This window comes from Tuber melanosporum (assembly GCF_000151645.1).
Source record: "Tuber melanosporum whole genome shotgun sequence assembly, scaffold_5, strain Mel28".
Taxonomy (NCBI): Eukaryota; Fungi; Ascomycota; class Pezizomycetes; order Pezizales; family Tuberaceae; genus Tuber; species Tuber melanosporum.
This window is the reverse complement of record NW_003299095.1, coordinates 1,364,780-1,430,379: the sequence shown is the minus strand read 5'-3', so window position 1 is coordinate 1,430,379 and position 65,600 is coordinate 1,364,780. Positions and strand designations below refer to the sequence as shown.

The 65,600-nt window shown below is 46.6% G+C and overlaps 18 protein-coding genes; 12 read left to right on the top strand and 6 right to left on the bottom strand.

Annotated features, from left to right (window-relative positions):
• The window catches only part of GSTUM_00008877001 (60S ribosomal protein L12), a gene marked incomplete at its 5' end in the record, with an annotated part of 1,117 nt that extends 1,055 nt beyond the window's left edge, over positions 1–62 (top strand). Inside the window, one exon of the mRNA XM_002840337.2 lies at positions 1–62. This exon is cut by the window's left edge and continues 57 nt beyond it.
• Positions 63–804: 742 nt separating this feature from the next.
• Positions 805–2,947, top strand: GSTUM_00008876001 (uncharacterized protein; the record flags this gene model as incomplete). XM_002840336.2 has 5 exons in its annotated part: positions 805–1,020; positions 1,080–1,165; positions 1,228–2,327; positions 2,401–2,565; positions 2,658–2,947. 5 exons carry the CDS (start codon positions 805–807, stop codon positions 2,741–2,743), a joined length of 1,653 nt encoding a protein of 550 aa, XP_002840382.1. The 3' UTR covers positions 2,744–2,947.
• A 119-nt stretch (positions 2,948–3,066) lies between these two features.
• GSTUM_00008875001 (uncharacterized protein) lies at positions 3,067–4,775 on the bottom strand (the record flags this gene model as incomplete). XM_002840335.2 has 7 exons in its annotated part: positions 4,552–4,775; positions 4,362–4,459; positions 4,213–4,295; positions 4,034–4,148; positions 3,734–3,946; positions 3,641–3,665; positions 3,067–3,344 (listed from the first exon to the last, which is right to left on the bottom strand). The coding sequence occupies exons 1-7, from the start codon at positions 4,580–4,582 to the stop codon at positions 3,067–3,069; spliced, it is 843 nt and encodes a 280-aa protein (XP_002840381.1). The 5' UTR covers positions 4,583–4,775.
• A 3,522-nt stretch (positions 4,776–8,297) lies between these two features.
• On the top strand, positions 8,298–10,361 carry GSTUM_00008874001 (uncharacterized protein). XM_002840334.2 has 6 exons: positions 8,298–8,475; positions 8,552–8,609; positions 8,664–9,233; positions 9,287–9,550; positions 9,607–9,745; positions 9,800–10,361. Exons 1-6 carry the CDS (start codon positions 8,414–8,416, stop codon positions 9,853–9,855), a joined length of 1,149 nt encoding a protein of 382 aa, XP_002840380.1. The 5' UTR covers positions 8,298–8,413; the 3' UTR covers positions 9,856–10,361.
• A 6,335-nt stretch (positions 10,362–16,696) lies between these two features.
• On the top strand, positions 16,697–17,245 carry GSTUM_00008873001 (uncharacterized protein; the record flags this gene model as incomplete). XM_002840333.2 has 2 exons in its annotated part: positions 16,697–17,007; positions 17,140–17,245. 2 exons carry the CDS (start codon positions 16,697–16,699, stop codon positions 17,192–17,194), a joined length of 366 nt encoding a protein of 121 aa, XP_002840379.1. The 3' UTR covers positions 17,195–17,245.
• Positions 17,246–19,786: 2,541 nt separating this feature from the next.
• On the top strand, positions 19,787–20,897 carry GSTUM_00008872001 (uncharacterized protein). XM_002840332.2 has 3 exons: positions 19,787–20,050; positions 20,123–20,183; positions 20,258–20,897. The coding sequence occupies exons 1-3, from the start codon at positions 19,881–19,883 to the stop codon at positions 20,351–20,353; spliced, it is 327 nt and encodes a 108-aa protein (XP_002840378.1). The 5' UTR covers positions 19,787–19,880; the 3' UTR covers positions 20,354–20,897.
• Positions 20,898–22,768: 1,871 nt separating this feature from the next.
• Positions 22,769–24,087, top strand: GSTUM_00008871001 (uncharacterized protein; the record flags this gene model as incomplete). XM_002840331.2 has 1 exon in its annotated part: positions 22,769–24,087. The coding sequence occupies one exon, from the start codon at positions 22,769–22,771 to the stop codon at positions 23,990–23,992; it is 1,224 nt and encodes a 407-aa protein (XP_002840377.1). The 3' UTR covers positions 23,993–24,087.
• Positions 24,088–26,528: 2,441 nt separating this feature from the next.
• GSTUM_00008870001 (uncharacterized protein) lies at positions 26,529–28,567 on the bottom strand (the record flags this gene model as incomplete). XM_002840330.2 has 1 exon in its annotated part: positions 26,529–28,567. The coding sequence occupies one exon, from the start codon at positions 28,565–28,567 to the stop codon at positions 26,585–26,587; it is 1,983 nt and encodes a 660-aa protein (XP_002840376.1). The 3' UTR covers positions 26,529–26,584.
• Positions 28,568–30,130: 1,563 nt separating this feature from the next.
• Positions 30,131–31,154, top strand: GSTUM_00008869001 (uncharacterized protein; the record flags this gene model as incomplete). XM_002840329.2 has 3 exons in its annotated part: positions 30,131–30,201; positions 30,259–30,625; positions 30,683–31,154. The coding sequence occupies 3 exons, from the start codon at positions 30,131–30,133 to the stop codon at positions 31,019–31,021; spliced, it is 777 nt and encodes a 258-aa protein (XP_002840375.1). The 3' UTR covers positions 31,022–31,154.
• A 78-nt stretch (positions 31,155–31,232) lies between these two features.
• GSTUM_00008868001 (uncharacterized protein) lies at positions 31,233–32,368 on the bottom strand (the record flags this gene model as incomplete). The annotated part of the gene is made up of 2 exons (XM_002840328.1): positions 31,233–32,182; positions 32,245–32,368. The coding sequence occupies 2 exons, from the start codon at positions 32,366–32,368 to the stop codon at positions 31,233–31,235; spliced, it is 1,074 nt and encodes a 357-aa protein (XP_002840374.1).
• Positions 32,369–32,560: 192 nt separating this feature from the next.
• Positions 32,561–33,274, top strand: GSTUM_00008867001 (uncharacterized protein). XM_002840327.2 has 2 exons: positions 32,561–32,874; positions 32,937–33,274. The coding sequence occupies exons 1-2, from the start codon at positions 32,587–32,589 to the stop codon at positions 33,102–33,104; spliced, it is 456 nt and encodes a 151-aa protein (XP_002840373.1). The 5' UTR covers positions 32,561–32,586; the 3' UTR covers positions 33,105–33,274.
• A 34-nt stretch (positions 33,275–33,308) lies between these two features.
• Positions 33,309–35,431, bottom strand: GSTUM_00008866001 (uncharacterized protein). XM_002840326.2 has 3 exons: positions 34,980–35,431; positions 34,231–34,854; positions 33,309–34,178 (listed from the first exon to the last, which is right to left on the bottom strand). Exons 1-3 carry the CDS (start codon positions 35,016–35,018, stop codon positions 33,840–33,842), a joined length of 1,002 nt encoding a protein of 333 aa, XP_002840372.1. The 5' UTR covers positions 35,019–35,431; the 3' UTR covers positions 33,309–33,839.
• Positions 35,432–35,587: 156 nt separating this feature from the next.
• On the top strand, positions 35,588–38,095 carry GSTUM_00008865001 (uncharacterized protein). XM_052355813.1 has 2 exons: positions 35,588–35,918; positions 35,974–38,095. The coding sequence occupies exon 2, from the start codon at positions 36,792–36,794 to the stop codon at positions 36,978–36,980; it is 189 nt and encodes a 62-aa protein (XP_052211778.1). The 5' UTR covers positions 35,588–35,918; positions 35,974–36,791; the 3' UTR covers positions 36,981–38,095.
• Positions 38,096–38,864: 769 nt separating this feature from the next.
• GSTUM_00008864001 (uncharacterized protein) lies at positions 38,865–40,278 on the top strand. XM_002840324.2 has 4 exons: positions 38,865–39,256; positions 39,348–39,573; positions 39,637–39,733; positions 39,793–40,278. Exons 1-4 carry the CDS (start codon positions 38,959–38,961, stop codon positions 40,150–40,152), a joined length of 981 nt encoding a protein of 326 aa, XP_002840370.1. The 5' UTR covers positions 38,865–38,958; the 3' UTR covers positions 40,153–40,278.
• Positions 40,279–41,441: 1,163 nt separating this feature from the next.
• On the top strand, positions 41,442–43,825 carry GSTUM_00008863001 (uncharacterized protein). XM_002840323.2 has 9 exons: positions 41,442–41,565; positions 41,663–41,775; positions 41,833–42,002; positions 42,065–42,142; positions 42,195–42,226; positions 42,288–42,437; positions 42,493–42,670; positions 42,729–43,031; positions 43,089–43,825. The coding sequence occupies exons 1-9, from the start codon at positions 41,523–41,525 to the stop codon at positions 43,303–43,305; spliced, it is 1,284 nt and encodes a 427-aa protein (XP_002840369.1). The 5' UTR covers positions 41,442–41,522; the 3' UTR covers positions 43,306–43,825.
• A 16-nt stretch (positions 43,826–43,841) lies between these two features.
• On the bottom strand, positions 43,842–45,622 carry GSTUM_00008862001 (uncharacterized protein; the record flags this gene model as incomplete). XM_002840322.2 has 5 exons in its annotated part: positions 43,842–44,130; positions 44,201–45,124; positions 45,171–45,200; positions 45,257–45,359; positions 45,427–45,622. 4 exons carry the CDS (start codon positions 45,620–45,622, stop codon positions 44,287–44,289), a joined length of 1,167 nt encoding a protein of 388 aa, XP_002840368.1. The 3' UTR covers positions 43,842–44,130; positions 44,201–44,286.
• A 714-nt stretch (positions 45,623–46,336) lies between these two features.
• On the top strand, positions 46,337–48,934 carry GSTUM_00008860001 (uncharacterized protein). XM_002840321.2 has 4 exons: positions 46,337–46,665; positions 46,761–46,930; positions 46,981–47,166; positions 47,218–48,934. The coding sequence occupies exons 1-4, from the start codon at positions 46,383–46,385 to the stop codon at positions 47,812–47,814; spliced, it is 1,236 nt and encodes a 411-aa protein (XP_002840367.1). The 5' UTR covers positions 46,337–46,382; the 3' UTR covers positions 47,815–48,934.
• Positions 48,935–49,369: 435 nt separating this feature from the next.
• On the bottom strand, positions 49,370–50,390 carry GSTUM_00008859001 (uncharacterized protein). XM_002840320.2 has 5 exons: positions 50,271–50,390; positions 50,035–50,180; positions 49,931–49,944; positions 49,741–49,866; positions 49,370–49,685 (listed from the first exon to the last, which is right to left on the bottom strand). The coding sequence occupies exons 1-5, from the start codon at positions 50,317–50,319 to the stop codon at positions 49,496–49,498; spliced, it is 525 nt and encodes a 174-aa protein (XP_002840366.1). The 5' UTR covers positions 50,320–50,390; the 3' UTR covers positions 49,370–49,495.
• Positions 50,391–65,600: the final 15,210 nt, after the last annotated feature.

Here is a 65,600-nt window from a genome sequence, read left to right as displayed (position 1 = left end):
TCGTGTATCTATTCAAAAAGTGATAAAGGGATCAATTTTTCAGGCATATTGGTCTTCCTCTCTTCTGGCTCCCCTGCATGTCCCATGTTTGTGCGAAATTGTCAAATTACTTGGATCGTCCTTTTTGATCTAATCACCCCTTGCCAACACTCTGGTGTCTACCTACTCTTCCGTGGTTTACTCCTATTTTAGTGCAAGGAAGATCGAGTCCTTTGGAGGGAGCTTGCTACTCACCGCCATGTCCTGCAGGTGGGCATGAAGGTCCATCATATTTAAGCCTACATATATAGCCTGGTACCGGCATTAACTTTATGGCTTTGGTGGAAGGGATCTGGGGAACTTAGAGCACTAATGCGGGACTGACTATATGGATCCAACCCCATTTGCACGCTATAATGTGATGTCTCTTGTCACAATGTTCTAAAGGCATCAGGGAGCCGTCCTTGATTTAGTGGTTACTTTGGGAATATATATCTCCGTTGTTAGAGGGATTGTAGGTAGACGCCGAGGGGCTGCTAAAGCCTCCAAAAGATAGACCATTTGATAGGGTGCCGAGAACGATAGGGCAGCGAGAACCATCACTTCCCTTGGAGGAAATATGGTGCTTAACTTGAATGAGAAGGGCTGACTCATCAGGGAGAGCCGGTGATTCTCCCCACCCTATCATTCTCGGCACCCTATCAAGTAGTCTATCAAGTTTCAAATATTGAATGGTGTTCCGGAGCTTAGGGGAGCGCGGTATGATACTAGTCTAGCACTAAAGGAGCCTATTCCTGCCCCACCAATTAAACCGAGTGCTCCTCCATGACTACTTGGCATCAGACCTCCGTGCCAAGCCTCGCAAGGATGTTGAACGAGGCTCTAAATCATGCGCTAGCATCCAAAGCTCCATCCGAGAAGAAAAGATGCCTCAACAACCCATCCCAACTCACCCATCCATCCACCCTCGTCATACAAACCATGGCTTCACCAACAGCAATCGCACCGCCAGGCACCACTCACGCAATAAGACCTGTCGAGGTGGCTACTAGCCCCCCCCCCGCGTTCTAGGATATGCGAGAAAGCTAAAGGGACAATAGGATTTCATCCGTGAATCCGCTAAACGCACACGTGAAGTGTTCGCCTCCGATTTTGGGAATCCGTTCTTGCTGGATGATGACACTGCGTACGCCCCCCCATCTTCACCTTACCTATGCATCCGTATCAGCTAGCGCTAATATCAAGTAGCCGCAAGGAATCCATAAGCTCAAAAATCCGCCTCGAATACGCAACAGTGCGTGAACTCCCGCCTGCGCTTGCGGCAAAACAAGCCGCAGCGAAAAACAAGAAGCGCATTGGTGGTGGTGTCGCTCCGGTAGTTTCAAAACCGCTATTGACGGAGGTGGATGGTGTGGATGGGAGCACCATGAAGATGATCGAGGGGGTGACTGCTAAAGCTGGAAGTACGTCAACGTCGACGTCGTTGACGATACGGGGGCGTGCGCCAGCCGGCAGTGGTGCAGGGGTAGGAGGTGGAATGGGGACGGGGACTGCGCAGAGGGAATTACCGGGCAGCAGCCTAGTCCGTAAGAACAACGCCGCGGCCCAGCAGATCAAGCCGATGTGGCACCCGCCCTGGAAGCTCATGCGCGTAATCTCCGGACATCTAGGCTGGGTCCGGGCGCTCGCCGTGGAGCCTGGGAACCAATGGTTCTGCACCGGCGCCGGCGATCGAACCGTGAAGATCTGGGACTTAGCTTCTGGCAGCCTCCGCCTGACGCTAACAGGTCATATCTCCACTGTACGGGGACTAGCCGTGTCCCCGCGCCATCCGTACCTCTTCTCCTGCGGCGAGGACAAAATGGTGAAATGCTGGGACCTCGAAAGTAATCGTGTGATCCGCCACTACCACGGCCACCTCTCTGGTGTCTACTCTCTCGCACTCCACCCGACGCTTGACGTACTCATCACATCGGGCAGAGATGGCGTAGCTAGAGTCTGGGACATGCGCACGCGGACAAACGTCATGGTCCTGTCCGGTCACCAGGGTACTGTATCATCCGTCGTCGCACAGGAGGCGGATCCCCAGGTCATTACTGGATCTATGGACTCTACTGTGCGTCTTTGGGACTTGGCTGCGGGCAAGAGCATGGCCGTGCTCACCCATCACAAGAAGAGTGTCAGAGCTCTTGCTACGCATCCGAAGGAATTCACATTCGCTAGTGGGTCCGCGGGAAGTATCAAGCAGTGGAAGTGTCCTGAAGGAGCATTCATGCAGAATTTCGAGGGGTTCGGGGGGATCGTTAATACCCTTAGTGTTAATGAAGATGATGTTTTGTTTTCAGGAGGTTTGCACTTTTCCCTCTTCAATGTTTTTCTTTTTCCTTTTGTGGGGGGGCGCTGATTTGGGCTTTTTGCTAGCGGATAATGGAGAAATGTGCTTCTTCGACTGGAAGTCCGGACATAGGTTTCAGAAGATTGACACGATTGCCCAGCCCGGATCGCTGGATGCTGAGCAGGGTGTTTTCTGCAGCACTTTTGACAGGACCGGGCTGAGGCTGATCACTGGGGAGGCGGATAAAACTAGTATGTTTCTCTTCTGCCTCATTCCCCTTTTTTTTTTGGGGGGGGGGGTTGCGGTATTGCAGTGGCTAATGAGTTGAATTCGGTGATTGTAGTCAAGGTCTGGAAACAAGACGGGGATGCCACGGAGGAGACACACCCTCTCGATTGGAAGCCGACTTTGCAAAGGGTGAGATTTTAAACAAGGGTTTTATGCTTTACTGCGTGTATAATTTGCTTTACTTTCCTCATCGTGTACGATAGTCATTTTTCTATTTTCCGCCCGGGAAAGTCTCCTTGGCTTGTATTTTGCGTACGATATCATACCAATTTGGGATATCTTGCGAGCGTTTGCTTGCGTGTTCAGACGGCTTGTCACAATTACTAGCTTGTCGCAGCCGCGAAATCATGCGTTCCCGATACCCGGTGATATAGAGACCTCTCTAGAACACGATAAAAAGAGAACTCCCATAACCTGAAATCAATCCCCATCACAAACTTTTATTTTCTAAACCTTCCATGCACCTATTTCAAAGCTGCCGCCGCGAAAGTGGGCAGCACGAAGCTTGCCTCGTGGATCCTCTTGTTGTAGTATCTGTACATCTTCTGCTCCTCCTCGTCGGATACGGTCCTGAGAGGCTTGGAGACGTCCCTATTCGCATCCTTGGAGCAAACCATGAAACCAATTTGGCCGGATGGGTAGGTGGGAATTGTTGTGTAGGCGTATTCCACAACCGGGAAGACTTCGCGGCACGACTTCTTAAGGTCGGTAATAAGCTGCAGGTGAAGCCACTGGTTCTCGGCTGTCAAAAGAAAAGAAGGGGAATTGGGTCAGCCGTGTTACCGTTGTAGGCTGAGGAAAGCAAAGGGAGATATGAATGAGGAGGGGGGGAAGGGAGAAGAAGAGTCGAGATTTTGAGCGCAGGGTGAGATGAGGAGAAAATGTTCGACACTGTAGCGAAGGGTATCACAGTAAGCCACAGAGCACACTTTCCAACAGAATAAAAAAGACTTCTGTTCTTCCAATCTCTCCCTTGCTCTTTCAAGTCCTTTGTCGTAGGGGGGAAATTCATTGCAATAAAAAAGGAGAACCGACAACCTTGCGTGGTGATCACACCACCCTCCTATCAACGTGGTCATTTATAGTTAGTAATATGCAATTGAAAAAACACTTGGTATATCGATATTATACCTTCAAAGCTCCAAATAAAAGTTCGAAGTAGGGCTTCTGGAAGAGAGACTCTGCTGGACCTTCCGGGTCCGATGAGTCGGTAATAATAACGTCGAATTCGTTCTTGTAGTCCTCGAGGAACTTGAATCCGTCTCCAACATGAACCTTAGACTTGGGATGATCAAACCCCTTGGACATGTGAGGGAGGTATTGTTTTGAGAGGCGGATAACAGCCTATAGTATAGGTAAGCATCGTCTACTCTGAGTGGTATTTTTGTGAAAGTTTGCCTCATCGATATCGCAGAGAATAGCCTCCTCAACACACTCATGCTTGACGACCTCACGAAGGACGCCACCATCACCACCCCCAATAACAAGAACCTTCTTGGGGTTGGGATGGGAGTTCATTGCAAGATGGGTGATCATCTCCTGGTAGCTAAGCAGGTAGGATAATTAGCCCTAGTTGTTTTACAAGGTGCAGGTGGAAAGTGAATGCTCACGCAAACTCGTCGCGCTCGGTGCATTGGATAACATTGTCCAAGACAAGAACATTGCCGTAGTCGGTACTCTCAAAGATCAAGACCTTTAAAAGGGGGTCAATTCATGTGATCCCGGAGGGGCCTTGACTGTGCTAAAGGATCAAACAAACATCTTGGTACTTGGACTTCTCGTGGTGCAAGACTTTCTTAACCCTGAGAGTCATGGCCTGGCCAGGCCACATCTCGGAGACCTCGCGGAACCAGCCGTCTAGAATATTAGATATTTTAGTAATTGATAACACTTCACTAGCTTCCAAAGAGCCCCGGAAGAAAACGTAAAGTGTATGTAACAGGGCTAACCTTGAATAGTGGGATGAACGGCTTCGCTCATTTTCGTATGATATAGTTTGTAAGGACGGGTTCTAGAAAGGTTCTGTCCACAGAGGTCTGTGTTCACGCCAATACCAGACGAGGCTCCCGAGAGGAATTGAGTGTCACAAACCCTAGAAAGGGGTCTTGCAAAAAATTTCCACAGAGATGAAGCGATTTTGGAGGGAGCGGTAGCAAGGAAGAAGGGAAGTGGGGATTAAGGGAAGCCAAATCGTCTAACGACGGAGGGGTGGAGGGGTAATTTTAAAGGTTTGATGCTAAGGCTCACGGTGGGGCATCCCTGTCGAAAAATATTTTAAGACGTTTTTCCACGGTAAAGTAAGTTACTGTACTGAGTATCGGTACTGTACCACGTATAGTAATTACTCTACAGTACATATTCCTAACCTCATCCAGGACGGCCCGTTAAGGAAAAAGGAAAGATATCGGGCCCGGGGAAGAAGGAAAAAGGGCCCCTTGTTTTTTTTTTTTTATGTGGGAGATGCGATTGAACTTTAGATAATATTATGAATAAATCGCTCGAAATTCTTCGCGTAAGAGTTACTAGTTGAGAAATAGTAAGGAGAATAGTGCAAGTTAAGGATATATGGGGGGGGTGTTTGCACTCCCGGCGGTTAACGTTTATTTGCAGTCTCAAAGCCGCAATCGTACTCTTTCTCCATCTCCGCAGATTTTGTGTCTCTACCCTGCGGGAAGCTCATCATGAAAGTTGTACAGTACTACTCTTTGTGGTACGAACGGTCCAGACAATTTCTATCTTAGTAATTTCTCCATATCAATGGATGTTTTGAATATCCGGGGGTAATTGTATTCCTTTTCAGCTTCAGGAGAGGGTCGAAAGTTAGTCTTTTCGTATACCTACCAACAGGATATTATTGTGGTATGGTAGGCTGCACTTCTAGTGCGCCGCTCTTGAAGTATCTCGCAGCACGCGAGCAGGTGATCGCGATTTGCGGAGAAATACTGCGAGATCCCATTCACGCATGCAGAATTTTGCTTGCCACTCTGTAGATGCACGGTTCGTACTCGAGTGGGTTCCTGGTGGGTGATCACATTGCATGATATGTTCTAGGATATGTTATCTCGGAGCGCGTCCAGCTTCCCCGATGACAGAGGTTTGTGGTATGATAAAACGCTATTTTGCTTTATTTTGCTTTGGAGTGGGGTGACACCGAAACGCAATGATCAAAGTTGCAATAATCAGCCCAAAATGAAGGTTTTTGGAATAATATTATTGTCCTGACCAATATTTTCCCACCGGTAGGAATGAAACACTATGACCCGGCTATTATTAGCATGCAAATAACGATACAGAAATAAAATCCGCAACAACTTAAATTTCCCAGTGCTCCAGCAAAATTCAACGAAGCCAGTCTGGACTTATTCTAGGACTTTTGGGTGGTCTCTAATTCCATAAACTACTCTCAAGTATTTTGAAATCCTCCAAGAATTTCTCAGATACTGATTGAAGGGGGGAAGAAGCCTTGATAGCTATTCTCGGAAATGAGTTCCATTTGCAGTATATTCAGAAGAGCGTTCCTGTGAAGCTTGGGATATTGGGTTCTTAGAGGATTTCAGACTCTTTTAAATACAAAAAATAATAACTAAGAGCAAACATAACCATAATACATGTACTGGTACTGAGTAGAATGTACTTGTACAATTAGTGGTGATTAAAAAACCACCCTAATTTGTAGAAGCTGTATTGATGAGATTATCCATGAGCATATTGTTGAGCCTGAATCACAAAGTATCATTCTAATCCACTCATTGGGTATATCCACTTGGTCTCTCATAGGAACCTGTGACAACTTGGTAGTTCAATTGGCAGATACGATGATATTCAATATCCATTACACTCAGGGGGGAACCTAAGCTTCCCAGCGGCCGTCACTACGCCGTTTTAAATTACTAGGAAAGTGTAATTGGGCGAGCGGGCGCGAAATACCTCTGGTGTTTATTATGTGAAGGGGACTAGCAACAATGGTGCATACATAAGCTTCGTAGTCAGTGGCTACGACCCCGCTCATTCAGCGTTTTATTTCGTAGAAGAGTGCCAAATAAGAACAATTTGTGGATTAGGCTTAAGACGTCCACTATGAAGTCGATGGATCCACAAAGCCTCTACACCTCATACAAGAATCAAAAATGTTGCTGCCAGAGCTTAGGCATCCGGCCGCAGCTTGTAGATTCAATTTAGATAGTTGAGGAACTCAGTTCCTCAGTACGGCTCGAACTAAAATGGAAACCGAGGAGAAACTTTCCCCTAAAAACAAGAATAAACCTTAGAGTAGTGGTTCCTGTATTGTCGCCTCTTTGGTCATGACTATGCACTATGGTGAAAAGCTGTGGTATGAGCGGCATCCCATACTAACACCCCCATCAGATAAACAAGCTGTTTCTACCCCTAGACCAAGCACACTTGCGGAAATGAGACCCACTGGAGAAGCGGACCTCCTTCCTATTTTCTTTGGGGACGGTCTCCTTTTCTAGGCGGTGTTGGTATGATAGACAGTGCCCCCACATGGATGGGGGGGTATGCACGAGAAGATTTCAAAAAGAAAAAAACTCCTCTATGTTTGCCTTTGGCCAGAACAAACGGCATCTCTCGCTTCTCCATCAACTTGTGAAATACAGCTCTGCAGCAACCATCGTAACACTGAATAGGTGTGTCAACGAGGCGCCATCTGAACGAAAGATGAAAGATCCTTGTGAGTGTCATTATACTATACACAGGTCATGAAGGATTTAATAGTATGAGCCATCCCGGTCCCCCGTCGTTCTGACCATTATTCTAATTCGCTTCGTGTTGGTATCTTGCTCCCTACTGGTATTGGTTTTTTGAGACCTTGCCAGGCCAGTTTACTATATTGAAACAATCGAACAGACCCCGAACCCTTAGCTTCCGTGCAGGCTTCTATCGGGCATTAGTCTGGAACCGGTGCCCACTCCTGGATCTGCTACTCCCGAAAGACACATGATTTCAGACACCAGCCGCTATATTTGGAACCTTCTATTTGGACACCCTTTACGAGTAGTAAACCACAATGCTGTCCCGTCGATAGACTACTCGTATGTATTCCTCGTGTCTTGTTGTTATGGATATTGCAGCGCGTTTATTCCTCGCTTCAAAAGAGCTAGGTGGCTGTTGTCCCGAAGATCTACGCCGAGAGTTAGCTCACCTGGGCCTAGAATATGTCCATAGCATCGGTTGTAGGAAGTAAAGGTCTATTGTAACTCCTCTGAGGTATTGATTGACTAGAAGTAAAAGACAAAGCACTGGAGGATAAGTTGATCGCACCGACCGAAAGAGTCCCTGGTTCAGAGGCCCGTTGAACACCAACGATCTTGATTACTTTCAGAGAAATCTGTCAGCCATGGTCGGCCCCGAGTAGGAGGTGCAAAACAAAGTTAGAGTTTTGCTGCTCTCGTTCATTGAATTTTTCAGAAAATAAGGGTCGGTAAACTATCGTCAAGCCTGATCGTATGAGACCGAGTAAAGCAGCAGTTTATTCAAGCAATTGAGCGACGTCAGAGGTGAAACAGAGGTGGATACAATACGATTGTGGGGGCCGGGGTGTCGCAAGGGTGTCCTTTCGATGGTGCAATCCCAACAAGACGTCGTGTAACAGGTCCCTGTGCCAGAGCCGTGCAAAACTTAAAAGGAGAGGGACCCTCAACCAGATTTTTTTTTCTTCTTCGCTCCTCACCTTCAACTTCGCTCCATCTCCCACGCTTACAGAACGCAAACGTTTCGAGGCGTTTTAGCAATAGCCCCTCAAGTCACCCTCCCGCTTCGATCTAGCAACTTTTTCAGCCTACCCTACATAAAATGCCTTCTACATTCTTGTTCACTTCCGAGTCCGTCGGCGAGGGACATCCCGACAAGATTGCGTGAGTGGCCATCTGTCCTGCTCCTGCGATCGCAGGTAGCCGTTTGCCACCTCCGTGAAATTTAACAGTGAAACAGCGACCAGGTCTCCGACGCCGTCCTGGATGCTTGTCTTGCGGAGGATCCTTTGTCGAAGGTCAGTTACCGCATAATTCTCCATTATGGCTCCAGTGCTAACAATAATTTTCAGGTTGCTTGCGAGACCGCCACTAAGACTGGTATGATTATGGTCTTTGGTGAAATTACCACCAGTGCGAGGCTTGACTACCAAAAGATCATCCGTGGCGCCATCAAGGATATTGGATACGATGACTCTAGCAAGGGCTTTGATTACAAGACCTGCAACGTTCTTGTTGCCATTGAGGAGCAGTCCAAGGACATCGCCACTGGTGTTCACATTGACAAGGCTCTTGAAGATCTAGGTGCTGGTGATCAGGGTATCATGTTCGGCTATGCCACTGATGAGACACCCCAGCTTCTGCCATTGACTGTTGTGCTTGCACACAGACTCAATGCCGATATGTCTGCGGCTCGCCGCGACGGAAGCCTCCCTTGGCTCAGACCTGACACTAAGACCCAGGTTACTGTTGAGTACGAGCATGATGGTGGTGCTGTTATTCCCAAGCGTGTTGACACTGTCGTCGTTTCTGCACAGCACTCTGAGGATATCACCACAGATGAACTGAGAAAGGAGATTCTGGAGAAGATTGTCAAGAAGAGCATCCCGGCTAAGTACTTGGATGAGAAGACCATCTACCATGTTTGTCCCTCGTTCTTGAAGCCCAATTGCTGGATCACTAACCCTCTACATAGATTCAACCCTCCGGTCAATTTATCATTGGCGGTCCCCAGGGTGATGCCGGTTTGACTGGTAGAAAGATCATTGTTGACACCTACGGAGGGTGGGGTGCTCACGGAGGTGGTGCTTTCTCCGGAAAGGATTTCTCCAAAGTTGATCGTTCTGCCGCCTATGTTGGCCGCTGGATTGCTAAGTCCTTAGTTGCAGCTGGACTTGCCAGACGTGCCCTTGTCCAGCTTTCCTACGCCATCGGTGTTGCCCGCCCGCTTTCCATCTTCGTAAGTCAGCTGTCCTGCTACTTTTCCCGAACAACTTTTAACTAACAATCCAATAGGTTGATACTTATGGCACCTCCAACAGGACTAGCGAAGAATTGGTCGAGATCATCAACAAGAACTTCGACTTGAGACCCGGTGTGATTGTCAAGGAGCTTGATTTGGCCAAGCCGATTTACTTCCAGACGGCAAAGAATGGTAAGTTATTTTCTGTTCTCTGCTGGTTTCATAGCTTTCTAACATTTCTTCAAGGTCACTTTACCAACCAGAACTTCTCTTGGGAGAAGCCCAAGAAGCTCGTATTTTAGATGAACAGCTTCTTACTCGCTTTGCTATGTGTGTTTTCATTTTTTATTTACTTTTTTATTTCAACCAAGGGTTTTGTATCTTTCATGATATCTCTTCGGTGGGCGACTTCAACTTCGGCTACCTGTTTTGTATTAAGGTTTGATTATGTGAGCCGGTAGAGCGGATGGGATTCTGTACGGTAGGGTTAAAATGGCGTTTTCAACAAAGATAAATAGGGGATCGGCGGCTGGGTTTCATTCAACATATTATGATGGAATTCTTTTTTTTTCTTCTTTTTTTCTTTCTTTTTTTCTTTCTTTTTTTTGGTTGCTCGGGGGTGTTTCTTCCTTTTTTTTTTTTTTTTTTTTTTTCATAAACGGTGCATCGTGGGTCCTTTCAACCTCCCCCCGTGTGTTCTTTGATGTGTAGAAAAAACTGTGGTTTTTTTTTTCTCTCTGGGAGTTCTTCATGTCGTTTTCAGATAGAAATTCCATAAGGACATTACCGGCACTGCGCCCAACTTTTGACTGATATGATACCGTTCGAATACTCGGGATGCCTTGTAAATTTGAAAATATGCGCGTGATGGTATTACACTACAGTGCAGTACAGTACTTGTACACCTAGATCCTATCATAAGATTTGCCAATTTCTCTCTATTCTCAAGACTGCATTCGTATCGCAGCACCTTGCCGCCCCCTTCCCTCTCTCACCCTCCCTCTCTGGCCAACAGGAGCTTTTTATTTTATTCAGCTGTGGACAAGTGCAAGCATGTTGCTCCGGTTGGTGGTACTCGAGTACATATTGTTGTTGGTACTCATACCATAAATACGTGCTCACACGGACCTTCAACCCACTAGCACAGGATGTGGCCTTGTGATCTGGATGAGCCCATCTCTTCCAGAGGAGTTTGTTTTATTGAAACCCCAAAATAAATACACTCATAAGTTAATGTTCACTCTAAGAGGCCATTCCCGGTCCCAAAAACCAACGAAAATCTTTTTATTCTGGGGGGGGGTGCCATGTATCGGATGTCCAAGACGGGAGTATCACACGTGTACAGTACTACTAGTACTCGTACAGTACGAGTTAAATTATCAACTTTGTTCAAACCGCCAAGAGCATTTTTTAAACTCGCAACGGGTCATTATCGGGAAAGGGGGAAGAAGAAACTTTGTATGACGATCGATCAATTCGTTATCATATCGGTTTATCGGTCCCGTGATGGGGTTAGTTAGTATACGTAGCACCCGTAAAGTCAAAGAGAATTAATGTAGTCCACAGCAGACTACAAGACGGGGATTATTTCGCTGGTCATATATGGCGTGGGGGATCGCTCAAACTGGTAGGATGTTTTTGACATCTTCTGATTCCCCCGGGTTGTCCGGTTACAAACCTACGTTCCCTACCCGAGTTACTTACAAGTACTGTACAATATCATACCCGGGCAGAAGGTTGATCCCCGCCTCGGGTATTCGGGGATCGCGGAGCGAGCGGGGATGGGTGGCGGTATCATACTATACCCGATTCGCGGGAGAGAAGGTGAAGTCTCCTGGGATGTGTTCTGCTGCAAATCATATTATTGTGGGGGGATTTTTTCTTTTTTTTTTCTTTTTCGGAAGTTTGGTTCCTGGAGGTGGAAATGATGGGGTTGGGCGTGTTTTTCATTTCCTTTCCCTTTCTTCCCTTTCTGTCTGTTCTTTGACGGTGCGTGGCATTTTCAAAAAAGAACAGTTTTTTTGTATGATATTATCATACCGTTAAACAGGAAATGACAAACTTAACTTATCCTAACAAAAACTATATACAGGCCACCACGCCCGTGCCTAGCAAATTGGACACCTTGCTCGCTCGTGGAATCTTCTAAAAAACACCAGTAAGACTGTTTCAACTTTTGAACCATGTGGCCAATCAACCTGGAAATCGCTCTGGGTATGATACATTTCCTTGATGTGAGATACCATCTCACGTATGCATTTCCTTCCGGACCGAGAAGGTTGATATTCCAACACTCCATAGGACCAGTATCTGTAACCCGGAGTGGATGTTCAGCAACTCCTCCGGGCTCGATATCCCCACTTCCCCGTTATGTCGTCTGCGCATAATGACTGTTTCCCAGGGCGCTGATCCCGTGACGTATCCCTACTTTGACACTATCAAAAATAGTGTTGATTCTTTCACGCATTCGCTTGTCAGCATCCTCCCGAGTAGAGATCTGGTGGATATGGCTCGCAGCCTTTATTACCATAAAAACAACTGCGTACTCACGAGGATTAACAATAAAAATCATGGCAGAATCAACGGATCAGGATTGCCGGGGATTCTTGTATCGCAGAGCGACGATAACATTGTGTTCAATGGGGAATAGGTAATTGAGGAGAGTGTTATGGGGTCGACAAAATCGGGATTCGTCTCTGGCACCAAGGGCCGCAGCCATTTCCAAGCACTAAGACCTTTGAGCTGTGCAAGGTTGGTATAGATACAAGCTTTTGATACTGTTTTTCCGCATCTCATTCCTCCTCGCCCATCCCTAAAAACGCAATCACATCCCTATAATAATAAATAGAAAAAGAAGAAAAACACAAACACCTCTGCAGTTTTATCTCCACCACACGCCCGCTCTACCTGCTTTCCCACTTTACCCGCTTTCCATATTCCCACTCCGGATTTAATCTCCTTCTTTTTCCTTGTGCCCAGGTTTCTCTCTCTTCTCACACCCCAGCTGCTTTCAGAAGTTTCACAGCACGGTCACTGCTTCTACGCTTTTCTGTTGCTAGCATCGATATTGTAACAAATTATGCAAGTGCTTCCAAATTAAACATGATCTCATCTCTAGGGTCATGGCCCTCCGGAACACTACTCCCCAAGAGATCCTCCAATGCTATCCCAAATTCTTTAGGTCCATTTTCCTTGCTTGTAGATCTTGGTAGCAGAGTGGCTTTAAAGAATTCCGTATTATCCTTACTGTCTTGACTAGCCTTATAAATTTGCACAGTCCCTTGGAGATCGCCAACTAAGGGTTCCTTTAGCTTTCCTTGGCGATTCAGGTCCCAGAGCTTTGCAGATAGGTCATGAAATCGTAGTTCCATCAATACTATCCACCACCATCTGTTCATCGCTTATGCCCATCCCATTCTCCGCATTGTCACCTAGCCCGCCATGGCCTACCTCCAGCCTGTCGCTCACTTCCAGCTTGTGGTCGGGAACCTTCACTTGATAAAACTTCTAATAAACGGTCATCAACCAAGTACTCCTAAAGAAGTGAATAGCTGAGATGCTATGGATAATGATGTACTAGGTACATTATGATATTGATAAACATATATAACTTACTTATCTTAGTGCTTAGACTGCAACAGACCGTGTCTGAGTAACTCAGTTGTAAGTCAGGATTCAACTTTCCTATACTGAGCCACAAGCTCATGTTGAACTGTCCACTCAGGTTGAATGGTTGGGCACTCAGTATGAGTGCCCCCATTCACAAGAAAACAAGCAGCGGGAGTTGTGACGACATGTCACAACCTTGGCTTAAGTATTAGCTCTGTTAAGAAAAAGAATAATTTGATAACATACTCATTCCAGCCAACCCTGACTAAATCCATTGTTTGTTCACCTCCAAACTGCTGAGTTAGAGAAGAAACAACCCGAGGTGGAAAAAAACTGTGAAAGGGCCTCGTGGGTTGCTATAGTAGAGCATTTTATAACAAATCGTTTGTTCAAAAAATTGTACTCTTGTCGGATCTCGTCATTCTCAACTACCGCTGGGTGCCCATCCTCCCATCTCCTAGGTCCAAGCTCTTCAGCTTACACGGTAACTTTATCATGCTGATTGGATAGGCCTGGCACCGTTTATCAAGTGAATAGTTATTCACCAGAGTAAAAGAGGAGTAGAGAGTCGGGGTTTGACGATGGGTTGGTATTTCTGGAAGTTTTGCAATTGGGGGGAACGAGGATCAGTTGTAAGAGCAGTGCTTTTCCAAGCAATTTCTGCGGAAGTCCCCTGCTAGTTTTTGCGATTATGATAAATTGACGTCATCCGGTAGATCTTCTATCACCCATGCTATCATACAATACCCAGCCTACAACAAAAGGCCGTCCTCTGTTGTCTCGCTACAACCGGAAAAGGTTCAACAGTAGTGTCGCTATCAGGAAATCGTTTGATGTCTATACATCCTTACACGAGAAGGAACCACTATTGCATCCATTGCCATCTACTAGATTCAGTGATGTTGTTGCCGCACTCGAAGTTTCCGGCGTGGTTAGAATGATGGCTGGAAGCAGTCTTGGTGCAGAGATTAGAACGCTGCCCGAAGGTGCTCGGTTTTACGAGTTAATGCAGCACTCATGTCTCCGCTCCAAGAATTAGTGCCCATTTGCCGTTTCGATAGGCTGGCGGTCACAGCAATGGACAGCTGCTCGCCGGATAGTTTCCCCTACACAGAACAGCATGTGTTAGAATTTTCACCACGATTCCATATCTATGACACGAATCATACAACCGATGTTTGGATCGGGAGGAGTTTATGGCAATGGTACTCGTAAACATGGACAATATCATAACGTTTGGTAACATATCAACCTGTGGCTGAGAAATTTATCGAGTGAGAGTATGTGATACTCCTTTTGTGTATGTATATATCTTTAGGATCTGCCATTGGGAAAAAACCGAGAAGGAGACCATTTCCCCACCGATGCAGGATTCGAAAGGCCTAAATTGTGATGGCCACTGGCACGTCGGAGGTGGCATGGGGTCTGAGGCGGGGAGGAAGATTAGATTATCAAAAAGATCAAGCACTGACGCGAGCAACCAAGCAAGCGAAGGATCCACGACACAAGCCCTGATGTGGTGGAATCCGGCTGCAACCAGCTATGATAGCTAGCTCTCTCCCGCCAAAAGTTTTTTTCCTCAAATTAAGCACTGGGAAATCTCTTGTTCAGGTTTAGCTATCTAGGTGGCCTGGGATTGGTCATGTTTTTCGCTTTTTGCCGAGCGAGTTCTACTGATACCCATTATGTATGAGACCTACCATCGCGTCCTCCACTGCTGGCGTATAATTCACCCATCGTGCACGGGAGTTTATGGCAGAAGCGTCACAAATCAGCATCAAAAAAAGTGTGTGGTCCCTTCCAATGCCTACGATACTACATCCAATCAAGAATCGGCTTCCAAACCTTCCTTGTCCACCCTAAGGGGGACCGGCGCCATAGACTCTATGAAAGTTACCGGTATCATAGTCGATAACGTTTCACCTTTTTGGTATTCAGCTTGGACCTGTGATGAAGGAATTACTGCAGCCACGAGAAAGGGAAAAAAAAAAAGGAAAAACCCCTTTAGATTCTGGTTCGGGAGCAAGAGGTAGGAAAATATATTGTGCAAAAGCCAGGTGCAATATCATTATTTCACCGAGCTGATGTAAAAAAAACAAAAAAACAATTAAATTTACTACAGCCAGCCCCAGCCCCAGCGAACGCCTTTCCTACCCCAATCAAAATGAGGCATAACTATGATAATAAATACATTTTGAAATCTAAGACCCCCACTAGTTCTGCACATCGAGACGTGTTCAAGTTTCTCCCCCCCCCCAACTTCCGCATCTGCTGGAATATAGCTATGATAGCTAGCCGACGCGTGTCCGGCATGATCTAGGTGGGGGATCGATCTTGGGCGCGGACTCATGGTAAATTTATCGTTCAAGGCTCGAGGGTACAGGGTTTTTCGCCTGAGGCTGGGTCAGCTTGCACTTACACGGACTTGCAGAACTTTTGCAAGGTACGGATACAGTATGATATGATGTCATGAGAAGAGGAGAACAATGGTGTTTTGCCTTTAGGGGCCATCTACTCTACTCTAGATACCACCACCCATAAGTGATAAGCTCCGCTAGTAAGATGTCCATGGTGCGATACCGGAAATAACAATAGTCCGCTCAGCCATCATGGCGGAGTGGGAGAAATCTCAGCGTCTGGCCAATTACCGGTACCTAGGTTATGAAATTGATTTCGTTGATTCAACATCACACCGGCATTGCTTTCAGGGGAGTTGTGAGAACTTAAGATCATCCATTTTTGGTGCGAAATGGGGGAGGGCCCCAAATCGTACAAACCTTACTCGTACTTGTATTATTATACTCGGGCATGGTCATAAAGGGCGGAAGGAAAGAAAAAAAGGCCTGGCCGACACGAGCAGCCCAGAGTGGATGCCATGCGGATTTCATCTTACAAACAGGAGGAGGTGCTCAGGTGCGGTAGTGTGAGGTAAGAATCATGAAATTGGGTCAAGCACGGTACTGTACTGTACAGACTGGTCCTATAGGGATTTCTTGTGGCCCTGAGTAATTTAGCTCTTTAGAATCTCCAATTCTTGTCTCCAGAGGAAAGTAAGTAGCAATGCAACTGGCCTGACTTTTAGAATGTTTATTGATTGATCAACATAATCCCTGCTTTTCCACCACAGCTTTTCCCTCCTTTATGACCATGCCCGAGCACAAGTGACCCGAATGGTTCACCAAACCTCCCCTGCCATGCTTCACGTGACGGATATACCGGCATCTACTCGTACCTTTATCGCCCTCACTTGTCAAAGTTTTGCGTGCCAAAAAGGGCTTGGACTCTTCTTCACCCATCTCTCATCGCGACGAGCCGAAACGAGACCCCATGATCTCCAAGCAAATGTCACACCGCAGTCTTATAAGTGGTGGGGCCAGGATAAACTCGGCAAAAGCGTACTCGTATACATACCTCATTCAAATACCGGTATCCGGTCCAAAGCCTCTTCCCCGGGTAACCTCCATACAAACCTTTTCCCCCACCAAGCAACCAAGACAACGCTTATCCGCAGTGCCGACCCATACGAGCGACAAAATGTCCAGCACAGCCTCAGCATGTTACAAGTTAATATTCTACGTCCCACCGAGGGACCTAGAGGCCGTTAAGACAGCAGTCTTCAAGACAGGTGCGGGCGAGTTCCCCGGAGGAAAGTACAAACAGACCTGCTGGGAGACAACGGGCACTGGCCAATTCCTGCCAGTGAAGGGCGCCGGTGCCAACCCGGCTATTGGGGAGCTTTTAGCTGATGGGAGCGCTTTCCATTTAGAGAGGGTGGAGGAGGTGAGATGTGAAATCCTTTGTACTGATCGGGAAACGGCTGTGAAGGCGGTGGGGGCGTTGAAAAGGTTGGTTTTTTTTCTTCTTTTCTATCCCGACTAGATTCCCTTCGCAGTTGGATTGCGCAACCTCATGTTGTTGAAGCGATCGGATCAGCCGTGCCCATCCAGTCTTGTCTGATATATGCTCATATGACATAGGGCACACCCGTACGAAGAACCTGCGTACGAAGTCTACAAACTCGAAGACCTTTAATTCTCTCATGCTGCTTTTCCTGTGCAATATCATAGCTCAAGTTATTCTAAATCTAAACCGGATCGAAAAAAATCACTCTTTGAACCAAACTGGTTTTGTGGAACGGACAGATGTGTTCGGGCGATCCGGAAGGAATTCCGTTGGTAGGCATGGCGAAGGCTTGTTCGCGGTGACCCGCGATGCTGGGTCCTCTAATCCTGATATTCTCTCTTGATTAAAATTGGAGCTCAATATCCAGCCCTACCCGAAAGTTATGGTTTCGAGGAGTTATCCATGCCCCACTAGCTGTACAGTACCCCCAGCATGGGCTTGTAATTTCCCGTAAGCTGTACTGCACAAGTACTTCCACGTACCTGTGTGATGCGATGGGACTGAAGGCAGTTCATTGCAGGCGGATATCCTGCTATCTTTGGTGTTGCGCAAAGATTCTTCCGATGTCCTAGGATACCGGTAGCGTACCGAGCTGAGCCGTGAAGTTACACCGCTTAGATTAGGTCGCGGTACTCATGATTGAACGAGGTTTCTGAGCATGACTGGCTACCGGTATTGCCTGCCTCCGAAATTCGGCTCTTTATTCCCAGATCTTGGTGCCGCACAATGGTGGTCGCGTCCACAAATATCCCTCAATTACGAGTGCTCGTGTGCTTTCCTCTGCTTGAGTACCCCTAGAAGGTCGAGAGGATATTCTACTCGAGTAGTTCCTCCGAGTTTCATCAACTGGGCCCTTGATTGGCCATGGTATTATTCGAGTACTGTACAGTACAGCCCCAGGAGTGAAAGGGTGACCATGTTCACAAGTGCGCTTTGCACTTCCGAACGTTACCGTAACCGTAAGCGACACCTCCCCCAAGAAACGAGCTCCTTTGATAGGAATCCCCCCCCAATCGAAGTGTCATCATAAATTACCCATCTTACATTCCCGAGCCCACAGACCACTGCTCGAGTATCGTAGGGTAGAGGATCCCAGTTTAAAATTTCGTAGGGTCAGGAAATATTTGCCAGAGACCTCAAAGGCGTTGGGTAGAGCTGCCTTGAGCGAGTCCTTCCTGCGTCTGGAGTATGATATCGTAGGTACCGTAGGATACCATATGATAGTGCCGGTCGCGGTTCCACCCGGAGCCCCACCGTTGATCGGTCAGAGGCCCGACCCGATTGTAGAAATCGATCAGTGGGGCAAAAGGGATTCCAGCAGAACCCGATTCCATCTGATCAACACACCCATACCCCTTTGATCGCTGTTGTGGATCAGTTGATGCCGGCACTCGAGCAGATAGTCTACAAGTATTTCACGGGGGAACAATTTTCCTTCCCATGATGGACATTAGATAGGCCTCGATGCCGGTATCCGTCTGAATAATCACTCAGGAAGACAGGGGACCTGCCAAGGAATTGAAAAAGCCAAGAACTCGGCAAAGCATGGAAAATAAAGAGATCAGCCATCGCGAATCGTTGAGTGTCCGTGCATCGCAGGGCTCGATGGATGCGGGGAAAGTAAGACACCAAGATGCAAGTCTACCGGTAAATTACTCGTACATTGTGCTCGTAGAAAGCAAATCCCTTCGTCTTTTGTTCCCGGATTTCAAACAAAAGATGGGAGATCTTATCCTGAACGTGACCTGGGAAACAATTCTTTGAGGAGGGATTTCTGAGTTGTTTTACATACGGCATCACGGCATTTATCCTTTTGGCACCCAGAGGTTGGCAATGCTACGGCAGTGCTTGAATTCGAAAGCGTTTTACTGCACCATCGACGAAAGGGACCGATCCAGTCGAGGACTTTTTGGTGTCAAGGTGTCTGCATTGGAAAGCGGACTGGGCTTTTCTACTTCAAAATTTCGACAACTTACATACGGTAATATTATCATAGCAATAATCCAAATCAGGTTTGAGGCCAGGCCCAAACAGGACCCGCCATTGCCTTACCAGCCCAACACCAGCGGAACCTACAAGTAGACTCACCAACCTCGAAATTATCATATCATACTTGTACCTCCCATGCAAATATTTCCTCCATCTACCGTACTCAACCGGGACACGGGCACTTTGAGGAGTCAACCCCCAGGATTGATCCCCGATCAATATAAAGGATTGATATCTGGAAATAGCTGCTGCGGTGGAGTGTCGATACATTTCTTTTGGGTGGGTTTTGGGTCCTTAGAGATGAATTCAGGTGTCAATCCCAGGGCTGTATGTCTGTAGACTTGGCAACCGGCCATGTTTGCTTTTACCGCGCGTCTTCGACTAAAAAGGCAAGGCCCCCCCCCGCATTGGTGGGCTGTGTCGATGTTCCCAATACGGCAAAATTCACGTCGATCCTCTCCGTGGAGCGTACGTCATTGGGTGCCACTTGGGCTCGTCCCTCTGAGAAGGTATGATAGGCGTTGATAGGCTTTGTGGAGAGGAAGGAATGGAGCTTGGTGTGTGTTGCGAATACCGGTAGAAGGTTAATCTTTACCCAATGACGACGGGGGGCGAAACGGGGGCCTACACCACGAGTACCGTGCTCAAGTGCTTGTGCGCACAAAGAGAAGGTTTAGGTCGAGTATAAAATGGTTCGGAATCCCCGGTTGGAAAAGGATTAATCACAGCTTTCCAAAAGCATCCTCTGATTAATACCGGTCGGTATCTCACATCCATTCATACTCCAAGCCAAAGCACCTCCTATCACTCGAAGAACCCCTAAACCATGACTGCTACCTCAGGCTCACCTTTCGATATGACCTCTACCCACACCTCTCACACCACCAAAGACACCGCTACACCAGGGGCGTATCCTGAAACCCCTGTGGGTCGTCGAGGGAGTGATGGAAGCGACGTTGTCGACTCCGTGCCCTTGTCGAAGAGGGATCGCAGAATGTATGATATCTCCACTTCCCCTTCCTTCTCCTGCCCCTCCTCGCTGCATACCTCGTACTGATTTCATGATAGGAGTAAGGAATGGGACGCCTCCAAGACCCCCCCTTCAAGATTCCAGAAAGTCGAGGGCTCGGTATGTTTAACCGCCTCCTTCACCGAGGTCATCCATACCTCCCGAAGAAGCCGCTGCTAACAGTTCACAACCAGATTTACGCCACGCCCAATTCCCGCGATGGGCATATCGCCCGCAATAAGATTCACGGATTTAAGGAGAAAGTCAGAGAACTTACTGGCAAGAAATGAATTTACGAGAGCCGGTGAATTAAGATATTGTGCGAGATTCGTTCTGGACTATCGGTTCCGGCGGTGTTTTCTCCCTTATTGAACGTTTGGTGTCAGCGCTTTTTTCCCATCTTATTCTTGCTCCGTTCCACTTGTTTTCAATTTGGTACCGGTACCGGTATTGGTATCATAGTAGTCGAGGGAACAAACTCGGAAGGGGAGCAGCAAACAGCCCTACCCCCCGTTTGTTGCCTCCTCCCTTTTGTTATTTTGTTTTTTTCTCTCTTATTTCTCCTGCTCTGTTTCACTTTCAAGTGTGTTCGACTGGGTGTGGGTGTGTGGTGTTTGTGCAATATCCTTTTTCGCTTTCCCTCCACTTCGACCATGTGTTTCTTACTACCTTAACTTAAACTCTTTTTTTTTTTTTTATTCATTAAAGTCAGAGTCACGTATCTGTATGATAATCCAGTGACGGGTTTAGGGGACGGAGTATCGGTTCCACAACGTATAGTGATCCGTTTATTTAGTCTAGTCAGGTTCGAATAAGATTTCTGAGTCAACCCTGTTCCCTTCCCCACCAGAGAGACCTTTCCTTGTTTTGTAATATTCTCTTTATCCCCCTCAAAGCGACTCACATGCCGCCGTGCGCCCACGACCCCAACATGATCGGGACCCAAGCACCCCACAAAATAACTAAATTAACGTCCGGTGTAGTGGCACCCCAGATTTCATCTATGGATATGATATATGCATCCCTTCATCCATTGATTGATTCGCCCCCCCACCCCCACCCAACATTCCCAGTCAACTCTTAGCAGGTTGACGTTTGTGAAAACGACCGCTATTGCATACCACCAAACACTCGGCCCTTGTGCTCCAATCCGAGCCGTATGCAATAGCAGTCGTATTCACAAACGTCACCCCATCACGATTATCGGGCCCACACCCCACACCTTTCCTTGCCCCGCAGCACACGCCCGCATCTAATCCCTGACTCGAGCTGACAGCCTGACAACGAGTGATGGCTTATGTCGCGCGATACACCTTTATCTTTCTGACTCCATCGATATCCTGCAGTTATGATACCCCTCCCCCCATAAAGCGGGACCTGGTGCTGCGCCCCACGCATCGAGGGAAATCGAATCCGTCAACGACTTACCCGCCGTCACACAAGACGCACGAGAAAAAGAAGGACGGATATGATACTAGCTACGAGGGAGTTGGCCACGGCACCGGTGCGAGTTGCGGCGCTGGACCAAGGGTGGGGTTGGGTGGGTGATAGATCTAGGCCTACGATGCGTGCCTCTTTTTTTTTTTAAAAAAAAAAAAAGAAAGAAAAGGGCAGATTTGGTGGCATGCAATAGTAAGATAATGCAAAAAAAAACGTCGCGAGAGAGAGCGGGTTTGGAAGAGGGCTGGGCTGGGTCGGAGTAATGCCCGGGTTCAAGCCGGTGGTATGGTAAGTCTACTCGTACAAGTGTGGTGGGCGGTTTAGGTACCCCCTAAGCTGGCTTTTGTCGGTGGCGCCTGCATGTCAGTATCATAACTCGAGTACGGTTATTCTGCTCGCGCCGGGGCTCTGTTTTGTTTTTCAGAAATTGAAGGTTCTGGCGGTGCAGTGATGGGAAGGTAGGTATCATAGGAGGGCGTGATTTTGTTACTGGCATTGAAGGGTACAGTAGAGTACCGTAAAGTCAAGTGGCAGGGATTCACCAAGCTTTCTTTCTTATCATAAACAAAGTCTTTGTTATATCCTCTCGCCACACCCCCCCGGTTCCCCTTTTCCCATCGTGCTTGATCTAACTTAACTTACCCGGAGGCTCACCGATTTTTCTGTTGCAAGTAAGTAAGTAAGCCCTTGCGTGCGGTCAAGTCACGCTCTTTTTGCGTGGTTGTCCTATCATATCAAACCCGCACAGTCTTTTCTTGGCTTTATTAGCTATTCGTACTCGTATATTTCCCCCGATTCACTGTTCTTGGTCATCCATCCATCCAAACCTTTTTCTTTTTCCTCCAAGGTATACCAACACTTTTCAGTTTGACTGTCAAAATGAGAGCTGGTATGTTTTGATTGCTTTCCTCCCTCCCTCCCTTCCTTTTCCCCCCCTTTCTCTACAGATTTTACTGCAAGTGATCCGTGTGTGTGTGTACTCGAGCATAGTGCGGCTGACATTCATTCCGGGAGGCTGTGGTTTAGACGAAACGGTACTTGATGATATCATTAAGGATGGTTCTGTTAATGTGTGAGTTTCTCTTCTCTTCTCTTCTCATTTCCGATCATAGGTTTTCCGAGAGTTTGCTAACCGTTGTTTCGACTTCGCAGCGAGAAATGGCCCGAGTTGTTGAAGAAGTTGATTGAGAGACTTGACTACGTTCGTCTTCTTTCCTTCTTTTTGTCTTTCCTCATTAGGAGAATTCACCATCGTGTTCGCTGTGATGTTTGCTAGGGAATGTTATACTAACTTTAGATACAAGATTGCTCGCAATTCCTTCCCAAAGCCTCAAGCCCCCACCGTTCCCGATGAGATCGACATTGTCTCTGCCTCGCCCTCACAAGTCAACACTATCCCAACCATTCCGGCAGAAGCTTCTACCATCACGGAGCCAGATACACAGGTAACCACTGGGAATACTCCCCCAACCTTCAGTCAAGATCAGGCTTTGTCACCATCTTCCCCAAAGATGCCGCCTCCACCTATTGTCCCTGCGTTCCCGTCCCCCCCTCCAGCACCCCTTGTGAAGGAGGCTACACCCCCTCTACCTGAAGCTTTAGATTCGGAGGATGAGATACTACTAGCTTCCCTATCTAACATCCTCACAACTCAATTCGATGCGGCACCACCATACACCATCCAGCGTCTCTCAGAACTAATACGCTATCCAAACGCCCATTACAAGTCCCTGTCGAAATACCTTCGTGCAATCCAACGCGTTCTATCCGTTTCCTCGCCAACTACTGCGTTCCCGCTTCCGCCGAGCGTAGTGGAGAGTATGCCTAATGGCGCCGCGTCCTTTAACCTCGGTAGTGACGAGAGTCTCGGAGGCGCGCTGTTGAGCCCTATCCCGTGGTTGGCGGAATCACCACTCACTGAGGGTACTGAAGGGGTTAATGGGGTTAGCCAGGGAGAGCTGTTGAGACAGGAACAAGAATTGAATATTGTTCCCGCGGCTCAGGTTTCTAGTCCCCCTGAAGCAGGTATGCATGCTGAGGGCCCTCCTGCGTTGGGTCCGGAGGATGTGGGCCCGCAGCCGGAGGGGACGGTGTTTCCAGATCCGCCGGCGACAATTGAAGAGGCGAGGAGCCCTAGACATGCGTCCATGGGAGGGAAGGAGGAGGGGATGGGGGATGCAGTTGAAAGTGCCGGGAAGGAGGGGGTTAAAGATGGTGAGGGTGAGGTAAGGGAGGCGAAGGCGAAGGATGAAATGGAGAAAGTAGCAGAAGGGGGCGAGGCTCAAGTGGAGATCGATGGGGGGAAGCAGCAGCCAGAGAACAAAAAAGATATGGACCTTGATACAAAGGAACCGGAGCCCCCAAAGGGGCCCATAGCAACCGAGTCATCGGAGATGATGCAACTTGATACCCCAACACCGGATACCAAAACGACACCTCCGGCAACCGAGAAAAATCCAGAAGGGGGGGATGCTGGAACAACCTCTTAGAGTCTTTGAATCGGGTTGTGATTATTTGCTTTATTTTTTTTTCTCCTAACCCTAGGCTCTCTTGTGTTTGGATTTTCCATTTTCCAACGGCTTCTAGTACCTTTTTCTGTTTTCTATTTGCTGTTCTCTCTGCTCATGGCTCGGTCAAATTAGCTTCAACGGGAGCCCACCTATATGTACAATAGCATCAATACCCGACAAGCGGCTTTACCTTCTTCTCTCCTCTTGAAAACCCCCCGTTTACCTAGAAACATGAAAACGAATTGGAAGGGTTAAATTTCTGGCCACTTCTTCGTTCCTCCTACAACCGCCCACCAATACTTCTCACACAAAATTGGAAAGCAAAAAATTTAGAAAAAAATACCATTGAAAAATGGCGGTTAAACCCTCACTTTCAGGTTCTGAGGGCTCCTCATCATCATCATCTCCGGCGTCCTTCAGAAACCACCCATCCTCTAAACCTCTTCGTCGTACTGCCTCAAGCTTCTATCCTCATACCACCCCAAGTGTATCTAGCGACGCTATTACTAGTGCTATCAGAACACCCTCGATTACGATAGCTTCCCGCAACAACTCACATACAAGCCTGGATGTATCACCGCAATTTGGTGTGACGACTTCGTCGCCAACTACTTCGTCCCCTGCCACCACCTGCTGTTCCTCTTCTGGCCCTACAACAACGGCAGCGACGACACCAATATCACCACAACTATCACTTTTACACCCACCGCCTGAAGACGTCATAAGGCTCCTTCTCACAACAACAACATACATATACGACAGCCTCACCAAGCTAATAGACACAAACAACACATTGCGCAGGTCGAACTCACGAATCCCGGGGGATCAACCTATTTGTGAAGCCAATATTCGTAGGAATGCCATTCGCTCTCGCACCGCCACAGCTGTTGGAGGCTCATCATCAGCTTCCTGCCCAAATGGAATGGCCCACGATGCACTACACATCGTAGACTCCCACCGAGCTTTCGCTCAAGCCATCAAAGCTGAAATAGCGAAGCTGAGTGCCGCATTAGCACACTTCTCACCACTATCTCAGTACTCGAGACTACGCTCACTTATCTCCTTTCTACCTACCTCTGCTACTGGTGGTAGGAGTTTGAGGGTGAAGATGGATAGGAAGCATGAGTATGCCGGCAGTGAGAAAGTGACCATCTGGTCAGACATCAAAAAAATTATAAGTACGTATGATTGGCTATGGACCTATTCTTATTCTGCCAGTGTCAAAACCTGGCAGGAAATTATCTGGGCGTGCGCGGTAGTCACGGGTGTGCATGGAGCTGGAGGTCTGGAGGGGGTCAATGCCCGGATGAGGGATTACGGAATTGAACATGCAGGTGTGGTTGATAGGTTCTATGCAGCTGACCGGGTGGCGGAGAGGGAGGCAGAGAAAAGGCGAGCGTGGGTGGAAAGACTGGGCAACCAGAGGAACGCCACAATGCAACATGAGACAAAAAAGGTAGTCATAATCAAGAGGAAGATGGTCAAGGTTGAGAAATGGGTTGCCGTTGCACGAGAGACAGACGAGGCGTTCAATGGGCTGCAGGAGGAGGAGGAGGAGGAGGAGGTAGTGGGATGTGTGGAGAGGAAGTGGAAGGTTAAACTCCAAGTACTTGAGGGTATGGTGGCGGTTGGGATGAAGATTAAGATACCGAATATGAATTAAAGCGATGGAGGAGAAAGAAGTGTGAGAAAGAGGCTAAAGAAAGGTAAAGCTAACGAGAGCATCGAAGACAATCTGTGTGATGAGCGATATGAGAAAACGAGTGGGGTGTGAGAAGAGTTGGAATTTCTTTGCATGTTTCTTCTTTACTTCTCTTCTTGCTCGCATGGATTTGAGTTTCTAATCGGGTGACTTGGTGTTTTGTGATTTCTTGTAGGGAGTGATGTCTTTGCTAGCTTTTGCCCATTGCTTTTGCCCATTGATGGGTAGTACTGTACATAATGTGACATGGAGCAGAGGAGGAAATGATTTGTGGAGCAGGAATCGGGTTACAGGGGTTTTGCTTTTTTTTTTCTTTCTTTCATGTCCCTACCTCTTTTCTTTTTCTTCTCTTCAAAGATTTCATATGGGCTAGCTTTGCTTTTATCATAGTTCCTCTACAAACATTTCGGACGGCTAATACACATAGCTATACAATTCAACCCGTAATAATACTTGTCACTGACCGAACACTATTCACTTTATAGTAGAAGTTCCCATCACAACATTCTCAATTCCCATGACACCCCCCCACGGTTCCCTTTTTTCCCGAAACAAAGCAATTCCTCACCGCTGTACATACACTGCTGGGTCAACGTCACCTTATATTTTTTGTTGAATACTATCATACCATCTGGTAACATACTGCGGTGGTAATGTTGTCGAATTTGGTGATGAAAAAAATAAACAGCCTGACACCTTCTGATAATATAGAGCAAGTTCTACCTCATTCCTAACTTAATTTTTTTCTATGTATGTCAGGTGACGAAAAAGATTTCTAGATAGGTTTTTGGTAACTGACGTCGTGTTTTCCCGAGATGTGATCAATTTTTTTTTTTTTTTTTTTACATTTGGCCCAGGGGTGTAAAAATTCAGACACCGACCACGCCCTCCAAATTCCCCAACATACCACCACCGACAGCCACGCTCGTCCCCCCCCTCCCAACCCAAACCCAAACAACGGCCTCCAAGTTCTCCATGACAACCCTCGCCTGCTCCCTCACCAACCCGTCCCCATCCGTGACCCCCAAATAGCCCACGACCCTCCGAATCACCGAAACCCGCTCCCTGACAACCTCCCAGACCCCCTCTCTCCACCCCACCCCAGCCTCCTCCACGCTGCCGCCGCCGCCGCCACCACCGACAAGAGCTTTCAAAACCCCAGAAATACAAACCACAGCCGCGCGCCGAAGGGTGGCGCCCTCCGCCGCGGTCTCCAGCGTGAGTATGGAAACGCACACGTCCAGAGCGTTCGAGATGATGCCCGAACCGAGACCGGTCGGGTTTGTTTCTATGGCTGCGCCGAGGATTGATAGTGCGCTTGTGCGTATTCGTTCGTCCTCTGCTGCTGCTACTGGATTCTCTCCTTCTTCGTCTTTGGGCGGATCGTGTGGAGGTGTGTGTTTGTGGTGGCGACGGCGACGGCTGGAGGCGGTGCTTATCATTGCTTCGCTGAGTAGCCTTGCCGTCTCGCCGACTAGTGCCCCGCCCAGGCGCTGTACTGTTGCTAGGAGGGCTTCTCCTAGTCGGAGGCGTTGGTCCAGGCTTAATTTCCCTTGTCCTTCTTCTTCGTTGTCCAGGTATGCTTCTACTAGCATTCTTGTCACGCTTCCGGAATGCCTGTCTGTCAGGGCTGATAGGCACTTTATTGTGTTTAGGTATACGAAGCTGTCGTCGTCTTTTAGTTGGCTGATTAGTTGTGAGAGGGTAGTTTGGATGTTTATTACTGGGGATGAGGATAGGATTAGCTCTCGGAGGAGGTGTAGGCCGTGGGCGCGTACGGGGATTAGTGGGTCGCGGAGGTAAGAGAGGGCGAGTAAGTAGGTTTCTTTTTGGCGGGTGAGGAGGGTGGTTGGGGAGGAGGGGGAGTTGGTGGAGGGGGAGTGGAGAGTCAGCAAGGACGTTATGTTCAGCATTAGTGTTTTGATGTCCGGGTTTGTGAACTTTGAAGCGGTGATGTGAGCGAGTGCTGGCTGGAGGATTTGGATTAAACGCTCGTCCAAGTGTGTTAGTTTAGTGGTTGGGTTGGAGATTATCACACTTAGGAGAGAGAGGGCCATTGTTAAGGTTTGGGTGCGTTCATTCTCTTCGCCTAGCTCTTCTCCCCCACCATCCGCTTTTAGGTATGGTGGAGGCGAGTTGGAGATAATCTTCCCCAGGCCGTCCAAACTTGGTGTGATGACGGCTTCAGCTGAAGTATTTAAGCCCTCAAGATACTCCATATGCTCATCCAATACCCCCTTGACAATTTGCAATATCTGCGTGGGATTCTTAGCAAGCATTTCCTCATACCTGCCCAGCACCTCCTGCAAGATCTTGAGCGTAGTAAACATCTCTACGGGATCCTCAACCTCGCTGTTCCGTCGACCAAGCCAAACCCTTAAGATCCTCAGGAAGAAGTCGTTAAAGACACCACCGCTAACACCATCGTCCTCCAGCAGCCCCAAGAATTCCTGAACCCTAGCATCGGCCTTACTAAGATCGAACCCTGCAGCTCCCCCAACTCGAAACCGAATCTCGATTCCACCTTCACTCCCGGGTCCAAATTCCCATGCTTCCCCGCCAGAATATAGTATCCGCCCTTGAATCTTCTGAAGGGCAGACTCATCGGGGGATGTCTTTATGTAGGTTCTCAGCAGTAAGATGGTACGCTCGTACCACGTGCTTCTTCCAGTGGATTTTGCAAAATTAGTTAGTGCCCAGAGGGGGAGCAGTATTGGGGATACGAGTCTTTGCGGCAGTGCAGGAGAGGGCTGGGAGGATAGGAGGATTTCCAGGTGGCGAAGGGCGTTTGACAGGTCCGTTTCCGAGACTAGGGGTTTGATGTCGGGGTCTTTGGCTGTGTCATCTTCCATTACGGCGACTAGAGGCCTTCCTGGTGGAACTCCCGATATCGCCGATTTAGCGAGAGGAGGGGGAGGGTCTTCAAAGGCTAATAGTACTGAGGAAGATTTCATCTCTTCCTTCCTCACCTCTGCCTTCTCGGGAGCAACCTCCTCAACAACCCTAGCTGAAACACCCGGATCCAGTCTTGATATCAATGGTATGACCAACACTCTCTCCACCGTCTCCTCAATCCCCCTCCCTTTCCTCCCCAGCACATCCGCTATCACGAATCCGGCCGCCCGCACCATCAACATATCCTCCGAATCCAATAACTCTAGCAGTTCAGCGCAGACCCTAGAAAAGTACTCACCTGCATTCACTGAGCTGGGAACCGCGCATATAATCTTCGAGGCTTTACTCAGCGCTTCAATAGACATATTTGAGCGCGCCGAGGTCGGAGAATCGACCGGAGTGTCGGTCGACAGAAATAGATCAATTATATGGCGGATGGCGTTGGGGCGTCTAAATGGGATGAGGGAGAGCGTCTTCGCGAGGGGGTCTCTAAAAAATGAGGGAGTTTGGGGAGTTAATAGTTGGAGGAGGAGTGGAAGCAATTGTGGTGTTGGTATTCTAAGAGGATGTTAATATTCGAGTGATTTATCCGTGAATATTAAAATTGTGACAAACCCGTCAATCAAGACCCGAAACTTCTCACTCCATTCCCCCGTATCCCCGTTTTCAGGGTTGAACGCCAACTCGGCGCACCCAGCAATCACATCTACCAAAACCCGATCACCCGCTCTCCGTACCAAATCCCCCTCTGCCACAATATCCTCCCCGCCAAACAGGCCCAGCAATCTCCCAACGACAAGTCGCAATAACTCCACATCCATCCTATCCCGTACCTCCTCGACCCTCGTGCTCCCCCGTCCCGTTACAAGCCCAGGCGGCGCAGCGCTCCTCGTCCGCCGCTCGATCGGGACACCAACGCCCCGGGTCAGCGACGGGTATATCCCCTCCAGCACGACCAGGTCCAGTAGGCATACCACCACCCTGACCTCCGCAGGACTGATCAACTGTGGTCCAATCCGTTCTCCGCTTATCCGGGCTCGCGCCTCGGATTTGAGGTTCGCGAGGAGGGTAAGAGCGTGGGTTACAACTGCCGCTGCCGCAGACTTTTCGCCCTCAGATAATGGTGGTGGTGGCGCCGGGAGCGTCTGGGAAAGCTGTTGGAGGAGGGACTGACCGAGGGGTTTTGGTTTAGCTGTGGGTAAGTAAGGCAAGGTAAGGTTAGTTAGTAAGCAGGTTATTTGGGAGGATCACGAACTCTTGTCAAGAACTGGGGATAGCCAACGCGTTGCTTGGGATATTGCTAGTGAAGCCATGCTAGCATTATGTTCGCGGAATGTGGAGAAAGTTAAAGTAGGCAAAGGAAAGCTCCGAGAAGCTTTTCGAAATCCACACTTCAATTACTCGTACAACTTAGTTACCCTCCTCCGCGGGAAAACCTTTTTCCGGTGACAAGCCTTTTTTCGATTACCCCACATTAAGCTTTCCCACAAAAACACTCTCCTAAAGAAAATCACATCAAAATGCTCCGCACACCAATCACCCGTTCTATGACCCATTCCCTACTCCGTCCAATTCCTCCGCAATTCCTCCGGTAACCTCCCCCCTCCCCCACTTTCCCTCCTACCCCAATTGACACCCCCCCAAACAGCCCTCTCACCCCACTCCCCCACCCAAAAACCTTCACCACAACAGCCCACCCGCAAAAGAAAGCCGCAGCAAAGTCCTCAAAAGCGCACCCCTACGGCGACGATAACAGCGCGCAAGGGAAAACACGCGATTCCCCCTTCGACTACGCCGCGCACTTCGAATCCCTAGAGGCGCAATGCAGCGCACACATCGACAAGCTGAGAACGGACATCGCGAAGTTGCGCGCCGGCGGGCGCAACGACCCCGCCACCCTCGAAAACATACAGGTCGTGCTGGACAGGTCCACTGGCGCCAGCGCTTCGCTGCGGGACATCGCGCACGTGCTGCCCAAGGGACGGTCGTTCGTTGTTAGTGTTTATGATGCCGCGGTGAGTTATACCACAGGATGGGTGAGTGGGTAGGTGCTAATGAAGATGGGTGGGCAGAATGTCAAGTATGTCATAGCAGCGATACAGAAGGCGGATTTGAACGTTCAGCCCATGCCCGATCCGAAGAATACGCAGTTGATCAATGTCCCGTTGCCCCCGCCGACGAAGGAGACAAGGTCGGAGATCGCTAGGATGGTGGGTAAGGCGGGGGAGAGGGTGATGAATTATTTGAGGTTGGCGAGGCAGGATTCGCATAAGCTGATTAAAGGGCTCAAGAAGGAGCGGCCGGATGATATTCGGAAGGCGGATAAGCAGTTGGAGCTTGTTATGAAGAAGATTAATGCTGAGGCGAAAAAAGTGATCGATGATGGTAAGAAGGGGGCTTTAGAAAATTAATTAAACAGTGGAGTTGGCACAGCTGGAGATATCCCAGGACCAACATGTCTATATAAAGGAGACAAGGGGTTGCGATAGTCTAAAAAGAAAGGGTGATGGAAAAAAAATACGAATATGAATTTTTGGTTTTCCGCCCAATTGATTGTTGATCTGGATAAATATAGGCTCCCCTCTCCACCCTACCCAAATATAGCACTACGATCCACCCTAATCAATTCCCTTCCCCAGCCGAAATCTCCCCCTTCACTTGCCCGGGCGGGGGAGGGATCAACTCAATCGGCACATTCCTTTTAACCTCTGTAAACAGTTTCCCCTTCGCCTTATCCGTATATGACCCATTAACTGTAATCAGCCTACGCACCTCCCCGTACGGCCCGACATCGCCAGCGGGATCATCATACTCCCCGGCGACAACCTCCTTCGCCACCCTCTCCCGCCAGTCCTGATACTTCTGCCACCTAGTCTTCGACCACTCCCTGGTATTCTCAGTGATAGGAACTCTATCCATCAACTCGCTAGAAACCCCGCCGGTGACGGTCAATTGCGTGGCAGGGATATACTCCATCAAGTCCATCTCAGAAAAGTCAGCCGGAGAGTATACGCTCTCGGGTAATTTCGGCGGCGGTTGGAGAGACTTCCTGATGCGGGCGAATCTAGAAGACGGCGCGTTTTCATCGTCGCCTCTTCGCCCACGGCCGCGGCCTCGACCCCTACCTCTACCTCTTGTGCCTCTACCACCCCAAGCACCAACACCGCCTCTACCCCCCCGAGCTCCCATACCCATCCCAAACCCACCTCTGCTGCTGCCGCCACGGTTCATGCCGAACCCACCACCCCGCTGAGCACCACCAAAACCCCCTCCCATGTCCGTGCGAAAAAATCCCCCCTGCGGAGCGATGATCCTAGGACCCCGATCGGAAGCCGGCCCCTGTAGGGGCGGCGGCCTAGAAGAGTACCCACCTGTAATGTTCTGTTGGTGTTGCTGCTGCCCATCATGATGCTCCAACTGGGAAAAGCCACCACTCCTTGTCATCGGGGGAGCCGGAGAATCAAGTCCCAGATCTTCGGCAGAGGCAGTCACGCGGCGCTCGGCCGGCGGCGCAGTGCTTGTGCGGCGAATGCGTAGGAGTGAAGAAATGTCGACAGGAATTTTCAGAGTTTCTATCACAAAGTTTATGAGTTAGTGAATTGCGGAGGAGGTTGTGGAGGATGGGGAGAAGGACTGGGTTTATCATCATTATTGTTGCCACTTTCTTCATTTCTGATGGAGGAAACTGAGAATTGGCGATTTTGGAGAATGAGGGTCCGGGCGCGGGGGACTGATGCTTGGAAGTTTCGGCCGAACATTGTTGTCCGGCTCGTTATATGTTTGTGCGGGGGGAAGAGGGAGATGGGATAGAGTCCTAAAAAAAAATATCCAGGTAATACTATGATATCAAATATCCCACTACCGCAACTCACGTGATCTTGGTTTTTCCACCTCACCAAACCTTTCATCATCATCGCCACCAGCACCCACCTCTCATTCAATCTATGATACTCCAACACAAAAACAAAAACACAAAATGAACCGCCTCCGCCCTCTAGCCCGCACCTTCCTCCGCCAACCCCTCCTCCGCCAACAACCGCTCTCCCTCCTTCGACCACTGCCCAACCATTTCCCCCTCCCCCGCTACAACTCCACCCAACCCCCCGCACAGCCCGACAAACCCTCCTACCAGCTAACGTTCACCTGCCGCCCCTGCACCCACCGCTCCACCCATCATATCAGCAAGCAAGCATACCACGCCGGCAGCGTACTGGTTACTTGTCCAGGGTGTAGTTCTCGGCATGTTATTACTGATCACTTGAAGGTACGCCCCCTGTTCCACCGCTCCACACGCAAAGGATTAATTTAACACGGTGGGAGAGGCAGATATTTGGCGAGACAGCGAGGTCGTTGGAGGATATTTTACGGGAGAAGGGGGAGGTGTTGAAGAGGGGGGTTGTCACGGCACAAGGGGGTATCGAGTTTTTTTCTGAGGGGACAGAGGTTAAGCCTAAACCGCTTGGGGGTGGGGAGGAGGTGGGTGATAAGGTATAAGTTAGAGGAGGGAATGGGAAAGGCTGCATTGCACGATGTGTATTCTAAAAGGGGGGAAGGAGGCAGTTGTAATATTTGGAGACCCATAAATCGGTCGAGGCATAGAGATCTTGCGATACCAATGGCTATCGCAATTGCAGACATCAATTGACATTCTCAGTCGCACTAAATCACTTACTGCAACTCATCGCCCCACCTCAATAACCCATTAAAACCAAATTTATATCAAACCTGCATGTGTGATACTAGTACATTATTCAAACCAAGAGTATACAAGCCCCCGATTCAAAATCGACCCCTAATACAAACCTATCTATTGTACAACCAAGTGATACCGTTACAGTCACACATCACAAAAGAGAGCAAAAAATAAAGGAAGAAAAAAGCCAAAATCCCGCAACCCGAGCAAGATAAATGCAAAATGATACACTCAGGGAAGGAAACAAAAACGACGCGACAGGGTCGAGAGGGAACAACAACGTATCGCCGGCTTCGTGGAAAGACATCATAATATCCAAAACCCCACTACCCAAGAAAGTAAGGAAAAAACGGGTACATGCAGTCCATGTAAAAACCCGTTGTCCTCGTGAAAAAGAAATACTCAGCTCAGACACAACCCCAGCCCCCCGGAACGAGAAGGCGCGCAGTTTGGCCATTACCACTTGCAACCCACCCGAGATATGGCATCCTAGGCTGTGAGGCGAACGAGTGATACACCGAAACCCCCAGAAAAGGCTAACCCTTCTTTGGGACCCAACTGAACTTCTTCTTTAACCTTGAGCTCAGCGATCCCTTCGAGGTGCCACCCCGGCCAGCACCGCTTTTGCTCCCCCCAAAGTTCCCACTATCTGTCTGGGAGGCAGGATTGTCGGAAGTGGTTAGAGGCAAGGCGCTGCTAGATCTCTCGCGGGTAACTCCAACAGGCTTGCCGGAAGTCGATTGAGGCACCATCTGATGGTATACGCCTTGAGGTTCCGACTGAGGCATTTTGCCCTTGGCCTTCCGCTTCTTGTCTAAGATGTCTTGGGTATATCCCGGCTCACCCTTACCCTTGAGGTCTTCCTTGAGGTAATTCTGTCACAAGATCAGCATGCATAGATCCACGAAAATAAGGCAAAGAACTTACAAAGCCAGGGTATCGTCTGTAGTTACCCCCATGCCCTTGACGCATCATGTCGTACTCTTCGTAGTCACCAATAAATTCGCCATTGGGCAGTTCTGTTCCCGGTGCCATCATAGCCGTTCCTTGCAAAGGTTTGTGTTTTTCCAAGGAATCGATTATGTTGGCCATGGGAGTAGCAGCCAATGCAGCAGCATTGCTCTCACGTAGGGCCTCGACAGGTGGTCTAGGTCCGTTCTGTCTAGCTAGTAGTGTAGAGTCGTAAGGTCCTTCATGATGATAATAGAGGCCAAAAACTCCATTGTCTAATCGATCGATAGTATCCGGACCAGGAATGGAACTCGCCCGGCGTCGAGACTTGTGTGACGAGTAGGGAGGAGGAGGAGGAGGGCCCTGAAGTTTGACCCTGTCCATTCTGGGAATACCAGTATTATAAGAGCAAGAACGAGCGTGAGGATTACGGCGAGGAGAGGGTCGATCCCTGCCATCTTCGTGAGTATTAGGTGAAGCCATCGTGTGCTCTGGCCACGGTTGTTTGAAAGATCCCGGAGGACGATGACCGGAACTTAGCCTTCGACGGCGGACGTGGTCTGGGCCAAGGCGGGGTTGTTGGGATATATGGCTATCCAACTAAAAATTTGTGAGCGGGGTCGATCTACCATCACCAACCAGGAACAGATGCAGGGAGCCGGGAGAGTGGATCGAGGGTATGATTGGGACAGGATTTGCGCAAGACAGAAAAGCAACCAACTTACCCAAGGATTTTGTTGGCTCATAGTAGTGACAGAAGTCATTTCTGTACTCGAGCAGGATAAAAGAGGGCAGCGATAGGTAGATAAAGGTTTGATGTCTCGGGTCCTTTGAGTCCCGTCGAAATTTGTGCAGCACCGTGGCCGCTTTGTCGAGGGATAGGGGAGAAGAGAAAATATGAGGTGTGTCCGTGGGCGCTCTCTGCTAATCTTTTGAGGCTACGGTAAGTGACTCAAGATGAGTTGATGACGACCCTTAAGTAAGGCCACGGTATGATATGATACCGGTATCCTATCCTCGGGAGGGTTAGAAAATAGGACAGAGTTTCAACAAGACCCGCTGCCGAGCAGTTTTGGCACGTAGGACAAACAGGGAGGGACAAACCAGAAAGAGTCAGGAGAGGGGGAGGGGGTGAAGTGAAAAATTCAAGGATGGCAGACGCCCCGTTAGGAAGCGGAGGGAATAAATAGTGATTTTGATGATTGATTGCGAACTGTCCACAACAATATCCAGATTCGGATGGAATGTCGTGGCAACCCTGACCGGCGGTATGAATATTACAACGTTCGCAGTTACCAGCATACCGGTATCATACCTGTCACTACGAAGGTTACTCGCACGCTCCTATCCGGGCACCCTCTCCCGGCGATGAAATAAAAAACAGGAACGGGAACGGGAACGGGAAGCGTACTGCCGTCCTGTAGTACGGTACCTTACTCGTACAGTGCCCGGATACATACAATATGTGGATGCGCTTCCGATGAAGCGCAGAGACAAGGGGGACAAAGAAGGGTAAGTTACGATAGTGGTGACGGCACCCATACGAGCACGAGTATGCATGATACTGCAATACCTGTGCCTCCAACCAAATCGGGGTCCCCAGGGTGAACACCCCGCCGAACCCAGAAGCCAGAGAGGGTTGGCCAACCGCAGTCACACTACTGGTACGATACTCTTACCCTCCACGACCCAAGTGACGTGATGCTCATTGCGTAACAGTCTCGTACCTTATGAGACCTCCTATCATATGGCACGATACGATATCGATGATTGGGAATGGAGAAACGTCTGAGCTCCCCCAGCAACCGGCAGCAATTTCAGCAAGGGGGTGATGGATTATGATGCTCCATAATCCGCCCTTGGAGAGAAGGCCAAGGAGAGGCAGGAACGGATGGATTTTCACAGAGGTTTTGGGAGTTGGTGAAATTTCCAATAAAACCCGTCCGTCCTGCATAGCAAGCCCATCGCGAGGCGGGAAATGTCAAGCACACTGCAGGCCCTTCCTCAATACTGTACTAATAACGAGGGATCGACGCTTTCCGCAGGTCTGCCCCACCCGACGTCAATACCGCACAGCGCTTTTACCATACCGGTAATTTGAACAAGGGGGGTAGGCGATTCTTTCCGTTTCCCCACCATCCCCCGCCATTCCCAAGACTGTTCCAGCTAGCCGAAAAGCAACACCCCCCGGTCAACTGGATTCATGAGACTGACCTGACTCTGAAACTGGTATTGTCCCCTACTACGAGTACAAGTAGTACAGTACCTTAAAGTTACCGGCAGGGAGTCAGGGTCAATGTAGATAAACTGCCGCCACACCTCACTACAACGAGCGGCGACGCACTCGGGTACTGCACTAAAGACCTTGCTATAATGCACAGACTCGGTGGGAGCTCCAATCCACGATACCGGCACCAAAAACCCAGCTAAAACGAAAAAAACGAAAAAAATACTGAATCTGAATCTGCACGCAAGGTCCTAGCCCAACGCCTGCTATTACCGCTGCTTGCGTACAATTAGACTACAATCGGGAAAACATGTGGGAAGAAATAAAGACCCTGTCTGTCTCGTCACAATGGAGAAAAAATGACGTTTTCCTTGCAAATCGCATTTTCTTCCAACATTCGAACGTCCCCGACCAGAGAGGACAGAAAACAAGCCACACTCAGACAGTAGCTACCCCACCGGGGGTAGCCACTCTGATGAAAACCGAAATCCATCGTTGAGTCACCGATAGTGAAAAAAGTACAGTGTTAAAATATTTCACTTGCATCAAAAATGCTGCGCACGCGCATGAGTATCATAAAGGCCGGAAAAACGTCACTCCTGCGGAGGCTGGCACATGTTTTGGTACCGGTAGAGTTCTCGAAGTGCGCCATATACAGATTTAAATCCTGTGAATTGCGTGGAGTGAGCTTGAGGTCGGCTGCAATTCTTGGGCCATGATGCTTGACAGGGCGCCGAGAACCGCCACCTCCATCGGATGAGTCAGCGTCCCTGATTCAAGTTGGGTATACTCGAGCAGTATGATACTCGGGACAGGGCGCTGGTTCTCACTATCATACTGGTGCCCTATCGCTCTCCCACCATCAAGTACCGGTGGCTAGTACTGGTAGCTGCGCTCAACTCGGCCCTCAAGTGAAAGAGAGCTCATGTGAGTACCAATCCATCATCTCAGATTTTTGATAAGTTCGGTCGCTTCGCTGATATCCCGGGCCCGCCAGCGCTTCGGGGGGTAAACTTTAATGAGGTTAAAGGAAACACTCCCTGGGATACGCCCTCATGCCCTCAGAAAGATATGAAGCCTTCTTAATATCTACAATTCCCTTGTTACCGGTAATACTCCCAGTGTCCGTGCCTGTGAAAAGATGGTCGAACAGAAGAAAATATGATACGGTATTTGTTTGACCTACCGTAGAGGTATGATAACAAGTTGTCGCTACACCTGCAAGCACGTGACAACTCAGGTGAAGTTTAAATAAAAACTCGCCGACAAAAGCCGGCTTATATACTCGTGCCACAACCCCCCAAAGCTCACTTGTTCACTTTTGGGGGCACTCCACTGAGTGCCTGACAGCTTAATAGATGCTGTATTTTATTTTCTAAAAGGTACCTCATATTTACAAGTTGTTGCAGTAATGTTTAGAGTTTGTTTATTGCACTCCAAAGTATGAAGTATTCTAAGAGATACCTCAATACATATTTTGACATCATAATAGGCCTCTACCTGTTAACTGGTGAGTATAATTAATGGTAGTAGTGGCATGACAGACAGTAATGGATATAAGGTTATTGATAGATAGAATCAGACTATATTTTATGATAATATTCTGTTATTTTATACAACAAACTTTCTAGTATTTTAAGTTTCACATTGCTATTGATCTTCAATGGACCTTGGAGTACCAAAGTTCCATTGAAATTCAAAGTACTATGATATCATATTCAGCTTGAATATACAGTGTAGCCACAAAGTGATAGTGTGGCTCAGAGTGCTTTTGAGCCACAAAGTTGTGTTGAGCTGTCAAGTAGTGTTGGGCTGTCAGGCACTCAGTGGAGTGCCCCTAAAAGTGAAGTGAGCTTTGGGGAGTTGTAGCTGGACAGCCACAACCGTGGCACGAGTATCGTACGGTACAGGAACCCCTCGCCTCCCAGGTAAGATTCAAAGGTTTAACAAAGGGAATTTCCATTACGGTATCCCAATGAACTCATAGGGAATTGGCTATTTTGTAAATTTATTTGTATTTACATCCTCTATTTGTTGGTATCGCACTGTTCTTAGGTCATCATGCTAGGTATGATAGCTACTCCCAGGTGCTACTTGTGTTGTCTCCAAAAGATCCTTCATTTCCAAGATGGTTACAATTTTGGACGGCCACCAGAACAGGCATCTCACGAACTTCTGATTTTTGAGGGCCCCCTGGAGTGCTGTATGCACTCGAGCAAAAGTTGGTGGATGAAACCTTTCCCTGTAGCCGACTTACTGTGCAGCACCGTGCTTGTACGAGTACTGTACCTACAAGTACCATAGCTCACAGCAAACCACGATTCAACTCGAGTATAGTTTCACTGTCACGCTTCCCCTCACCATCATCATCATCATCATCATCGAGGTGAAGGCTGCTCACCACCCTTAGCGTCCTTCAACCACCGATATTCAACCCACTGTTTGTCGCTCCAGGATCGCTTGAGAACATAACGAAAATGGCACCATTAACTAGCTCCCTCGTCGAATACTCCGATTCGGATTCTGACGGCTCCCCCCCAGCTAAAATGGCCAAAACAACTTATCTAACCCCAGCTAACAAATCGCCTACTTCCACTTCCAAGTACTCAAAAGCATCCTCATCCAATTCGCTACCCCCACTTCCTTCGCGTTTCCATGATCTCTATGCCGTTGCTCCGAGGGTAGGCCAGCAAGATGATCCTTCGCTTCATGGTGGAAGAAAGAGGTCCATTCCGCATATTCAGGGGAATTGGCCGACTCATATTTTTATTGAGTGTATGTTTTTTCTCCATATATTTATTTCTCACCCTTTTCCACTTTCAATTTTTGAGCCCCGGAGCCAAAGCAAAACTGACGGGAATTGGAGGGCATCTGTCGCGCTCAGAATTTGATGTCCTCAATGGTGCCTATCATACCGCATCCACCATTACTGCCACAGCTGGTGTGAGGCTTGAGAGCCATCTCAAAAGCGATCTAGGCAGCGAACAACCGCTACATTTAAGCTTAAGCAGACCCAACATTCTTACCACTGCACAGAGGGAAGGTTTTTTGGAGCTCTTGAAAGACAGGCTCGATAAGACTAGAATCAAGCCGTTCGTCCCAACCACCTCTCACACAATTTCACAGAGCGGGATGTCTAACGGATGTGGACCCAGATTCTCGGTAGAGTTTACAGGCTTTGAATTTGTGAGCAATAATGACCGAACACGCTGGTTTTTTGTCTTGAGAGCTACCAAGGGGGATGATGCACAGGTAAAATCTCGCTTTAACACAAGGCTAGACATTATGCCGATAATTGACCGTTGCGACAGCTCCCTCGTCTACTCCAATTGGCTAATCACACCTTTGAAGCATTTGAACAACCGCCACTATACACGGAAAATGGCGACAAACTTGATGGTTTCCATGTTTCTCTCGCTTGGAGCCTTACGGAGCCAGACAAAGACGTGAAAGCTGAGGTGTTTGAGGCATTGAAGACTCATGCTTGCTGGGACAAAATCTTTGGTAAAAGCGAAGTCGAGAGACTGAAATTGCTTATCGATGCCATCAAGGTCAAGATTGGCAACATTGTGCATATAGTCGAGCTAGGGAAGAAGGAGAAGCAAGGCGAAGCCGGGAACCCTAAGAAGAGGAGGGCTTCTTATGACGTTCACGAGAAGCGCAATACTTGAAGGTGGACCCTGATTTTCTGGGGTGAGTTAGTTACATAGGATCCATTTGTGCCTAACAGCCCATAATGTACGGGATGTTCGGTCAGGGGGGAGTCTTTAATCAATTACAACATTTTTTGTCATGGATACAGCCGAGACTATCGGATTCTCTTCTCGTAGTAATAATGATAGCATTCTTTCTTTCCCCTTGCATTTGCAAATCGTGTAGTTTTTGCATCGCATATTTTTCTACACGTGTATTCGAGTACAGTCGCACCTCGCTATAATGGACCTCTTTGTATGAGAAACCTCGCCATTACGAATGAATCGTACGGGAATCAAGACCCCTGTTCCCATACAAACAGTACTCGCTATAAGGAATTCACCCCAAAACCTCGTTATAACGAACAAAACCCCCCAAACTCTTGGCGTTCTTTATAACGAGGTGCGACTGTACATGCTTGGGTATCCTTCTCTGGCACTACTGTACTCGAGTACTCGTACAGTACTATGTACTGTGGATCACGAGTCCACCGGACATCACGCCCTTGCGTTGATTCATTGCATATTATGCATGTACTTGTATCTCACCAATGTGGGCTCATTGTAACCTATCACGGGAGCCGAATTACGGTAATTGTCCCATGCTTCCCCGAGCAAATGCACCCCACCTCGGCACAAACAACCTGTGGAAGTGACTTGTGCGAGTACACGTAGAGCGAGTGAAATTGGTGTACCGAGATACCGCGCACCACTTTCTTCTCCCACCCCCTCTCTCTTTTTTTTTATTTTCCCCCGCATACACTGTGTATCACCAGATGACAAATGATTCCTTGGCATCACGATTTTCATAACTTATTCAATCTTGAAAGCAATAAAATGGGTTTTCTCCTGGGCCAATCAGTGGAGAGGTCCAGTGAATCCATATCTAGATGCGTTACATCGGGGTGTTCATCGCAAATCCTCTCATCCAATGATTGAGGGGACTTTCCTTGTTATGAATCTTATGATACAGCTGCTTCAGGGCTTGATGGTGAAGCGAGAAGTGAGAAAGGGATACTGTAAGGGTTCTCGCAGAATTAAGTCTTGGCTCCCTCTCAGGTTCGGGGAACTTAGGAGAGCCGCGCATACAATGGCGTGTCCTTTCCCCTTACCTTGGTTCCCTGGAGGGGACAGGGCTCAAGGCCGCGGCTAATCTTATCCATCGCATCTGCAGCAGCCATAATTTGGCCCTAATAATGCACGGGAAAAACAAGTTGGTCTCTCCCTTTTCCTTTCGTTTTTTTCTTCCTTCGCTCTTCCCTTGAATTGTCCGTTTACACCACTGAAGATCCATACTTTCTTCTAGACCACTCCTTTTGGGTTTTTATTTCTTTGACGGATCTGAAATCATGGCTAGCAACCGGGTTGATAATCGGCCAAAGGGATCGAGAGGTACCATCATTGCTTAGCTCCTTTTATGCTAAAGGGGGTACAAGAAGTTCTGTCAATTATTGTGATGCTGACTTCGTTCCTTCTTGGGATGTTTTAGGTCGGAGAAGGAGCTCTGAGTTCCTTTCCGAAGATCAATTGGTCCATTTGAAGACGTACCGTTACCAGAGTGTTGATAAGTCTTTGATCTCACGATATATTCTAAAGCATTACGTACGTTTTTATCCGGACCATGAATGATTAAGGGTTGGCCTTGCTGACGGCGTGAAGTGGAATTTTATGGTTGAGCTTCTGCCTCGGTGGTTGGCACCTAATGCTGTTACGCTCGTTGGGTTTGGGTTTATCTTGACGAATGTAATATGCTTGGAAATTTGGCTGCCGGATCTTGTGGGCCCTGGCCCTAGCTGGCTATATTATTCTTTCGCTTTCGGTCTCTGGGCGTAAGTTTGGAAAACTTTTGGGAGATGCTATAGGGTTCGGCGGGCTGATTCTAGGGGTGTAGGTACTCGACCATGGATAATATCGACGGGAAGCAAGCTAGAAGGACTGGTTCTAGTTCCCCTTTGGGAGAACTTTTTGAGTATGGGCTCGTCAATCTTTGGCTCTCTACGATTGCTGACACTGAGATATAGTCATGGAATTGATTCTCTCAATTGCACTTTGGGTAATTGCATATATGGTGCATGGATACTACGATTGGGAACTAGACTGACGGGGTTGTTCAGCCAGTTTGTGCGAAACAGCCTGCATGGGGCTCGGTCCTACCAGGGCTGGTGTCTTTACTGCTTTGATTCCTACTCTACCAATGTTCTTTTCTACCTGGGAGACATATCACTCTCATGTTTTATATCTCGGATACTTTAACGGCCCTACTGGTGAGATATATAACTCCGCTGCATGTACAGGAGATGCGAGCTAACGGTAGTCAAGAGGGATTGATCATTGCGTGTAGCTTGATGGTTATGTCTGGGTACTATGGTCCTGAGATATGGACCTATAGAATTAGCGATGTTTTCGGTCATGAGTGGCTTTTCGAAGATTATTCCATTAGAGATATCTGGATCCCTGTTATTCTGGGCTCCTTTCTATTGGCACATCTCCCATTCTGGTATGTTTGAAACCCTTAAATATTGCGCACAGTTTAGACAGGATCTAATATCCACCAGCATTTATAATGTCGTTATTGCCCGCCGGCGCCAGAAGCTCCCGGTTCTCCCGGTTTTCTTAGAATGGACGCCAATGGTAGTCTTCACGCTCTCTTGCGGGCTCTGGTTGTATTCTCCTCATACTACATTGTTGGAAGAGAACAGACTTGTCCTCTTTTGCTTGACCATGAGTTTTGTTTTTGGCCGGATGACTACGAAGATCATTTTGGCGCATTTGACCCATCAGCCTTTTCCCTACTGGACTGTGCTTCTTGCGCCACTCATTGGCGGTGCCGTGTTGGCTAATTTGCCATCATTTGGGCTGTATATTTACCCACTTTACATGATTTGACCACATACAAATGCTAATCCACCCTATAGTGCCCCTATTTCTTCGTTCGTCGAGCTTTGGTACCTACGTGGGTACTTCGTCTTTGCGGCAATCGTATATTTCCGTTGGGCAATGTTGGTCATCGATGGTATCTGCGGCTACCTCGGTATCCAATGCCTTAGCATTCCATACACACCCGCCTCTCGCCCACGAGTCCTTAACGGAGCGGCGCACCCCCTAAGTCCAAAGAAGGAGAGAGCAGCGTAACAATCTGAGACTTCAATCTTATAAATTATTCTTGCATGATTTAGTGTTCTCTTCCGGGATTTCTTTAACTGTGCCTTTTGTTTTCTTCTTTTTTTTTCTTTTTTTTGGGGGGGTGCGAGCGGAAGACAGTGATGAGGTAAATGAGTTACACTGGGCTAGGGTCTTATAGACAGGGGAGAAGGAAGGGTGACGAGGAGGAAGGGTGAGGAGCTGAGTATTTATATCATATGTCTTGTAATGTCCTTGTCTTTATTTCAACCAGGAACAGAGAGACAGTGGATGTGTGAAGGTGGAGAAAGTTGGGAGGAAATCACGAGCTATATAACTGGCGTCAGAAAGAGGTGGAAGCAGGCGGTAACGAAGTCACGGCATCCGAGATATGCATATATCGAAGTTGGCGTTGATTTTTTTTTTTCCAACTTCCCCGGTTATCAAGAGGAAAAGGCTAAAATTAAAATTCGGGGAGGAAGGAGTACGAGTACAGAAGAAAAAAAAATAGACTACTGTATACCCATCATACTATTTTTGACATTAACTACAACATCAGGATTCATTGAGATTAACTACCGAGTGATATCCCATGATCGTTTACATGGAACGAGGAAAGGAACCAAAAAGAAAAAGAGGAATCAACCGCGAATTCTATTCTACAAGCAAGGAAGAAAGAGAGGGGGAGGAACGTAAATAGTATACAATCTTACAGAGGCCAGAGGCTAGACCAGAGACTAAAGGACGTGCGGAGTGACATGAAGATGCGACGAGATAGATGGAGGAGGAAAAGAGATGCGCCAGGTATAAATTTCGTGCTTGCGAGATAGCCTCCTGCTACCAATCGACCAGCCAGTTAACTAACGAATACCCCACAAAGGAACGGAAGGAAGAAGGAAGGAGAAACCCTGAGAATGCAAAATGAGATGAAATGGAGAAGCTGAGAAGTATTTAAGTCACCCCGCTGTTCATGATAACCCCAGCCTAACGGGCTCATGACTTCGAGGAAGCAGCATCATCCCCGGTTCTCTTTGACCCCTCTTTCTCTTCTTCGGGTGACACCGGTGGCGTCGGTCCCCCTACCGCTGCCCCTTCTGCGCCGGGTGTCACGGCCGTGACTTCTTTCTCGACACCGACCTCGACGGCTTCCTTCTTCACTTTCTTCCGCTCCTTATCCTGCTTGTCTATGAAGCTCCTCGCCTTGTCCACGTTGCTCCGCTGTAGTGCTGCGGCGGCCTCGATGATTTCAGTCTTTGGTTGTTCGGTCGCGGACTTTACCACTACGACTCTAATTGTCGTGACTTGGTGCGGGGGTGCCTGTCCTGGAGATGCCACCGGGGGCGCTATAACCTTCTGTCGCTTGTCGTTCCTGGCGACGTAGCGCACATCTATCTTGTGGAAGATGATGGAATTGAGGTCCTCCGGGTGGAAGCTGACCGTTACATCCATCGCCACGCGGAGTTTGTCACCAGCAACTTGCACGAGACCATCAAGGACCACGTGCCCTTGTGGGGCGGGCGGGCGACGGTAAGTGCGGCGCAGGTGTACAAGGCCGGATTGGATGCCGTGGGAGATTGCGCGCTTGCCGAGGTCAATTGGGGAGGAAGCGGGGGAGGTTTGGGTGGAGTTGTGGGTGGCGTGGAGGAAGGAGTAGGTGTGTTGGAGGGAGGTAGTTACTGATGAGAACATCCAGGTTGGGTAGAAGGCTGTTATTAGGCGGTGCATTGTTGCGGTGGGGATAGGCCGGGTGGTCCATTCGTAGGTTAGGTTTGAGATACGTAGGGGGGGGGGAGTGTCGTCTGGGAGTGGTGGTGGTGGGGATATCTTTAGTCTGGGGACAGTTAGCTTGCGGGGTTGAGAAGGGGGTGTGAACTCACCCTTTGCGTTTGTATTCCCGAGGCCGGAGCCTGCGGTTGTTATTAGAGGAGCTCTAAAGGATACGCATTTGGCAAGGGCAGCTCACGGGTAGTGATAGTATACGGTCGCAATCTCAGGTTCAATGTTACCGCCAAACTTTTTTCCATATCTTTTCCCAAGATAGTCGATAAGTGCGTCGACGACCTTTCCTATAAAGCTATTAGCTCCAGCCACATTTCCAAACCCCGGCCAACAAAGTAGAGGGGAAAGGCTCACGTTTCCCTTCCAGTGCCCTCTGTGGGTCCTTCCTAAACTTCATATACATAGAATATTCCGGATCATCGGGGCTATACTCCCTCTCAGGGACAAACTCTGCAAACCCGAGCGGTATAAAAATTGGATTCTCCCACCCGTTCCCATATATCTGCAGCAGCCCATTCGCCGCGAGCTGAAATCCGCTAAGCCATATCATTGCTCGAGTAAATGTGCCGAATCGACGTTCTTTAGGGACGAAGCGCACGCGGTATATTGCGCCACCGTCGTTCGTAAAGCGGCTAGGGTAGCGGGAACACGATAGAAGTGTTCGGAGAGATTTGAACATTGCACGGAGTGCCGCGGGGGTGACTGCTGTGCTTTCCTTCAAAAAATTAATAATTTTGCTGTTGTAAAGGCTCACGTCGTGGGGCAGGTGGAGATGGATGGGTGGATGGGTAGATGGGTGGATGTCTGAGTCGTTAGGAAGACTATGGAAGATGATAGTATCGTGATAGTAGCTTTGCCGCGTGGAAGGTCAGATGTTACGGATGCAAGGAGGGAGCCCTTCTAAAAGGGAAAAAACAAATGAAGTCGAGGAGTTGGTTAGATCGAACAAAGTAAATGTATAGAAGAAAGTGGGAAGGGGCAAAAGAAAGTGTTGCAAGTTTGAAGAAAAAGAAGAAAAAGAAATTGGATCCCCAAGGAAACCGAAGGGGAAGGAAGTAAAGAGATATCGATAATCCACCACGGGCAGCTGGATACCGTAGGGTATCTTTCAGCACTCGCTTTAGTTTGATTAGGTAATTCTCATCACAGCATCAACATAACTCGACCTGGCAGCTTTGAAAACCGCACCCACCCTTTCTACTAGCTCCCAAAACTCCTTCCCACTGGAACACGCCATTAAACGAACACACACTTTTTCCACCATCGCGAATAGAACTCTAGCCTTTTCTCTTTCCTTTTTGTTTCCCGGCATGAGGGTTCTCCCTGGTCTCGTCGTCTCCTGTTTCGCAGGTGTCGCGGCGTCATCGACAGTCTACGAGCTCTACCACGACCATTCCGATGACGCAACGTCAGTATCGCCTGAAGAACTTGCTCTCTCTTTATCGGAGCGTTTAGGTGTTTCGAGGTATTATGAGTTGGGGCCACAAGGGAATCCACCGCGATTGGACTTGGATGGGGGAAAGTCGAGGATGTTTCGAGCGCGGATTGAGGAAGACTTTGTGCTCTCAATCGCCGGAGCATATGGTATCGGAGGTGTGATTCCAAAGTTCCCATTTGTACCTGCACTTTTTCTTGGTTCCTGTGGGGTATCATGTGGTGGTTCCTGACAGATTATTCCCGGTAAACAGCTACTCAGCCGGAAAGTACACAGATCGGTCTCAGGGATATGCCCAAGGCGTCGGCATTCGGCGAGTTAATGGATGTCTTCGTCCGGAAGAACCGTCAGTTTTTGGAGGCTGCTGTGCCAAGGGTTGTGGATATGTCACCGTGGGGCGGAATGTGCGTGGGTGTTTCCGAGGTACAACTAAAATACCCTAAACGGCTGGACCGCTGCTGATTCTTGAATAGAATGAAATCAGCCTTGACCCCAAGGAATATACACCCACCATCGAGGTTTCCGAGGATGATTATGGTACACCTTCGGAAGCAGCCAACCTTCTCAGGGAATATGGCATCATCAAAAAGATTACCCAGCGAGATATTAGGTCCTTGCCTGGACAACATCTTGCTTCTTGCCATGTTGCGGGTGTAGAGGTTTGCGTATCTCTTCTTCCAAACGATTTACAGATTACTCATATTCAATAGAAATACGTCAAGCAATACGGCCCAGAGTCCAAACAAGCACTTAACGCAGCACAACTATACCTATCCCTAATTGACGACATCCCAGCACATATCAGGTCTACCATCCTCCTCCTCCCAGCAACCAAAAGCAATACGGGTGTTAGTGCCTTCAAGATAGATCTTCACAAGGCATACAAACGCTCCGAGGAAGAACCCCTCTCCTTCACCGCCCACTCCCCGCCACCCGCTGAGGCAACCTCTGCTTCCTCTGAAAACCCAAAAAGAATCCTCGGTCCCATCCCTCGCTGCTACTCTTCCCAGAATAGCTGCACAAACGCAACGAATGCCTGCTCCGGTCGTGGCGAGTGCGTAAAGTCGAGCTTTCCGACTGACTGCTGGGCCTGCTCGTGCAAGGGACCCGATGGGAAGAAGATGGATAAGTGGGCCGGGGCTGCGTGTCAGAAGGAAGACATTAGTGTTCCCTTTAACCTGTTCCTTGTGCTTGGCATCGCCATCATCTTTGTATCAATCTGGGCTGTTGGGTTGCTGTATAGCATTGGTGATGAGCCACTGCCCAGCGTTCTCAGTGCGGGGGTTGCTCCGGCCAAGAGAGGATAATTCGGATTATTCACTATTATTGTTACTATGCATATGCCTTTGTTGCTTTCCCTTCCCTTGTCTTGTTGGTATTATTATTTTTCCTCTTATACACTGTTCATCTATCGCTGTATTTTTTTTATTTGGTTTGGTCGTTGAGGTGAGGGGGGGAGCTGGATATCATTTGTGGATCGGACTGGATTGAGAAAATGTAACCGTACGACTACCGTATTGCACGTATTGCACGTATTGCACGTTGGAGGGGCCGGATCTTGTGTGGGAAGAACAAAAAAAGAGGAGGCCAGTGGGTCAGCGGGAAACGTGGTATCCTCCAGTGCACTGTGCTGTAGACTATATATAATCGGCTCCACATCTTGATCTTGAAATGAGTTATCCCTTCGTTCCAGAATTTCACAGCCTTACTCCGTAGTGCCTATTTTCCCCTTCGATCCGCAAAAACTAGGCTCATAAAGGTATGGCTTTGGTCACTCAATAGGGACCTGGCCAATGGAATGAACCCGAAGAGTTAATCCATCTCTTCCCGGGGTAACAATACCACCACCCTATTCCTATTCAGCTCAAAAGCGAAGTCCTAGACACCGCACAGCCGAAAGGTCCATACGTAATCCAAACCAGCAGAAATACAACTTCGAGCACGACATGACATTCGTAATCGAAAGACGTTTGTGAACACAACTGCCAAATGCACACTACCAAAATCCAGCCTTTCCCGCTTGCATCCCAGCGCCATGCAACAGTAATCGTATCCACAAACGCCCGTTCAACCACGAGCACCGTACTACCGCAGACTAATCTTTGGTAATCAAGAGGGAGGTAGAGAGAGGGTGCGAAACCCTGTAATCTAGATGGGATGAGATGAGATGATCTACAAACCCTAACCCGCACCTTCTCATCTTGCAGAGAAAGAAGGCTGAAACTGCATAATATATCGCGCACACCGTACTTGTATGTATACATGCCGGTAATAATGTCAGACTTAGGGGAGGCGGGGGGGTTAGGAGTTCGGGTCGGGTGTGTGCAGCACTGTATGAAGATTGTGTGGGATTGTGGGATTTGAAATTGTACGGTATTGTATGGTGAGGTGAGGTGACAGTAGCGATAAGTTAAGGGGGGAAAGGAAAGTGCGTACAGTACCTGCGATCCGCCCGCCCCCCCACCTATCGTACCTGGCCATGGGGTGGCTTGTGTGCGAGTGCTTGTGCTCGAGTACCGTATTGGTGGTTTGCAGAGTTCGATGTGGTCCTTGTAGCGGCAGCTGACTGACTGCCTTTCTGGTAAATTGAAAGTAATCAGGGTGGGTACTGTAGTGGGGTTACGCGCTTTCCCTCCTCCACGGCTTCTGGTGTGTGGTATGTATGACGGCCTGTGAGCCTTATTTTTTGGCTGGTGATATTCAGGATTGGTTGAGGGTTGTGGTTATGGTATGGTAGCCTTATTTATATCGTGGTGGGAGTTCGTATCGTGCCGGGTATCGGTACGGGATGTCATATCTACGGCTCTATTTATGACGGCTAAACGCACTTTTTTCTCGGCTCGGCCATGTGCCAGTGGGGAATACGGTACTATACCCACCCTTATTTATTCACTCATTCATTACCCGCTCCCTCGTTCATACCAGTATCATCATTGCTATTGACCATGGTATCACAGTTACCCCTCTAACTTCGCACATCAAATCAAGTCACATCTCCCCACACTGACTAATAATCACGTCCGTTGTCGGACGGTCCAAGATGACCCTGACATTCTCGACCTTGCGAACAACATCCATGCCCTCAATCACCTTTCCGAAGGCGACGTACTTCCCGTCCAGGAACGGGGCTACTTTCGAGGTTATGAAGAACTGGCATCCATTCGTGTTTGGGCCAGAGCTGTATTTGATTTAGCCAGCGATAGGGGAGGGGGGGGGGTGTGAGTGAAGGGTACTTTGCCATAGAAACTATTCCCGGTGCATCATGTTTTACGGTGAAGCCTTCGTCGGGGAAGCTTTCGGAAGAGTAGATACATAGGGCGCCGGAGCCGTCGTTGTTTAGGAAGTCGCCTCCTTGGATCCTATTCCTTCGTTAATCCCACTCTTACCTACCCTTTACTATTTTAGGAGGTGGGCAGGACTTACATGAAGTCTTTAATCTAGACACACGTACCAAGTAGCACAGTCAGCTGTGTGAAGAAGAATAAGTGAAACAAAAAAAACAAAAAAATAAAGCAATCATAACTCACCACGCGATGGAATTTACATCCTTTATACCCCAACGGCCGACCTCCACGGCCCTTTGTCTCGCCGGTGCAAAAGACACGGAAGTTCTCGGCGGTTTTGGGCACTATTTTCGAGAATAGTTGGATTTTAATGCGGCCGAGGAGTTCGCCTTTATTCGTTCCCTCATCATCAGTACCATCAGCCATCGTGATCGCCTGTGAAAACGAGGAAAGGCAAGGTGGAGAGAGAGGGGACATACCGCCTAGAGTCACATCCAAGAAAACTACCGGTTCGGGTTGGTCCGCCATTGTGAATTGATTGATTGTCGAGCCGAGTAGAGGGCCTCGGGATATATATATGGTGTTTGTGAATGGTGGACGAGTTGCGGCTCAAAATTATGGAGACAGGCGTTGATGTTGGAACTCGGAAAAGAAAAAGGTCTTGGCACAATACCGGTACAGTCGTGTTCGTAAAGTCTTCATACCTCGGCGGCGCAACCACACAACCACAACACCTCTCCATGGAAAATTGAAAAAAAATTCAAACAACTCAATTAAGAAAAGTATATGAATAGAACTAATAAGCCTTAAGAAAATATTATTACCACTTTGTATGACCACCATCTGCATCTAGTACAGCCTGTATTCTCTCAGGCATCCTATCTATCCACCCATCCAACTTCTCTTGGGAAATTAAATCCCATTCCTCCTTTGCTGCCTGAAATAATTCAGCAGCACTGTGAGGCCTCCTATCCAACCTGGAGAATCAATTTCTGAGGGCTCTTTTGAGCAGAGCCCAAGTGTTCTCAATAGGATTGAAATCTGGTGAGTTGGGTGGCCAAGGCAATTTTTGATAACCACAGTCTGACAGCAATTTTCTGTTTTCCTCACCACCATGCCAGGAGGCATTGTCTGCTGCTAGGTAGATGTTGTCAGAAGGTCTATCCAGACCTTCTATAAAAGGGATAAGGTATGGCTGGTGGATTTCAGTTGCATATTGGTGGGAATTAAGGCCAAGTCTGTCTCTTTTGCTGGTTCTTTCTTCCTCCCTCCTCTTCCTCACAAGAATTAACTCAGTTCTGCCACTCTTCATGATTGCAGCATAGACCACAATACTAGTCCTCCCGGACTTAAAGCTAGGCTTCAAGTTTTTTTCTTCCAGCTCTTCACCAGGTCTAACTCTGACCTTCCTGCCAGTAGGATTTGGATTATTGATAATGGTGGCTTCATCCATAAAAACAACCCAATTCCATGCACCCCTCCAATTCCTCCTTCTCCTAGCAAACTCCTTTCTCTTCTCCTTCTGTCCTTTCCTCCAAAAAGGTTTTTTTCTAGGTATCAGAAGCTTAAAACCAGCTTCTGATATGATCTTATCCACAGATGTCTTTTCCAGACCAATATTCGCTTTTTTGGTAATGTCATGTAATGCTAAATGAGGCTCGGCATCAATAATAGACTCCACTATCTTTCTTTTTTAAGGGGTAATTGTTGGTCTTCTAGATCTGGGGGCATCATGGGTATTTCCATCTCTTTATTCAGCTCTTTTGATTACTGATTGAACAGTTGCCTTAGAGATACCCATAGCCTTAGAAATTTTATTATACCCCATATCAGTATATTTACACAGGGTATAAATTTCCTTATTTTGGTCTTCTCTAGCTTTTCAGGTATGTGGGGGGGTTATGGTAGAGGCGGTTGCTGTGGGGATAGAGGACAACACTGTTACTGCGCTGGGGTAGGAAGTTTTTTGAAGACTTTATGGACATGATTGTACATTACTAAATCCAACATTGCATGTCTACTTGACAAATTCAAAAGTATTCAGATAGGGTCAGTGCGCTTAGTGCCAAGGTGCAAGGAGGAGGGAAGCTTGCAACCTGTAGTTATCTCTTAAGTTCTACACGTATTTTTCACACCATGATACTAAGATACACAACAATCTAGGAATATAGCATCCGTATGCAACTCTCAAGGTAAGAAACATAAGAATGAAAGCTCAGTCAAGGTGTTAATAAAGATCAATTGTAGGGAAAGAAATATCACCATACCGTCGAGCTATTATAATTGTGTTCCAGAGCCTCCCAACCCCTATTTCCTTCAAAAAGATCAAAGAAGCTACTAGTGTCACTGCCTCGACAGCTAATGATATTTGACTGCATGCGGTAAAGAATACCCATGAAGCTTGAGTTCTCACTAGCATGCCAGATCCTCTCAATATGCCACTATTACTCCAGGAATTAATTACACCGTCATATCTAAATGCCAACACGGGTTCTGAAAGATTAGCTCTCCTGAGTACAGAGGATTAAGACAGGTTTGTGGCCTTTATTAAAAGAGATTTTAATATAAGAAGAATAAATATGGTTAATATATGATGGGAAGCTGAGTTCCCACATGTGAGTATAAGTATACTATTGCGTTCTTTGAAACAGAGAAGAATTGGTACTTATCAGGAGGAGTTTAAACTTATTTTCATATCAGAGAATAAAAAAATACGACTAGTAAGAATAATTCATACTTATGAAGCTCTTATTGGTAACTAATCTATTAATAATTTATAACATTGTATGAAGAGAGAATATTAGCTGCTGCAGGCTATGGGCAAACTATGCATTTATAGAGGAGAAGTTTGTAGAGGTTGGAGCTTACTTTACCGTTAACCTAGTCTGGAGAGAGAAGGGAGAGTACTAGCACAAAGACTGTGTAGGTACTAAAGAAAAAATTTGAGATAACAATTATGTGTTGGAAAATGATAGGTTAGAATTGGAAAGGTCTATTTCATGTTTGGGTTAAGGAGATAAAGGTGGAGAATCTGGAAGTAAAGCGAGTAGTAGAGGAATAGAATAAGAATATAGAGAGAAAGGAGAATCAGCTGAATGATGAATGGAGGGGGACAGTGGAGTGGTAAGTATTAAAGGAGGTAGAATTAGTAGCTTTAAGAGTTGTAAGAGGCCTTTAGACAATAGCTAAGGAGTGGAAAGAAAAACTTACTATTGCTCAATCATTATAGGAAAAGATGTTTAAAGTTGTACAGGCCAAAAGAAAAGATGTAAAAGGAATTGACTTTAAGCAATATGTGGCTACCCTTTGTCGGCCACTGCTAGGGTCAACCTACTGAGAACAACATTTTCTAAATCCTTAATTTCTACTTATGAAAGAGAATTCACTTTGCTATAACTCTGGTTTTACAAATCAGGAGTAGGAAAGTTAAGGCATACTAAAGATCAAGTGATATTAGGATTACTGGGATCTAATACATAGAAACTATCCTAAGTAGGGTAATCTCACTCAAAATCAAAATCTCTGGTATTCAACACCCCACTCCGGCCCCCTAACAGAGCCTGCATATTATCATATATATTAATCTCAGTAGTATCTAGTGACTATAATCCTACAGAACTAAAAGTGCAGGGTTAACACTATATATGTTGCTGCCGTTTATGCGACTAGATCTTGTTTGCAGGATGGATGAGAGAGGGCTTTTGGCTACGTCTGGGAAGTAGAAAAGAGTAAATCTATTAACTACTCAGAAAGTTACTAGGCTTTAAAGATGTGATATCATTAGCACGAGCTGTAGGTGACGGGACAGTTTTGCATAAGGATATGATATTGAATAGTAAAGGATCTTAACAAGAAACTAATATATTCGCACCTACCCTAGAATAATCAGAAGAGTCTAGAACTTTGAGGAATATTACCACTAAAGCCAGCGGACTTTATGGAGTGTTACAACTGAGTTCAGGAATATGCTGTAGGTACGGAAATAATTTCCAATACTAAAACTGCAATTCAAATCCTGGTACTCAGAGCAACCAAGAGTTACTCACTGTAGGATTGTCTATCAATCTGGTAGAGTAGCTTCCTGCGAATTAGTAGGAAGCACTTCAGAAGAAATCAATCAGTTGGATACAGAGTTATAGAGATTTAAAGTCAAGTAACCTAGAATGGTTACAATAACGACTACCTCCACAGATACAACCTGCAGATGAAACTGATCATTTAATCAATGACAGAAATAATTGGTGCCAACTCAGTTCGACTTGAGAACTAGGCCATATGTCTAATGATTCTGATGATTGGATAATTACCATTGGGAACAGCATGACTCCTAGTTAGCAATATTGTAATTACCGAAGAGAGTGTGGTGATTTTCAGGGTCTCCAGGTATTCGCATCTTTGAAGATCATTCGATCTTGTGAGTTATAATCAGAAAGGTACATAGTTGTATAATTAATAGATATAGTCTGCGAACACTCAGATACAGAATATAAATATCAAAGTACCTCTTAAGCTTTTTTGACATCATCCAGTAATGAAGAAGAGACCTTAACAATATAATATTGTCTTCATGATTCTACTCTACTTTACCTACTTTACTTCATTCTTAGTAGTCATAAATGAAACAAGTGTACTTTGAGCCTTCCTACACAATTTTCGTCTACAGAAATGAATCTTGGTTGGCCTAGACAACTCTGAAGTCTAACAGGTTGTCTCCACCTAACAAGTGGCCTCTAAACTTACCAGGTTTAAATCTAATTGAGTATATATAGAGGCTTATAAAATGGGGGATTCTGCGATACCATGGAGCTGAATGAATTACCACATCTCAAATAGAACGAGTTCTTCAGGAGGAAGGGGACAAGATTACAGTTGAATAAATCAATCATGAAATTGTCAAATTGCCAGATATTATAATCTGCTGCTTGGCTGCTAATGGTGGGAATAAATTTCAGTTTTAAGCAACTGAATTTTCTTTTCCGCTCTATACTTCCTTGCTTTCTGTCTTTACACTTTTCTTTCTAGCTGTTAGGCCGAGACAACCTGATAGCCTTTAGAGTTGTCTAGGCCAACCAAGATTCGTTTTTGCAGGCAGAGATTGTCTAGGAAGTCTCGAAGTACATTTGTTTTATTTATGACTACAATGAGCAAAGTAAAGTATGTAAAGTAGAATAGAATCAGGAAGACAATATTATATGGTTATGGTCTCTTCTGAGTTGCTTGATAATGTCTAAAAGCTTGGGAGGCAATTTGATATTTATATTCCACGTCAGAGTATCCATGGACTACATCTATCTATTATACAACTATGTGTATCTTAGATTAGAACTCACAACTTCGGATATTCTTCAAAAGTGCGAACACCTGAAAACTCTGAAAATCACTACACCCTCTTTGGTAATTACAATATTGCTAACCAGGAACCATGCTGTTCTCAAAAGTAATTATCTGATTGTCAGAGTCTTTAGATTTATGGCCTAGTTCTTAAGTTGAAATGAGTTGGTCCCAATTGTCTCCCTTATTGATGAAATGATCAGTTTCATCTACAGGTTGTATCTGCGGAAGTAGTTGTAATTACAATTGTTAGGCAAAGACAACCTGATAGACTTCAGAGTTGTCTCGGCCAACCAAGATTGGTTTCTGTAGATAGAGATTGTCAAGGCAGGCTCGAACTTCACTTGTTTCATTTATGACTACTAAGAGTAAAGTACAGTAGGTAAGGTAGAATAGAATCTTGAAGAGAATATTATATTGTTAAGGTCTCTTCTCCATTACTTGAGGATATCTAAAAGCTTGTAAGGTAATTTGATATTTATATTCCATATCTAAGTGTTTACAGACTACCTTTATCTATTATACAATTATGTACCTTTTTGATTATAACTCACAACGTTGGGTATTCTTCAAGGTGTGAATACCAGGAGCCCCTAAAAATCATCACATCCTCTTAGGTAATTACAATATAGTTAACTGGAAATCATGCTGTTCACAATCGTAATTATCCAATTGTCTGAGTCTTTAGAATTATGGCCTAGTTGTTACGAACATGACTTGGCATGGAAAATGGTTTTCACATGACTCATGATTATGAGTTATAGGTATGTTATTGTTTCACGCATATGACTCATTTGGGTCATATGACTTATTATGTTATGTTTCACATATGATTCGATTATGAGTCATAGGACATGTGCCTGGTAAGTATGCCTTGCGAGGGTGCCTTGTGAGTATGCCTTATACATATGATTTATGTTTTGCACATGACCTCTTTATGGGGTCATGGGTTTTGTACATGTGACTCATTCGAGTCATATGACTTGTTTATTGCATCAAGATTGGTTTATGAGTTTTTGTACATAACCTTACTATGAGGTTATAGGTTTTGAGAGTATGACCACTTTGGTCATATGATTAGTTTGTTATAATTTGGTTTCACATATGTGACCACTTTGGGTCACATGACTACAGATGGGAAGAACACTATATAAGGAGGCCGATGCGGCTGAGGAGGATAGGTTCTTCACGCTTTGTTTTAAGTACTTTTCCTACTTATTACTTTAATGAATATAAAATGCCTTTCCGATCTTTATCTTTATTGGAACATTATCGTTACGCCAAGGAAAGCTCTTCATGAAGAAGAGTTAGAGAAAGCTTACGATAGGCGTTCTCGATAGAATACAAAGGTCCTGTACTATTGGTAATATAGGCAGAAGCCTAGTACTATCATAAGACTAAGGAAATAAACAAAAGAAGAAGAGATGTATCATTCCCCATCGCCAAGAACTAACTATCCGAGGAGGGATCATTATATTACAAAGCGTCACTTAGTACAATGCCAAACGATACAGGATGGTATCCTTCAACCCAGATAGGGAAGGAGATATTGACATTGACGATCAAAACCTTAACCTTGGGGGATTCAGAGAGATCCTAGATCATGTTTCAACAGAGCCCTCAAGGGCCGCAAGCTCAGTAACACCAGAGAAAGGATTACCAGTCGATAGCTCTTCTACAGGAACCCCACGACTTGAGAGAATGTCGAGATCAGTAGTACCTGTACCACCAGCCCTGGCCACTCCGGCACCAGGCACTAGCATACTTGGAATGACTGAAAATCAGTTTCAGATATTTCTAGCAGCAACACGAAATACAGGGCAAGGAAATATCCAGTGACTAAAGGTACAAGAACCTGACATGTACGAAGGAGCTGAAGATAAGCTACCAATATTCCTGACACAATGTGAAGGGTATTTTGCCGTCAAGGGATATGGAGAACACCATAATGAGATCAAGATTCCCTATGTGGAATCTCTACTCAGAGGACTCGTGGGACAATGGATCATGCCCTTCCAAGATGGAAGGAAACAGAGGGAATGGGTCACGGACGAGGAATTCAAGCTGACACTCTTTGAACAATTCGGAGATCCCAAGGCTAAGGAGACAGCAAGATGAAAGCTGGAGAAACTCTAACAAGGAAAACAGACCTTTTCGGCATATTAGAATGAAGGCCGACTATTAGAATATGAGGCAGAAGTTGATGATACTACCCTCTACATCATCCTCCTAAGAAACTGCAGTGAGAAACTCTGAGAGGCATGGGAAATCTCTGACTCATACTACACAACAGCAGAACGATTTGTAAGATGGGTGATTGATAAGGAAAGCAAACTAAACATCTTTCCCAAATAACTAGAAGAACACCATAGCTCATATGGTGGCCTAATCATCCAGAAACATGGATGAAACCTTCAAACTACAGGCAGCTCGAGGTGAAGGCAGAATATTACCACCAGGAGAACCAATAGAGTTGGATAAATCAAAGGCAGGACCTGCTCTGAACCTGTCAAAGGAAGAATATGCTAGAAGAATGAATGGGAAACTCTGCTTAAGGTGCAGAAAAGCAGGACATCAGATATGAGAATGCAAAAGCCAACCAGAAAGTGGATACCAAGGAACTAGGACTGCTGGAAACAACCGCTTCCAAGCTCAAAAGAGGAGTAACATTTGCGAAATCTTCGCAGAAGATTCACTGGCAGAAAACAATTAGGGTCTCCAGTAAATAGTTGTCTAGGAGACCCAAAATGTAGACTGAAAAAATCCATCAAGTTAGCAAACTACTACACGGCACTACATTTGCAAAGAGAAGAAGAAGACAGAGATTGTGTGATGATCAAAATGAGGATACACAATGAAAAGCACGAAGAAACAACGATATATGTAATGCTTGACTCCAGGGCTATCGAAGATTTCATCGACAAGGAAATCTGCGACAAATACGGCCTCCATACTAAGAAAGTGAAGAAAGCAAGACAGGTCTACCTAGCAGATGGGAAGCTAAGCGCAATGGGTCCTATAATCCATACGGCGACAGTACCTATAGACATTGACAGCGATGGGGAAACGACAATGTTTCTGGTAGCAGAACTCAAGAACCATAAGATAGTCTAGAGATGCTATGGTTATGAAAATATAACCCAACGGTCGATTGAAACGAGAACAAGATGACCTTCACCAGCGAACTGTGTACGACATGATATCTCAACAGTTCACCTGTGGCTTAGTCGACACTGATAAGGGTAGTGGAAGAAGAAACTTTACATGCAAAGTTTGCTGAGATAAGACAAGACAAGAGAGTCCGGATACAAAAGCTGGGCCAAGGGGCAAAAGTACCTACTAAGGGTTCCAAAGGGGCAGCAGGACACGACCTGTATGCCAACAAAGAAACCAAGATACCTACCTACCAATGGGCAGGTGACAATAGTGACAGGAATAGCCATCGGACTACCAGAAGGCACCTATGGGTCGCTAGTACCCCACAGTGGTCTAGCAGTCAAGCATCGACTCATGACCATGGTGGGGGTGATCGATGCTTACTATACAGGTAAAATCAAAGTGGTCTTGGCCAACCTGGCTGAAGAGGACAATGAAGTCCAAAAAGGCGATCGAATTGCAGAGTTGATTATCGAAAAAATCAACAAGGAGAATCTGCATGAAGTAGATGAACTGAAAGAAACCACACGAGGAGACAAAGGATTTGGAAGTACAGACCAGAACCAGCCCAATACAATAAAAAGAATTGAGATCAAAGAGATCACAGCACAAGCCTTTGGACGGTACTATCAAAGGGGAGATATAACAGAAATCCTCAAATGGATATATGAAGATGAGAAAGCAGTTCTAGCAAAAATCAACATCAGCACAGAACTAGCAATCTAAGACAAGAAATACCAAAGCAAAACAGGATAGAAAGAATTGATTCCAAAGGAATATCATCAATTTACAAATCTATTCCAAGAAGAAGAAGCTATGAGGCTACCACCCCCAAGACCAGGAATCGATTACGAAATTCAACTGGACAAAGATGAGAAAAGTGGGAAAAATAAAAGAGATTTCCTATAAGAAGTTATACCCACTAGGAGAAGCGGAACTCGAAGAACTTAGAAAGTACATCAAGCGAAACCTAAAGCGAAGATGGATCAGAGACTCCTTTGTATCAAGAGGATCTCTGATACTATTCGTGAAAAAAGAATGATAGAAAATGAGACTCGGTGTAGACTACTAAGCTGTCATGAATGTGGCTTGGCATAAAAGAGGTTTTCACATGATACATGGTTATGAGTCACAGGTATGTTATTGTTTCACACATATGACTCATTTGGGTTATATGATTTGTTATGTGTAGGATTTGTGATGCTTTCGCACATGGCTCAAGTATGAGTCATGGGACGTGCGCCTGGCAAGTATGACTTGCGAGGATGCCTTGCGGGTAAGCCTTGCGCATATGATTTATGTTTTGCACATGACCTCGTTATGAGGTCATGGGTTTTGCGCACATGACTCAGTCGAGTCATATGACTTGTTTATTGTGTTATGATTGGTTTATGAGTTTTTGTACATGACCTCGCTATGAGGTCATGGATTTTGAGCATGTGATCACTTTGGTCACATAACTAGTTTGTTATGATTTGGTTTCGCACATGTGACCATTTTAGGTCACATGACTACGGGCAGGAAGAATACTGTATAAGGAGTCCGAGGCGGCCGAGGAAAATAGGTTCTTCATGCTTTGTTCTAAGTACTTTTCCTACTTATTACTTTAATGAATATAAAACAACTTTACAATCTTTATCTTTATTGCAACGTTATTGATACGTCAAGGAAGGCTCTTCACGAAGAAGAGTTAGAGAAAACTTACGATAGGCGTCTCCGATAGAAGACACAGGTCTTGTACTATCAGTAACATAGGCAGAGGCCTAGTGCTATCGTAAGATGAAGAGGAGAAGAAGAAGAAGAAGAGAAATATTGTTCCCTGTCGCCAAGAACTAACTATCCAAGGAGGGATTGTTACATGAGTCCTCAATTCGGTTACTAAGAAAGATCGATACCCACTACCCTTAATTGGAGAGGCACTGGATAGACTACGGTCAGTAAAATACTTTATCAAACTCGACATCAAGGATGCATACTATAATATACGCATTAAAGCAGGAGACGAATGGAAAACTACATTCGCCATGAGATATGGGATGTTTGAATACTTCGTTATGCCTTCTGGGCTAACTAATGCACCAGCTTCATTGTAAAGATGGATCAACAAGGTACTCAATTAGTACCTCTCTATATGTTGCATCATCTACTTAGATGATGTACTCATCTACTTGGAAAACATGCAACAACATCAAAAGGATGTCAGCAATATTATGGCCGCCATACAAGAATCAGCAATGAAGATCAAACCAACGAAATGCGAATTCCATGAAGAAGAAATCGAATATCTTGGATTTATCATCAATTGGAGCTGGTCAATGTTGACCTAGTCAAAACAGCAGTAATATAGGATGGGGCCAAACCAAACAACAAAACAGACATTCATACTTTATGGGATTCTGCAACTTTTATCGGAGGTTCATAGAAGGGTTTAGTAGGCTTAGGAAACCACTCTATAACCTAACCAAGAAAAACAAGTAATGGGAATAGGGGGAAACAGAACAAAGGATATATGATGCCATTCGAACACATCTAATGTCAGCACCTATACTGGTACACTTCGACCCAAACTGAAGGACAATGATCAAAACAGATGCCTTGAAATATGTGTGTTCAGGCATACTATTGCAACAATGCCAAGACGGAAAATGGAGGCCAGTGTCTTATCGATCAAAGACAATGACCCCTACAGAATACAACTACGACATTGCAAACAAAGAACTATTAGCAATAGTTCAAGCATTAAAGAAATGGAGAAGATACATTGTGAACAATGACCATCCAGTCCGAGTTCTAACTGATCATAAGAACCTGGTCCCGTTGATGACCATGTCACATCAAGGGAAGAAAAGGAAATTGAGAAGGCAAACGAAGGAGACAAAACAATTCTGGCAATAAGAGAGGCATCGAAGGAAGGAAAAAAGGAGATGAAAGGAATTGTTCTGGGTTTATGCCAATGGGAGGATGGAAATATATGGTATGATGGAAAACAATAGATTTTAGAAGAAGAAAAGATAAGAACCACATGATACGACAACACCACAATATCTGAACGGCAGGACATAGAGGGACAGCGAAAATCACAGAATTCATCACAAGGTCATTCTATTGGCCAGGACTGCACGAAGATGTCGAAAGATATGTCAAGAATTGTGACATATGCCAAATGACAAAAATGGCTAAACACGCACCATACGGATTATGGAAATCAAATGAAGTTCTCGAACGACCAAGGGAAACAATTACTATGGATTTCATCACAGGCCTACTATTATCAGAGAAATGTGAGAGCATCCTGGTCGTGGTGGATCGTCTGACCAAAATGAGTCATTTCATTCCAGTCAGACAAGATATGGATACGAAGGATTTTATACAAATATTCTTCCAAGAAGTTTTCCGACTCCATGGCCTCTCAAAGAATATTATTACCGATAGAGAAACATTGTTCATATCAGGACTGTGGAAAAAAGTAACCGGAGAAATGGGAATACAAAATAGGATAAGCACAGCATTTTACCTACAAATTGACAAACAAACGGAATGGGTAAATGCAATACTGGAACAATATTTACGGGCCTATGTCAATTACCAACATGATGAGTGGTACAAACTGCTATCAATAGCCGAATCCTCATACAACAATGGAAAACAAGAAATGATCGACACAACACCCTTCTTCATGAATTGCGGACAATATCCTCGAAGTCTGGCCACATATTATATGATTAATGGTATAATACCTGACAAAACAGACATGAGAAAACCACACGAAACATTACAATACAAAATGAGTCAAGCACAACAACGACAAAAAGAATAATATGATAAACACCGAAGACTGGATCCAAAGATACAACCGGGAGATATGGTATGGCTAATACCATGCAATATCTATATGACGCAAACATCAAAGAAATTGGACTACAAGAAAATCGGGCCATTCAAAATACTGGAAAGAGTGGGCAACTGAGCTTATAAACTAGACCTTCCCCCCTCAATGCGAATACACAACACATTCCACATCTCATTCCTCGAATTACACAACGACAATAAGTTTCCCTCACAAACGATTTATCCTCCTCCTCCGATTGAGCTCAACGGAGAACCAGAATATGAACTCCATGAGATAGTCAATTCTTGCTTCGCCTATGGAAATCTACAATACCGAGCTAAGTGGACCAGTTATTCACAAGAACATGATAAAACTTGGTACTCTGCAAACAACTTTGAACACATACAAGATGCCATCTCAACCTTCCACCAGTGAGACACAGGCAAGCCCAACCTAGGTGACAATTACATTCAACCAAGACAAAGGCAAGGGAAAGGCTCCAGCACAATTGCAACCACACGAGAGCTCGGGCGATAGCCCCCGCCAAACCACACCAACTAGCCCCAAATACTCATTCATGGGGCTGACACAAGAAGAACTCAGGGAAAGGGAAAAACAAGCACAGCATAACGCTATATTATGGATGGTATGCTACAACGATGGATGTCCTACACACCATGGGAACAAGAAAGGCTCAGGATAGTTCCTGAGAGAATACAAAAAGTATGGTCCGCAACCAGACCATGCTCTAAAGTACTGGAAACAGAGCTTCAAAAACACGTGCAAGATGCACAGGATGAAGAAAATCACTGCGGGATACTACCCGCAGAAGGATGGAACAAAGAAAGAGTTAGATGGAAAGGATGCCACGATAGAGCAGAGGGCTAGGGCCTTAAGGATGAGGCCCAGGGAGGGGGAAGCCCAAAGCTTATCTACGGAAACGGAACCGGATACCAGAAGCCTGCAAAGGCAAATGCGAGGAATCTGAGAACAACTAGGCCAAGCTGAGGCCACAATTTTGGCAAATAATAAAATGATCATGGATCAGAGGCAGCTGAACGATGTCCAGCGACACACGATTGAGATGGCAAACCTCACCTTGGAAATGGTGAGGATAAGATGGCAGGAAGCAGATGACAAGCTCAGTAGATTCCGGAGGTCCATGGTTTCAGCAGGATGGGAACTATTGAAACTTGGAGATAAATCCTGATGGGACTCAGGCTTAGGAGGAGAGGAGCTAATGTCACAAACGTAACTTGGCACAGAAAATGGTTTTCACATGACTCATGATTATGAGTCATAGGTATATTATTGTTTCACGCATATGACTCATTTGGGTCATATGATTTATTATGTTTTGTTTCACACATGACTCGATTATGAGTCATGGGACGTGCACCTGACAAGTATACCTTGCGAGAGTGCCTTGCAGGTATGCCTTACACATATGATTTATGTTTTGCACATAACCTTATTATGAGGTCATGGGTTTTGTACATATGACTCATTCGAGTCATATGACTTGTTTATTGCGTTAAGATTGGTTTATGAGTTTTTACACATGACCATGCTATGAGGTCATGGGTTTTAAGCATGTGACCACTTTGGTCACATGATTAGGGTCACGAACATGGCTTGGTACAGAAAAGGTTTTTACATGACTCATGATCATAAGTCATAGGTATGTTATGGTTTCACGCATATGACTCATGTAGGTCATATGACTTATTATATTATGATTTATTATATTTTACACATGACTCGATTATGAGTCATGAGACATGCGCCTGGCGAGTATGCCTTGCGAGTATGCCTTGCGAGTATGCCTTGCGAGTATGCCTTGCAGGTATGCCGTGTATATATGATTTATGTTTTGCACATGACCTTGTTATGAGGTCATGGGTTTCACACATGTAATTCAGTTAAGTCATATGACTTGTTTATTGTGTTATGATTGGTTTATGAGTTTTTGCACATGACCTTGCTACGAGGTCATGGGTTTTGAGCATGTGACTGCTTTGGTCACATGAGTAGTTTGTTATGATTTAGTTTCACACATGTGACTACTTTGGGTCACATGACTACAGGTGGGAAGAATACTATATAAGGAGACAGATATGGCCGAGTAGCATATGTTCTTCACGCATTGTTCTAAGTACTTATCCTTGTCCTTACCATCGCTTCGCCCTAAGCGTTTCCTTCACACCCATGATGGGCCTTGATGCCTTGGATTCTGTGGGAGATATCTGTGTTCGCTCAGTAGTTCTTGGGGTTCTTGGTGTTGAGGTTTGTTAGGTGTTGCATGGCGGATTACTTGTTTAGTTCTTATTTCGTTGCCTGCTGGTTATCTCACGATACTAGCACTTCGAGCTATTCATCACAGTTGCTTACAAGCCCCTTTTGGTAAAATGTCTTGGGCTTCCTGTATATCGTCTACTCACAGGTTTTGTGTTCGATTATGGGGATTGAACATTGTGTTTGGGGGAATCACCCGTGTCATTCTCTAGGCCAGCTCATGTTTCTTATTGGGTTTTAATGGAGTTCTTAGTTCTCACGATAAAAAATACCCTTGGGTTAGACTGATGACCTTCCCAAGCTTCAACTCGTCGTACCGGCTACATCATTCCTCAGGTAGTAGGGCGGTGTCCATCCAGCTTCTCCTCGTTACATTTTCGTTTCTACAGTCAGAATCTTATGATATTATTTATCACTATTCCTTTAGAGTTTTTGTCCTAGCGGCATTTATGGTCATTTAGTCAGGTGTTTCCTCCTCGCCTTGGTGGGGATGGCTTTGACCCTGAAAGATCTTACCCCCGAGTGTGGTTTTTTATTGCTGCCTGGGGTGGTATGGGATGATTGGCTGCCAGACACTCAGATTGTCTGTGTGTTTAGGTGGTTCTGTTGTGGACTGTGGTTTGCGGCTTCACCCATTACAAGTAGGGCCTACCATCTATTTGTCTACTCCTGTTTGCTCGCTTTCCCCCTTCTTGTCGCGTGAGTTGGGGTTGTCTCTTGTCCATCGTTCAGTCTCTGCTTATTGCTGAACCTGTGGGGCTAGCTTTGGCTAGCTCTGCCTACTCTTTCCTAGCTTGGTTAGACTTCGGTTCGGCTAGGTTGGATGGTGTGGCTGGTGCCGTTACCTTTGGGTATTGGTGCTGCCTCCCTTTGAGCTCCCAGTTGTGGCTGGTGGGCCCCCTCGGCTACGAAATACCGGGAGTTGGGGCTCTGTTACTGTGGCTAAGACCAGTAGCTACCTGGTGGGGCTAGGTATGAGCTGTCCTGTGGCTACCGGATGGTTGATCTGTCTGAGGAGCTGGGGGGGCTAGATGGGCTCTATGGCATCTAGTGTGTGGGGCTTAGGGGGGGCTGATTGGGGGGGGAGAGGCACCTGCAAGCACCGGTCGAGCCTGTGTCAGGTTGGGTAAGGTCTAATTAAGTGTTTCCAGTCTGGCTTAGGCTGTTGGGTGAAGTTGCTGAGTGCTGTAAGCTCCCT

Excerpts from the sequence above, each read along its gene's own strand:
- GSTUM_00008874001 (XM_002840334.2), top strand. The coding sequence starts at position 8,414 with ATGCCTTCTACATTCTTGTTCACTTCCGAGTCCGTCGGCGAGGGACAT. Across the intron at positions 8,476-8,551 it reads GGACATCCCGACAAGATTGC|CGACCAGGTCTCCGACGCCG; the intron begins GTGAGTGGCCAT and ends ACAGTGAAACAG. Across the intron at positions 9,234-9,286 it reads ATGAGAAGACCATCTACCAT|ATTCAACCCTCCGGTCAATT; the intron begins GTTTGTCCCTCG and ends CCCTCTACATAG.
- GSTUM_00008872001 (XM_002840332.2), top strand. The coding sequence starts at position 19,881 with ATGACTGCTACCTCAGGCTCACCTTTCGATATGACCTCTACCCACACC. Across the intron at positions 20,051-20,122 it reads TCGAAGAGGGATCGCAGAAT|GAGTAAGGAATGGGACGCCT; the intron begins GTATGATATCTC and ends ATTTCATGATAG. Across the intron at positions 20,184-20,257 it reads TCCAGAAAGTCGAGGGCTCG|ATTTACGCCACGCCCAATTC; the intron begins GTATGTTTAACC and ends GTTCACAACCAG.
- GSTUM_00008867001 (XM_002840327.2), top strand. The coding sequence starts at position 32,587 with ATGAACCGCCTCCGCCCTCTAGCCCGCACCTTCCTCCGCCAACCCCTC. Across the intron at positions 32,875-32,936 it reads TTATTACTGATCACTTGAAG|ATATTTGGCGAGACAGCGAG; the intron begins GTACGCCCCCTG and ends TGGGAGAGGCAG.
- GSTUM_00008866001 (XM_002840326.2), bottom strand. The coding sequence starts at position 35,018 with ATGACTTCTGTCACTACTATGAGCCAACAAAATCCTTGG. Across the intron at positions 34,855-34,979 it reads TGAGCCAACAAAATCCTTGG|TTGGATAGCCATATATCCCA; the intron begins GTAAGTTGGTTG and ends ACAAATTTTTAG. Across the intron at positions 34,179-34,230 it reads ACAGACGATACCCTGGCTTT|AATTACCTCAAGGAAGACCT; the intron begins GTAAGTTCTTTG and ends ATCTTGTGACAG.
- GSTUM_00008865001 (XM_052355813.1), top strand. The coding sequence starts at position 36,792 with ATGTGGGAAGAAATAAAGACCCTGTCTGTCTCGTCACAATGGAGAAAA.
- GSTUM_00008864001 (XM_002840324.2), top strand. The coding sequence starts at position 38,959 with ATGGCACCATTAACTAGCTCCCTCGTCGAATACTCCGATTCGGATTCT. Across the intron at positions 39,257-39,347 it reads GACTCATATTTTTATTGAGT|GGCATCTGTCGCGCTCAGAA; the intron begins GTATGTTTTTTC and ends CGGGAATTGGAG. Across the intron at positions 39,574-39,636 it reads GATAAGACTAGAATCAAGCC|ATTCTCGGTAGAGTTTACAG; the intron begins GTTCGTCCCAAC and ends ATGTGGACCCAG.
- GSTUM_00008863001 (XM_002840323.2), top strand. The coding sequence starts at position 41,523 with ATGGCTAGCAACCGGGTTGATAATCGGCCAAAGGGATCGAGAG. Across the intron at positions 41,566-41,662 it reads TCGGCCAAAGGGATCGAGAG|GTCGGAGAAGGAGCTCTGAG; the intron begins GTACCATCATTG and ends GGGATGTTTTAG. Across the intron at positions 42,671-42,728 it reads TTGGCACATCTCCCATTCTG|CATTTATAATGTCGTTATTG; the intron begins GTATGTTTGAAA and ends AATATCCACCAG.
- GSTUM_00008860001 (XM_002840321.2), top strand. The coding sequence starts at position 46,383 with ATGAGGGTTCTCCCTGGTCTCGTCGTCTCCTGTTTCGCAGGTGTCGCG. Across the intron at positions 46,666-46,760 it reads CGGAGCATATGGTATCGGAG|CTACTCAGCCGGAAAGTACA; the intron begins GTGTGATTCCAA and ends CCCGGTAAACAG. Across the intron at positions 47,167-47,217 it reads GCCATGTTGCGGGTGTAGAG|AAATACGTCAAGCAATACGG; the intron begins GTTTGCGTATCT and ends CATATTCAATAG.
- GSTUM_00008859001 (XM_002840320.2), bottom strand. The coding sequence starts at position 50,319 with ATGGCGGACCAACCCGAACCGGTAGTTTTCTTGGATGTGACTCTAGGC. Across the intron at positions 50,181-50,270 it reads CTTGGATGTGACTCTAGGCG|GCGAACTCCTCGGCCGCATT; the intron begins GTATGTCCCCTC and ends GAACGAATAAAG. Across the intron at positions 49,686-49,740 it reads GGAATAGTTTCTATGGCAAA|CTCTGGCCCAAACACGAATG; the intron begins GTACCCTTCACT and ends AATCAAATACAG.